The following is a 70570-nucleotide window of genomic DNA, read 5'->3' as shown; positions in this document are numbered from 1 at the left end:
CAGGCGTGGGGAGTGGTGGCTGCAGGGCAGTGCCTGGAAGATAGCAGTGACCAGCACCCTAGAAAGCCAGGGGGTTACATTTGATTGTTTTCCAAGGAGTTCATGGGATCTGGGGAGCCAGTATATGATCCCCCACAGCCTCAAGAGATCAGGGAATTGTATCTCTGGCATCTGGTTGTTAAGCAGCCCACAGCCTGGACAAAGTTCTGCCTAGGGCTCATAGTTGGGCATTGTCCTTCCCAAGTATGTGTCCCCCCATGCCCTGGCTAACATCAGATGTGGGTTCATTCCCCAGCTCAAAGCGCGGCAAGGGCCCATCCCATATGGCAGACCTTCACTTGCCCGGCTGCCCACAGCTCCTGATATGATTCTGATACCCCCCCACCCTAGAAAGGCCTGGGGGCACCAGACTCCCTCTCCCCTGCTCCCAGCATTCTAGGAAACTCCTTCCATTCCCTTCCACATTCCTGTGTTCCTTGGCCCCTCTCCCCTCCTCTGACGTGCATCCTGTTTGCTAAACACATAGCACTAGCCTGAGTCACCCGATGGCTTCTGCAGGTGACGGAAGGCTAACAATAGCCAACAAAAGGAGGATGTCTCCTCTCCCCACACGCCCAGACCAGCCTGGAAACCTCCATCTGAAGGGCCTTCGAGGAAGCTGCTAATGGGAGAGAGTGGCCGCCCGGGGCTGGCTCGATCCCCACCGGACACGCGCCTTCCGATGAGTTTTGTCCTGTTGACAGTTGTTTGTTTGGGGCTAGGAGGGAAGGAGTGATGGGAGACGTGGTGGTGGGATGGTGCAGGGCTGGGGCTCAGCTGGGAGCAGCGCTCCCTGGCACAGATCCCAAGGCCTGGGTGGTCATACTGCCTGCCCAGCCACCCCACAGAGCATGTCGGGCACCCCTACTCCCTTCCTGCCTTCCCTCTCCTGATGGCAGAAGGGCTGCAGGGCTCCCTGACCCTGCCCACTTACAGAGAGGTCTGCAGGGCCATGCAGTGAGAGCGAGTTTGCCTGGGGAGAAGCATAGCCACTTCCTATCATCAGCATGACAAGGCTGCGGGTCTCAGAGAGAACTGGGTGGGGGGAAACATCCCTTGGGGCTTTTCTCATGCTCCTAATGGGGAAGAGGTTTCCTGGGGTCCCAGAGAGGGTGACCAACTGGCTGGGGAGAGTTCCCTTTCCCCTTTCCCTGATGGGGGAAGAGGCTAGGGACCAGGTCTAGTGCAAGCAGGTGGGGCCCTGAGGGTTACCCCCAGGGTCCTTGTCCCTCAGTGCAGCCACTGGCTCCTTCCAATCCCTCCAGGTCCTGTGCTGGTCTCCTCTGCGCTGAGCTGCCCCTTCACACTCCTGTGCCTAACCTGTTATCCCCCGCACTGACAGTCTGGCCTAACTGTCCCTGAACTCAGCACAGACAGTGGAGCTGCCTGTGGGCTCTGCTCTGTCAAGTGCTGTGCGTGTCTGTGGTGCTAGAAGGATGAGCTGGTAGCTGAAGAACAGGGCCGAGAGTCACAAATTTAGAGATTCCAAGGCCAGAAGAGACCACTGTCATCATCCAGTCTCCTGGTTAACACAGGCCAGAGACCTGCCCCACAATAATCCCTAGGCAGATCTTTTAGATCTTGATTTAAAAAATGATCAGTGATGGAGAAATCCACCATGACCCCTGGTAAACTTTGCCAATGGTTAATGAGTCTCACTGTTACAAATTTGACCTTATTTCCTGTCTGATTTTATCTAGCTTCAACTTCCAGCCATTGGATCGTGTTAGACCAGGGGTCAGCAACCTTTCAGAAGTGGTGTGCCGAGTCTTCATTTATTCACTCTAATTTAAGGTTTTGCGTGCTAGTAATATATTTTAATGTTTTTAGAAGGTCTCTTTCTATAAGTCTATAATACATAACTAAACTATTGTTGTATATAAAGTAAATAAGGTTTTTAAAATGTTTAAGAATCTTCATTTAAAATTAAATTAAAATGCAGAGCCCCCCAGACAGGACCCAGGCAGTGTGAGTGCCACTGAAAATCAGCTCGCGTGCCGCCTTTGGCACACGTGCCATAGGTCGCCCACCCCTGTGTTAGACATTCCTCTGCTAGACAAAGAGCCCATTATTAAAGATTTGTTCCACATGTAGGTATTATAGACTGTGATCAAGTCACCCTTTCGCCTTCCTTGTGAAGCTAAATAGACTGAGGTCACTCAAGGGCAGGTTTGCTAATCCTTTAATCAGTCTCAAAAACAACGAGGAGTCCGATGGCACCTTAAAGACTAACAGATTTATTTGGGCATAAGCTTTCATGGGTAAAAAAACACTTCTTCCCATGCATCTCAAGAAGTGGGGTTTTTTACCCATGAAAGCTTATGTCCAAAAAAATCTATTAGTCTTTAAGATGCCACCGGACTCCTCATTGTTTTTGTGGGTACAGACTAACATGGCTACCCCTCTGATATTTTAATCATTATCATGGCTCTTCACTGAACCCTCTACAATTTATTAACATCCTTGAGTTGTGGGCACCAGAACTGGACACAGGATTCCAGCAGCCGTTGCACCAGTGCCAAATCCAGAGGTAAAATAACCCCTCTGCTCCTACTTGAGATTCCCCTGTTTATGCATCCCAGCATCCCATTAGCTCTTTTGGCCACAGCAGCACTCTGGTAGCTCATGTGCAGCTGATTATCCAACCCCCTCACCCCCAAAAAAGATCTTTTTCAGAATCATTGCTCCCAGGGTAGAGTCCCCCATCATATAAGTATGGTCCCCATTCTTTGTTGCTAGATGTTTACATTTACATTTAGGGTCAGGGTTCCTGAGTTCTGTTCCCAGCTCAGGGAGGGATGTGGAGTCTGGTCGTTAGAGCAGGGACAGGGAGACAGGACCACTAGGATCTTTTCCCAGCTCTGCTACAGATTCCCCATGTGATCTTGGGACATTATTGACTTGCTACCTTTGCTTTGCATTTCCTCAGCCCCCAGCCCTGGCCAACATCCTTAGCCTCCCTTCTCCTGCTGCTCAGTGGGCCCTGTGAGTGTCTGATCTCCGGGGAGGCTTTGTTTCCTCAGCCTTGTTTTCCCAGAGGGGCCCAGGGAGGCAAGTAAGCCCAGGAGAGAGTCCTGAGTGCAGTGGGAGCTGGCTCCCCTGTCTGGCACTCACAGGGTTAAGTGCAGGAATGTGGTGCTTGGGAGGGTTCAAATAATTGGCTCTAGGCTGTGGATGCAGGGTCTGTGCCCTCTGCCCCCGGGGCCATGACCCCTGCCCGGGCGGTAAGTGCGGATACAGCCCGCGGGCTATGCAGCCCACACATGGATTTCATTCCATGGGTGGAATAGCAAGCCCCGCCCACAGACCAGTGTCCCATGCACAGGGGTGGCTCAGCTGGCAGGGGATGGGGCTCTCCCTCAGCCTGTGCCCGCCTCCCAGGCCCAGGGAGTCCCCAGGGAGCGCCCCGCCAGCCTTGGTCCTGTCCAGCAGCCCAAGGCCCAGTTAGTAACTGTCAGGACAGAGAGGAGAGGGAGCGCCCCCAGTGTGCTCTCCACAGTCTCAGTGCTGAGCGGAAGCCCAGCCCCCATCACAGCAGCCAGGCAGGGGCCTGGGGGAGCGATGAAGGGGGGAGGGAGAGATTCGTTTGCACTTTTCACTAATTACTGCGGTGGAAATAAACCTCGGCCTCCTGTTGCCAAGGCAACTTCACTTCACATCATTGAGAAACTTTCGTTGCCATAACAATTAAAGGCAGCTTCTGGGACCAGAGCCGTCTGATCCCCACTGGGCCCAAAGAGGGGGCAGGAGAAGGTTGCATGCTGAATATTGGGCTTCCTCGTTGGGGCCCCAGCTGCATGGCTTTGCAGGAGGCCAGATTTGCTGGAGCTGGCCCCAGCAGGCCTGGGAGGTGGCTTTCCTGCCAGATTATGGGCCACACCCCAGGGGGCTTGGTTACTCCACTGGGAAGCTAGTAGACCGCAATAGTGGCCTTTCCGTAGCCTCTGATTGCCTGCTCCAAGGGCTGCCCATGGCGGGGGCACAGTCGACAGTGCTAGTGCTGGGCAGGTCGCACTCCAGCAACATGTGCAAATCGCACCCCTCTGTGCCTCCTGGAGCTGAGGGCTCAGGGCGAGATGGGTGCAGCCTATGGCACTGCACAGAGCCAGCCCCGTGTGCTTAGAGCCTGCATTACAGACATTTGCTCCGGGCTAAGCCTGACCCGGCTCCAAGCCCACCCAACCTGAGAGGGTCGAGTCACTTTTCAACCCGTCTGGCCCCTTTCCCTGACCTGAGACAGCCCTGCTGCCACCTCCTGCCCATGGGGTTGGCGTGGTGCTGGCTGAGCGCCCCACACTCCGGATGCTGCCCCCGTCTCACTGGGGGGGAGAGGCGCTGCCAAGCCTCACCACCTCTGCTCCGCAGCGCACAGTGCAGTGGCTGGTAGAGTGCGGTGTGCAGCCGCCAACGTCACACAGACACACACACACACACACGGGCAGGAGGAGGAGAGCCAACCTAGCCCTGAGAGGTCCTGCACCTGACCCTGACCCTGACAGCACCGTGTTACTCCAATTGTGATTCTGGTGCACCTGGAGCACCACCTAGTGGTATTAAGGAGGTAACACAGGAGGGGGTTAACTGAAGCAGAATGATATGTCAGGTCCTGCCCCACCAGGGGAAGGCTGAGCTTCAGGCCTCAGATGGTGAAGGACTTGCCTCAGCCCAGGGGAAAGGGCTCAGAGGGACCAGCACCCTGCAGGCTGCTAACCGTGTCTGCTCCGTGCCTAGGGGCACAGCCACATTCAAGCTGGGAGGTGTGATTCCCAGTTCATGCAGACATACCTGTGCTAGCCAGGAGAACATGTTAGCCACCCAAGTATGTATCCAAAGGGGCCGGGTAGGTATGTACTCAGGTGGCTAGTCTGAGCTGCCACCCAGCTACCCTGTTATTTTTAGCACACCAACCCAAATGTTCCAGTGGAGAATAGTCCCAGTTCTCCTGACTTCCAGGACGTCATTGTGCTGCCTCTCCAGCCTCGTCTGCATGCTAACTCCTCACCCGCCTGACTTGCTGCTACTGCGCGGGCTCAGCGCGCTGGCTCCCTGCAGAACTCACTGGGGTCTCTGGCTGCTCTGCAGATCAGGCTGCATGATCACAAGGATCCCTTCTGGCCTGGACCTCTCTAAATCTGCAGATCAGTTTGAAGCTTCATTGATACCCTAGTTTTGGAGTCAAGCATCAGAGGGGTAGCCGTGTTAGTCTGAATCTGTAAAAAGCAACAGAGGGTCCTGTGGCACCTTTAAGACTAACAGAAGTATTGGGAGCATAAGCTTTCGTGGGTAAGAACCTCACTTCTTCAGATGCAAGTAATGGAAATCTCCAGAGGCAGGTATAAATCAGTATGGAGATAACGAGGTTAGTTCAATAGGGAGAGTGAAGTGCTCCAAAGTTTCTCTTTGGAGTCTGGTCCTGAAGTTTTTTTGCTGTAAGATGGCTACCTTTACATCTGCTATTGTGTGACCAGGGAGATTGAAGTGTTCTCCTACAGGTTTTTGTATATTGCCATTCCTGATATCTGACTTGTGTCCATTTATCCTCTTGCGTAGTGACTGTCCAGTTTGGCCAATGTACATAGCCGAGGGGCATTGCTGGCATATGATGGCATATATAACATTGGTGGACGTGCAGATGAATGAGCCGGTGATGTAGCTACAAAGAGAAACTGCTGAGCTCCAGTTCATTTGCAAATTTAACACCATCAGATCAGGATTAAACAAAGACTGTGAATGGCTATCCAACTACAGAAGCAGTTTCTCCTCCCTTGGTGTTCACACCTCAACTGCTAGCAGAGCACCTCACTCTCCCTGATTGAACTAACCTTGTTATCTCCATACTGATTTATACCTGCCTCTGGAGATTTCCATTACTTGCATCTGAAGAAGTGAGATTCTTACCCACGAAAGCTTATACTCCCAATACTTCTGTTAGTCTTAAAGGTGCCACAGGACCCTCTGTTGCTAGTTTTGGAGGGTTCTTACGACCTACCCTGCCTCTGTGCAGAAGAGTTCCTGGCGCATCAGCCAGACACCAGAGCTTGGCCTGGTCAGTGCCAGCATCTTTGTGTTGCCTTCTTCAACCCTGCTCTTTTCAGCTGACCCTGTGTCACCTTGTGAGCCCGGCTGCCCCTCCCCCATAACCCTTTGGTCCAGCTGCCCCTTCTGCCCTCATCACTCCTCAGCCCAGCTGCCCTCCCCTTCCTCCCTCAGCCCGGCTGCCCCATCTCCCCACAGCCCGGCTGCCCCTTGTCCCCATTTCTCCCCTTAGCCCGGCTGCCCTCTCTCCTCCCTTCACCCCTCAGCCTGGCTAACCTCCCCTTCCTCCCTCAGCCCAGCTGCCCCTCACCTATCATCCCCCAGACCAGCTGCCCCTTCGCCCCTCAGCCTGGCTGCACCTTCTCCCCTCATCATCCTTGAGCCTGGCTGCCCACTTAGCAGCATTACATGGTTCAGCAGCCAGGCTGCACACCCATTCTGCACTGACCCCACCCTGCATTAGTGCTCTCTGCACGTTGGCGTACACAGGAAGAAGTGGGCACAAGCGGTTGGCAGGTCCCATGAGGCGGATGCCAGGGCAGGGTGTGCTCTGCAGGGGGTGCAGTGTAAAGTGCCATGTTTTTTTTCTCTAGCCCCCCTCCCCAATCCTCGAGTTTGGGTTTGGGACGGGACTTGCATCCTTTTCAGCCAGGCTGCAGCTACACCAAGCTTTTCCTGAATATCTGCGTCACTAGACCCTGGTGCTCTGAGATCAGCTGGCATGAGTATCATGTGGTGCTACATGGAAGAGGTAGACTGTTTGTTCTGGCCAACAATCATTCCCCCAGGACACAGTAGGTGCTGGGTTTGCTTCACATGCAAAATGACAGCAGAGCTGAGAGAGAGGCTAACATGGAGACTGCGCTGCACTGGCTCAGACGAAGACACCTGGCCTCAGGCATTGCATTTTTATCCTCCTCTGCACTGGCTCTTTAATCTGCGCTGTGCGGGCTGCGGGCACCTGTGTTTACAGGGAATGATTTGCTGCCAAGCCAGCCCTTTCCAATCTGAATACTGAGTGCCAACCGGGGCAGCTCCATGCTGGGAGTGAGATGAGCTAACAGCATTCTCCCTCTCCACCCTGGGTGCCCTTTGAGCTCCTGCCCACGGACTGCTGGCTGGTGAACTGCATGTGCTGGGAAAGTGCCTAGGCAGCTCTCTCTCTTGCTGCCTATGGCTGTCTATGGCTTACGGCGGGCACAGAGAGCCTGCCTTGGTGCTTCCCCGATACATGCTCATCAACTCACGCCCCAGGAGCAATCTGTGTGCTACCCACTCTTGGAGCAGCCCAGTGCCCTGCGCACCCCTCACCCTCGGGCTCTGCACTGACTCCCCATAGAGAACAGCATTCTGGTCAGGGTTGGCCTTACGTGTAAATCCCCTTCAGGAGCCTGCCCCTGCACTGCATGCTGGTACCTGGGATCCCAGCTCTCCCCACTACCCTACACCCTCCATCCTTTGGCTCTCAGCATGACCTCCTCTAACAGCCATGTTCCTACGGGACCAGCAAATTGTGCAGGAGACAGAACTTCCCCATGCCTGGGCCTGTGCTCTGGGACTCACTCCCACAGAAGAGAAGAGACCACAGGCCTCACAGTGCTCCACTGCACTCTGCTCTCCACACAGGCATGCCTTAGGTTAGAAAAGTGGCATCCGTTTAACTAAACTAAATTTAAACCAATCCAGTTTAAACTGGTGCAAGCCCATCATGTAGATGCACTTACACTGGTCTCACCCTCATTTCAACTGGTTTAGCTTAGTTCAATGTCATTGAAGGATGTTGATAAATTGGAGAGGGGTCAGAGAAGAGTCATGAGAATGAGTAAAGGATTTGAAAGCCTGCCTTATAGTGATAGATACAAGGAGCTCAATCTATTTTGCATAACAAAAAGAAGGTTAAGGGGTTATGTGATCAGAGTCTATAAGTATTTACATGGGGAACAAATATTTAATAATGGGCTCTTCAGTCTAACAGAGAAAGGTCTAACATGATCCAATGGCTGGAAGTTGAAGCTAGACAAATTCAGGTTGGAAATAAAAAGGAAAATTTTAACATTAGAGTAATTAACCATTGGAACATTTATCAAGGGTTGTGGTGAATTTCCATCAATGACCATTTTTAAGATTTAAAAGCTCTGCTCTAGGGATTATTTGGGGGCAGTTCTCTGACAGGAGGTCAGAGCAGATGACCACAGTGGTCCCTGCTGGCCTTAGAATCTATTGATCCATTTCCAGGTGTAACATCCCTGGAAGACATCCCAATCTTTCAGGAACATCTTTGTAATCTTTTAGCAGCTTTGCTTTGCTGCATGGATGCCACCGTACATTGTCTGCTCTGGGTGTGGCTTTTGTTTTGCTTGTGTGTCTGTTGTCTGAATCGTTTGTCCCAAGATTAATGTTCCTAAGGTCATGAATTGACTTATTTTAACTTGAAAGCAATGGCTTCTGTGCTGTCTGTATTACTTGAGGTTTCAGCCTCTGTACTTTTTCTTGGTATTCTGCTTGTAATTTACATTGTTCTAGTGGTTATTATGCTCATGCCATTACATAATTTTAAAAAACAGATTGACAGAGCCAGACGAATACCCAGAAGTCACCTCCTACAAGACAGAAGAAACAAAGAAAATAACAAAACACCACTAGCTGTCACCTTCAGCCCCCAACTAAAACCTCTCCAGCGCATCATCAAAGATCTACAACCTATCCTGAAAAACGATCCCTCACTCTCACAGATCTTGGGAGACAGCCCTGTCCTCGCTTACAGACAACCCCCCAACCTAAAGCAAATACTCACCAGCAACCACACATCACTGAACAAAAACACTGACCCAGGAACCTATCCTTGTAACAAAGCCCGATGCCAACTCTGTCCACATATCTATTCAAGTGACATCATCAAAGACCTAATCACATCAGCCATACCATCAGGGGCTCGTTCACCTGCACATCTACCAATGTGATATGTGCCATCATGTGCCAGCAATGCCCCTCTGCCATGTACATTGGCCAAACCGGACAGTCTCTGTGCAAAAGAATTAATGGACACAAATCTGACATCAGGAATCATAATACTCAAAAACCAATGGGAGAACACTTTAACCTGTCTGGTCATTCAATGACAGACCTGCGGGTGGCTATTTTACAACAGAAAAACTTCAAAAACAGACTCCAAGGAGAGACTGCTGAGCTGGAATTGATATGCAAACTAGATACAATCAATTTAGGATTGAATAAGGATTGGGAATGGCTGAGCCATTACAAACATTGAATCTATCTCCCCTTGTAAATATTCTCACACTTCTTATCAAACTGTCTGTACTGGGCTATCTTGATTATCACTTAAAAAGTTTTTTTTTTCTTTCTCTTACTTAATTGGCCTCTCAGAGTTGGTAAGACAACTCCCACCTGTTCATGCTCTCTGTATGTGTGTATATATATCTCCTCAATATATGTTCTATTCTATATACATCCGAAGTGGGCTGTAGCCCATGAAAGCTTATGCTCTAATAAATTTGTTAGTCTCTAAGGTGCCACAAGTACTCCTGTTCTTTTTGCGGATACAGACTAACACGGCTGCTACTCTGAAACCTACATCATTTTAATTACCTTTGCTTGGTTGCAATTTTGCTTTCTTCTCTTGCACATTGCTAAGAAAGTCTTTGAGCACAGCACATTCACTGATGCCTCTCTGTCTATCTGGCATTCAGTTTCCAGTTCGTTTGTGTTCTGCTCCCTTGTGTTTGCAACTGCTGCAAGTCTGAGCTTTACAAACCATTTATATTTGCTGTTTTACATTGCATTAATGTCATATACATGCAAAATCTCATGCTCTGAGTCACTGCTTGCTTCCTTGATATGGTGCATTTTTTTCTTTGCTTTATTGTTTGCAAGCTTTGAGATAATGATTTTTTTGGCCACAATTATTTCCTATAACCTCACGGGTGTGCGCAAGGAGGGGGGCAAGCAGAAGCACAGGGCCCCCCAAGCAGTGGGGGCACAGAACTCCTCCAGGGCGGAGAGAGCCAGTTCGTCCAGCCATGGTGGGGCACAGAAAATGCTCCCCCAAAAGCGGCCAAATTTTTATTCCTGTGCATGCCCCTGTGACCTCACATGTAGAGCATTTTGCATTATCATGTTTTTCTCCACCGTATCACAGGTTTTCTGTTGCAATTCATTTCTCTTCTCTGCTTTGTATTTGTGCATTTGCTTTTGCACAATTTTGGATGTATTTTTCGCTGAATTATCTCGGTGTTAGTGCCACATGTGAGCTTGTTCACCAGCTTTGTGTCTGTAGCTGTTGGTAGAGTTGGTGTAACGATGCGGCCTCTGGCGGGACACTACTAAGAGTATCAATTCAGGACAAATTGCTTAGAGCAGGGCAGTCACACCCCAACGCTGGGGTTCTCCACTACTAAGGCACACCAAACCAGCCAAACAGAGAGGACTTCGGTTTTACCCCACTGGCTAACCCAGGGGTGGACAAACGTTTTGGCCAGAGGGCCACATCTGGGTGAGGAAATTGCATGCAGGGCCATGAATGTAGGGCTGGGGTAGGGGATTGGGGTGTGGGAGGGAGTGCGGGCTGTGGGAGGGGGTGCGGTGTGCAGGAAGGGGCTCAGGGCAGGGGATTGGGGTGCAGGAGAAGGTGTGGAGTGTGAGAGGGGGCTCAGGGCAGGGGGTTGAGGTGCAGGAGGTGTGGCAGGGGGCTCAGGGTAGGGGCTTAGGGGGGCTCATGGCAGGGGGTTGGGGTGCAGGCTGCAGGAGGGGTGCAGGGTGCGGGCTCCAGCCCAGCACCGCTTATCTGGAGTGGCTCCGGGGTGGCAGTGGGGCTAAGACAGGCTCCCTGGGCTCGGATCCCCCCGTCCCCGTCCCCCCCGCAGCGCGGCGCGGCTCGGGTCCCCCCATCCCCGTCCCCCCCGCGGCGCGGCTCGGGTCCCCCCGTCCCCGTCCCCCCCCACGGCGCGGCACGGCTCGGGTCCCCCCGTCCCCCCCCGCGGCACGGCTCGGGTCCCCCCCCGTCCCCGTCCCCCCCCGCGGCGCGGCTCGGGTCCCCCCCCGTCCCCGTCCCCCCCGCGGCGTGGTTCGGGTCCCGTCCCGTCCCGTCCCCCCCGTCCAAAATGGAGGGGTTTCCAGGGCCTTTTATATCCTCTGCCATGTGGAAGGACCCCTTTGTTCTTACTGTGGAAAATCACAGCAGCAAGGTGGAGTTTGGAGTCACATGGGCAAGTCACATGTACATGCATGACTCAGTTCTTTACAGGTAGAGCAGCCATTGCTCCCATACTACCTTGAATGTTCCCTGGAAGACTCCTCATATGTGGATTGGAGTCTCCCAAGGTCCATTGTCAGTTAAGTGTTTGGCATCTCCCAAGGTCCATTGTCAGTTAAGTGTTTCTTGACTGGGCACTTAATCTGAAGAGTCTCTTCTCAATAATCTGGCCAAATGCTTCACTGGTGCTGCTTAGAATCAAACACATTGAGATACAAGTACATAGCCAATATTCATAACTTCAAATACAAAAATGATACATGGATACAGATAGCATAATCATAACCAGCAAATCATAACCTTTTCATGGACACCTTACGTGACCTCTTTTGTACAAGTTTTGGTGCCACTATAGGACCTTGGTTGCAACAATGATCTATATGGTCACAGATCATATTAATAACGTCATACCTGTGCACGCCGTTGTGACCTCACATGTAGAGCATTTTGCATTATCATGTTTTTCTCCACTGTATCCACAGGTTTTCTGTTGCAATTCATTTCTCTTCTCCGCTTTGTATTTGTACATTTGCTTTTGCACAATTTTGGATGTATTTTCTCTGAATTTTCATGCTTCCCCTATGCTATTGGCAGGGCCAGCTCTAGGCACCAGTAAACCAAGCACATGCTTGGGGCGGCACAATTTCAGGGGCGGCATTCTGGACACCTTTTTTTTTTTTTCTGCTTCCGTAGTTGCACTCCCGGAGGTTTTTTTTTTTCTTTCTGCTTGGGGCAGCAAAAAACCTAGAGCCAGCCCTGGCTATTGGTGAATTATCTCAGTGTTAGTGCCACATGTGAGCTTGTTCACCAGTTTTGTTTGTGTCTGTAGCTGTTGGTACAGTTGGTGTGGGCTCTCTGAACATTCTTATTTGAGCTCCTGTATCTTTTGTCCCTATTACTAATCTGTCAGCTCTTAAGATTTGATAATTGCATGAGTCAGCCCTTTTGCGCAGTTTGGCAATAGACTGACCTATTGTCTCCCCAGGTTCTGGATTACACTGGTTGAAAAGATCCCTTTCATATCTGATACATTTTGTAGGTTAAAATGCTTTTGAAGCACTTATAGGATTTTACATGGGTCCTCCCCAGTCTGCTGCTGGTGTATCCAGATGCTGCTGGAGCAGTTGGCAGGCTTCACCCATTACAACTAGTAGATGGCTGCTCTTATTTTTTTTTCCCTTTCTATCCAGCCCTGTTTCAATGTTATAGTTTTCCCATTGCTAAACACATCCCCTTTTCCTGTCCATCTGTTCAGGGACAGGAACCTGGTATGCTGCCAGGATTAGTGGTTGCTTTTTGTTTTTGTTTGGTTTTTCTCTTTTCCCCCTCAGTATTTCCAACATGAAGTTTCTGGTTTTATGTACCTGCAGGAGCCAACTCACTTCTAACACCACATTCTGTAAAAAGAAGAACAGGAGTACTTGTGGCACCTTAGAGACTAACAAATTTATTAGAGCATATTTGTTAGTCTCTAAGGTGCCACAAGTACTCCTGTTCTTCTTTTTGCGGCTACAGACTAACACGGCTGCTACTCTGAAACCACATTCTGTGTGAGAGCATAAAAAGAGAACACCAGCACAGTGTAACCTTCAGTCTCTGCCTTCCTCCACATGTACTGCCTTCTCTCAAGCACTTCCCCGAAAGCAGGGCTATCTAATGACTTGTCCACACAGCAGCAGCATGTAGGGTACATGTAGCTACGCACCACAATGAAAAGCAGGCTGCATCCACCCTGCAGAGCATACATCAGTGAAAGGCTCTGGCAGGGGGAGGCAGCAGGGAAAGGCTCTGACAGCAAGGAGCTGCCAGAGCCTTTCCCTGCCCCCTTCCTCCCCCCGGTCAAAGCCTTTTGCTACTGCCTGACCCTTTCACTGCTGCTTCCCCATAAAAATAGCAGTGTAGATGGAGGAGGCACTGCTTGGGTGTGTAGAGAACATGTAAGGTACATCCCCTTCCAGGGCCGGCTTTAGGCCAATTCCACCAATTCCCCCGAATCAGGCCCCGTGCCAAAGAGGGCCCCGCACTGAGTGGCAGGGCCGCCCAGAGTGGGGGGCAAGTGGCAGAGAATCCCTTCCCTGGCTAGAGGCGCCTTTTTAATTTTTACTCCCCTGACGGCGCTCTTTGTCTTTGGCGGCAGGTCCTTCAGTGCCACCGAAAACCCGTAGCGAGTGAAGGACCCGCTGCCAAAGACTAGGAGCGCGGCCCAGTGAGTACAAGCCCCATGTGTTTTTTTTATGTTTTTTTTGTTTTTGTTTTTTTTAAGTCAACCCTGCCGGGGCCCCGTCAAAACTATTTGAATCGGGCCCCGCACTTCCTAAAGCCGGCCCTGTCCCCTTCCCCCCCGCCCCCCAGATTCTGGTGTATCTAGTATATGGTCTTTACCATAGGTGGAGTTTGACTTCTATATTTGGACAGGGGACAGCTCCAGTCAGGCCAATGGGGCCACATTGGAGGGGGGGGCAAATTCTGTGCCTGCCCAAGACTTGCAGTTTGACAGGGCAATGTTCCCCATGCCCTCCCAATGCCCATGGTCTTTACTCATCTAAGCTGTGCCTCACTGACTACACTGGTATTTATACCCATGCTGGTGTGTGTGTGTGCAATTTGTGTACCCTCCTATATGCCACCAAAAGCGCAAACACAGCCTATGCGCCTAGACCTAATCATACTACAGCACCCCCTATGGGGAAGCTATTTATTGTAACACTCTGCAGTTGTGGGGCAGGCTCTGCCCTGCAGATTGTTCTTTAATGTCTGGAGAACATTTATGAAGGAAACCAAGGCGAGTATTAAAGAACTTGCTGAGTCGCCGTGGAGTTGTGAGCTTGCACTTTTGGCAGCTGTTTCCCCTCCTGTCACTGCTCTGAACATCAAACTACCAGCAAAAGACCAATTTCTGCTGCTCATTTCTGATGTGATGAAAAATATTTGAAGGCAAACTCTGGTACAACAGCCACTTAAAGAGGATGTCATGCTGCGCTGGCTGCAGCTGGAATCAGCTATCAGCAGTAGCCAAGCACAGTGTTGGAAGGCATGATTTCAGAGCACAGACAGCAGGAGGAATGGTGTTTTATCCAGCCCCTTCGGAGCTGCTTTTCCTACTTAGCAGCACATTCAATAGCGTTTTTCACTGGGACTGTTTGCCCTTTTAGCAGCCTGCCTGACAGTAATTTTCCACTCCTGAGGTAGCCGGGTGTCCATAGAACATTGCTTCCTTTGGCAGCGCCTACCTCTGGGAGCAGACATCCCCCAACTATGGCAAGGAAGCAATTGATTCCCAAAGCATATTTCAGCATCAGCGGCAGGTGCTAAACCAGGCATTGCAAAGAGTGGGCAAATGGACCTCACTGAACAGGCAAAGAAATCAGAAGTTTATCCTAGAAGATGTGATTCTGAAAAGAGGATGTACATATCCTGACTACCCCATCCACCAATGAACATAGAGGGGCTTCCCAGGCAACACTGAGCCATAGGGCATGTCTACACTGCAATTAAACACCTGTGGCTGGCCTGTGACAGCTGACTCATGCTTGCGGGGCCTGTAAAATTGCTGTGTAGACATTGTGGCTTGACCTGGAGCCCAGGCTCTGGGACCCAGTGCAGAGGTGTGATGGGGTTCTGGGCAGGACATGAGGCAGCATGACATGAAGTCTCCGCCCTCTGGTTACTCTGGTCCAGCAGAGTAGCCCATAGGTGCCGTTCAAAGTTGTTATAAGTAAGAGCAGCTCTTGGAACTGTTCTAGCTTACACACAAGGTGCAATGCTGGCTAAAAGACATTCCCTCCCCTCCCCTCCCCAGCCCACTGCCGCCGCCACCACCACCATAAAAGCACAGCTCAGAATCAGAGCCTCTGTAACACAGGAGCATGCTCAGACTAGCCCTGAGCAGGAGCCCTCTGCTCCAATATCCTCTCTCCAGCAGCAACCAATAGCTGAGGCTGCAGAAGAAGCCAACCAATAACTGAATAACCAACCCATAACTCCCCCCACCCGCTGGTCTCAGGCAGAGGCTGGGGGGTGCACTGGGATAGGAGCATTTCTAATGCCTGCACATTTTTCTCCCCCCCAATGTGGCTGTGGCTGTGGACGTGGCTGGGGCTGCATTTGCATTTTCCATGGACAGCTCCACCCCTTCCCTGGCTCCTGTGTAAGCCACTGGTTTATAGTATTGTGGTAATGTTTGCCTGTTGGGCCTCCGCTCTCGTGGTTTGGCCAGGTTGGACATACCATGGGGAGAGCGAGTCCTGCAAATAAATGAGCGCTGTGTTTGTTCGGAGACTCAGGAGCTCTGACATGCAGTGCCTGCAGCATCACCATGTGGTGGGCTTCTCACATAACAGAGGATGGCAGAATCTCATAGAAAGGACCAGTGCTGCAGTATAGCCCTACACTATACAGCTCACCTCCCAGCAGGGACATGCAGTGTTTGTTAGTGATCGTGACATGGGTGGTCATGCCTAGTGGTTAGAGCAGGAGCCAGCAGTCAGGAATCAGAGCTGAGGTGAGGACCGGGTTACCTGGTGTGAGGCAAGACGGGGGTAAGGCTTGGGCAGGAGCAGGGCTGGAACAAGGTGGGAGTAGGGCTTATCAAAGCCATGGGCAAATGCTTTGAGCAGCTGCTGAACTGCTTCTGCTGGTGGGCTTAAGAGCTGGTCTGCTGATTCCTCCAGCCAATCAAGCAGCGTAGCCAATCAGACAGCCTACTACTGGCTGGCTGTGTTTGTTAGCTTGCCTGGTGACTGGCTCTGCTACAGACCTGATTCCTGACAGCACTCCCCGCACGGGCACCTCCTTGGGACCTCAGGGTCTGATTTCTCAAGGCACTTTCAATGGAACTCTCACAGTAAGCCTGGAGCATGGATGTTCTCTAGCGGTTCCTAAGATCACTCGTCCGGATTGTTGCCTTCCAAGTCCACCAGGTACTGGAGCCTGCCTTGACCCGCTGAGAATCAAGGATTCGGTGGACAAAGTGCTCCACCTGTCCACGGACTATTATGGGTGTCAGTGGTAGGTTGGAGAGGTTTGGGGGTTCTCAGTGTAGGGCTTTAAGAATGAGATGTGAAATGCAAGGTGGATCTTCAAGGATTCGGGCAGCAGTAAACACGGGGTTTACCTGTTCTGTAATCCAGGTATTGGTCGTCTAGTTTAGTGGATGAGCCGCTTAATTTAAGATTCTGAGCAGAGAGCTGCACCTTGTCAGACTGGGAGCAGCCTGACGGTCTTGGTCTGCATGGTGTTTATAGGCATCTTTTGCAGACTGCAGGTGTTTCTTGCGCTTAGTGCACCCAGAGTAGGTGGGAGACTAAATCTGCAGTGGCTGGTACTGGGAATCTTACAGGCAAGTCTGGGAGGAAGTGCCTATGAAAGCCATACTTTGTAAAGAATGGGCTGTGCAGGATCGAGGCATAGATTTCATTGTTACATGCAAACTCATGAGAACATAACTGATGAATGGCCACACTGGGTCAGACCAATGGTCCATCTAGGCCAGTGTCCTGTCTTCTGCCAGATGCTTCAGAGGGAATGGACAAAACAAGGCAATTATTTAGTGATCCATCTCCTGTTGTCCAGTTCCAGCTTCTAGTAGTCAGAGGTTTATGGGCACCCAGAGCACAGGGATGCGTCCCAGGCAATAATAATTTATGGACCTATCCTCCAGGAACTTATCTAATTCTCTTTTGAACCCAGTTATACTTTTGGCCTTCACAACATCCCCTGGCAAAGAGTTCCTCAGGGTGACTGTGCGTTGTGTGAAGAAATACTTCCTTTTGTTTGTTTTAAACTTGCTGACTGTTAATCTCATTGGATGATCCCTGGTTCTTGTGTTATGTGAAGGTGTAAATAACACTTCCTTATTCACTTTCTCCACACCGTTCATGATTTTATAGACCTCTGTCATTTCCCCCTTACTCATCTCTTTTCTAAGATGAACAGTCCCAGTCTTTTTAATCTCTCCTCCTATGGCAGCTGTTCCATACCCCTAATCATTTTTGTTGCCCTTCTCTGTATTTTTTCCAATTCTAACATATCTTTTTTGAGATGGGGCGACCAGAACTGCACGCAGTATTCAAGGTGTGGGCGTCACATGGATTTATATTTTATATGGCATTGATATTTTCTTATTATCTATCCCTTTCCTAATGGTTCCTAACATTCTATTAGCTTTTTTAATGCCGCTGCATATTGAGCGGATATTTGTAGAGAACTATCCACAATGACTCCAAGATCTCTTTCCTGAGTGGTAACAGCTAATTTAGACCCCATCATTTTGTATGTATAATTGGGATTATGTTTTCCAATGTGCATTACTTTTCATTTATCAACACTGAATTTCATCTGTCATTTTGTTGCCTAATCACCCAATTTTGTGAGATCCTTTTGTAACTCTTCGCAGTCTGCTTTGGATTTAACTATCTTGAGTAATTTTTAGGGCTGTCGATTAATCGCAGTTAACTCATGTGATTAACTCAAAAAAATTAATTGTGATTAATTGCACTGTTAAACAATAGAATACCAACTGAAATTTACTAAATATTTTGGATGTTTTTCTACATTTTCAAATATATCTATTTCAATTACAACACAGAATACAAAGTGTACAGTGCTTACTTTATATTATTTTTAATTACAAATATTTGCACTGTAAAAATGACAAACGAAATAGTATTTTTCAATTCACTTCATACAAGTACTGTAGTGTAATCTCTTTATCATGAAAGTGCAACTTACAAATGTTTTTTGTTACATAACTGCACTCAAAAACAAAACAATGTAAAACTTCAGAGCCTTCAAGTCCACTCAGTCCTACTTCTTGTTCAGCCAATCGCTAAGAGAAATAAGTTTGTTTACATTTATGGGAAATAATGCTGCCCACTTCTTAATTACAATGTCACCTGAAAGTAAGAACAAACATTCACATGGTACTGTTGTAGCTGGCGTCGCAAGATATTTATGTGCCAGATGAGCTAAAGATTCATATGCCTCTTCATGCTTTGGCCATCATTCCAGAGGACATGCATCCATGCTGATGATGCTTGTTCAAAAGATAATGCGTTAATTAGATTTGGGACTGAACTTCTTGGGGGAGAATTGTATGTCTCCTGCTCTGTTTTACCCGCATTCTGCCATATATTTCTTGTTATAGCAGTTTCGGATGCAAATTTGACAAAATGCAAAGAAGATACCAATGTGAAATTTCTAAAGATAGCTACAGCACTTAACCCAAGGTTTAAGAATCTGAAAAATGCCTTCCAAAATCTGAGAGGGATGAGGTGTGGAGCATGCTTTCAGAAGTCTTAAAAGAGCAATACTCTGATGCAGAAACTACAGAACCTAAACCACCAAAAAAGAAAATCAACCTTCTGCTGGTGGCATCTGACTCATGATGATGAAAATGAACATGCATTGGTTTATACTGCTTTGGATGGTTATCAAGTGGAACCCGTCATCAGCATGGACGCATGTCCTCTGGAATGGTGGTTGAAACGTGAAGGGACATATGAATCTTTAGTGCATCTGGCATCTTGCGACACTAGCTACAACAGTGCCATGCAAATGCCTGTTGTCACTTTCAGGTGGCATTGTAAACAAGAAGCAGGCAGCATTATTTTCTGCAAATGTAAACAAATCTGTTTGTCTGAGCGATTGGCTGAACAAGTAGGACTGATTGGACTTGTAGGCTCTGAAGTTTTACATTGTTTTATTTTTGAATGCAGGGCTTTTTTGTACAGAATTCTACATTTATAAGTTCAACTTTCATGACAAAGAGATTGCACTACAGTGCTTGTATTAGGTGAATTGAAAAATACTATTTCTTTTGTTTTTTATAGGCAAATATTTGTAATAAAAAATAAAGTGAGCACTGTACACTTTGTATTCTGTGTTGTAATTGAAATCAATATATTTGAAAATGTAGAAAACGTCCAAAAATATTTAAATAAATGGTATTCTATTATTGTTTAACAGCACGATTAATTGCGATTAATTTTTTTAATTGCTTGACCGCCCTAGTAATTTTGTATCACCAGCAAACTTTGCCACCTCACTGTTTACTCCTTTTTCCAGATCATTTATGAATATGTTGAACAGCCCAGGTCCCAGTACAGATCCTTGGGGAACATCACTATTTACTTCTGTCCATTCTGAAAACTGACCATTTATTCCTACCCTTTGTTTCCTATCTTTTAACCAGTTACTGATCCATGAGAAGCTCTTGTCCCATGACAGCTTACTTTGGTTTTAAACCTTTGGTGAAGGTCTTTGTCAAAGGGTTTCTAAAATTCCAAATACACCATATCCACTGGATCTTCCTTGTCCACATGTTTATTGATACCCTCAAAGAATTCTAATAGATTGCTGAGGCATGATTTCCCTTTACAAAAGTCATGTAGACTCTTCCTCAACATAGCGGGTTAAAATGTGTGTCTGATAATTCTGTTCTTTATTAGTTCAACCAATTTCCCTGTGTGACGAAGTGGGACTGTTCTTAATGTTTCCTCTGAATACTGTGTGGGTGCCTCAGTTTCCCCTACCCAGTCTCTAGAAGGTGGGATAAAGGCCAGCGTGCATAAATCACTGACACTCTATCTCCTAGCAACAAATGGTCAGGGCCCTTCCCCCCTGCAAGGAAATACCTAAAGGTGAACAAAGAGATCAGGTGACCTCCTGTCCCCGGAAAGAGACAAAGGCCAGAAAGGAGGGGCTGGAGGAGGTTTTCAGTTTGGAGCTGGCTGGGGACAAGGACGGAGTGAGGGCAGACGGGGGTGTCTCACTCGCGGGACCCCAGAATGGACCCGGCGGAAGGGTCCTGTTCGCTGGACTGACAAGCTCTGTTTTAGACCGTGATCCTGTCATCTAATAAACCTCTGTTTTACTGGCTGGCTGAGAGTCACATCTGACTGCGAAGTGTGGGTGCGTGCAGGACCTCTGGCTTCCCCAGGACCCTGCCTGGGCGGACTTGCTGTGGGAAGCGCACGGAGGGGCATATGCTGAATGTTACCAGGAGCGACCCAGGAGGTGAAGCCGTGTGAGCTTCTTGCCCTGAAGACAGTCTGCTCCATGGGAGAGAAGGCTCCCCAAAGTCCTGACTGGCTTTGTGGGGAGCAGCTCCAGAGCATCGCCCGGGAACTCCGTGACAGCCTGGGTACTGAAGTTAGGCCTGTAATTGCCAGGAGCCTTTTTTAAAAATTGGCATTACCTTAGCCATCTTCCAGTCATCTGGTACCGAGGCTGATGAAGTGGTTACATGCCATAGTTACTAGTTCTGCAGTTCATATTTGAGTTCCTTTAACTCTTGGGTGAGTATTGGTCCAGGTGACGAATTACTGCTTAATTTATCAATTTATCCAAAACCTCCTCTATTGAAAGCTGTCAATGATCAGGAAGTGGGTGGTCGTGCCTCGTGGCTGGAGCAGAAGATAGGCCCAGTGGTTAGAGCAGGAGTTTGTAGCCAGGAATCAGAGCTGAGAGTCAGCGCCAAAGGAGTCGGAGCTGAGGATCAGGATTGGGTAAGTGAGCTAAGGCAGGCGTAGGCTGGGGTCAAGGCAGGAGCAGAGGGGGGGCAAGGAGCAGGAGCTATCGCAGCCATGGGTGAATGCTTTGAGCAGCCACTGACCTGCTACTGTTGCTGGGCTTAAGAGCTGGTCTGCTGACTGCTCCAGCCAGGCCAGCAGCGTAGCCAATCAGGCAGCCTGCTGCTGGGGTTGCCAACTTTCTACTTGCACAAAACCAAACACCTCCTCTAAGGCCCAGCCCCCTGCTCACTCCATCCCCCCTCCCTCTGTTGCTTGCTCTCCCCATGCTCACTCACTCACTCATTTTCACTGGGCTGGTTGGCTCAGGGGGTTGGGCATGGGACGGGGTGAGGGCTCTGGCTGGGGGTGCAGGCTCCAGGGTGGGTCCAGAAATGAGGAGTTCAGGGTGCGGGAGGCAGCTCCGGGCTGGGGCAGGGGGTTGGGGTATGGGAGGAGGTATGGGCTTCGGGCTGGGGGTATGGGTTCCAGGGTGGGGCCAGAAATGAAGGGTTTGGGGTGCAGGAGGGGGCTATGGGCTGGGGCAGGGTGTTGAGGCACAGTGGGGATGAGGGTTCTGGTTGGGAGTGCAGGCTCTGGGATGGGGCTGGGGATGAGGGGTTTGGGGTGCAGGAGGGTGCTCCAGGCTGGTACCGAGGGGTTTGGAGGGCAGGAAATGTATCAGGGCTGGGGCAGAGTGTTGGGGTGCAGGGATAGGGTGAGGGCTCTGGCTGGGGGTGCAGGCTGTGAGGTGGGGCTGGGGATGAGGGGTTTGGTGTACAGGAGGGTGCCCTGGGCTGGGATCGAAGGGTTCAGAGGGTGGGAGGGGGATCAGGGCTGGGGCAGGGGGTTGGGGCACAGGAGGGGGTTCAGGCTACAGGCAGCTACCCCCTCTGGCTCCTACGCAGTGGCACAGCCAGTTGGCTCTGTGCGTTGCCCCGCGCATCTCCCATTGGCTGTGGTTCCCGGCCAATGGGAGCTGCACAGCGGCGTTTGGGGCAGGGGCAGCATGCAGAACTCTCTGGCTGTCCCTAGGTGTAGGAGCCAGAGTGGGGACATGCTGCTGCTTCTGGAGCCGCGCAGAGCCACGGCAGGCAGGGAGACTGCCTTAGCCCTGCTGCACCGCTGACCGGACTTTTAACGGCTCAGTCAGCAGTGCTGACCGGAGCCACCAGGGTCCCTTTTCGACTGGGTGTTCTGGTGGAAAACCGGGCACCTGGCCACCCTACCTGCTGCATGCCAGCTGCGTTTGTTAGGTGGCCTGGAGACTGGCTCTGCTGAAGGCCCTGCTTCCTGGCAATAACTGAGCCTTCACAACAGGGATTATTTATAAGGGGAGAGGGTCTGTATCCTTCCGTGTATCTGTGTGTGTGTGTGTAGCTCTGTGTATGTGCATGTACACGCAGGTGTGTGTGCATGCAGCTTTGTATGCATGCTGTGTGTGTACAGTTCTGGGGGGTGTACATCAGTTTGTGTTTTTGTGTGTGTAGTTATGTGTGTGCGTGCGTGTGTGTGCATAAGTACGTGTGTGTGTGTTTGTTCAACTTTGTGTGCATGCTGAGTGTGTGTCTATGTGCACAGCTGTATGTGTCTCCTGGTAACAAAATCTGAGCCAGAGGGTGCTAACTGCCATTGAGCATGGATTTCCCATGGGGAAGGGCCAAAACGGGGTGTGACTTGCATGTCTTCATGAGGCGTGGAGGCTCTCATTGCTGTGAGGGGAAGTGGGTTAGATTGACCAAGCTGTGACCCTGTTAGCGTTGCACTTTGGGCATGTGCTGTTGATCTCTCACCAAGCTTCTCAAGTGTGCATCCCAGACAAGGTAGGCCCAGCGCAGCTGTGTAGCGAGGGCAGTATGTAAGGCGTCTGCAGACTTGGTGAGGTGCCTGGGGTGAGGGTGGGCTCCTGGCCACTGCCAGAGCTCTGGGACAGTCACCCATGACCAGTGGCGTAGCCAGCTTTTAAGAGGAGGGGGAGCAAAGATAAAAAAGGCGCCCCCCCTTGGCTCCTCCTCTGGCCACGCTCCCTTGGCTCCTCCTCCGGCCGCACCGACTATCCCCCTCCATGGCTCCTCTGGCCCTGCTGTGCCACCCCCGTGGGCCCCCCCCCTCGCTCCTCCGGCCGTGCCCTGCGGGCCGCCAGCCTGGGCGCCCCCTCGCTCCTCCGGCCCAGCTGCTGCTGCCGGGCCGTGCTGCGGGCCACCAGCCTGGGCCTCCCGCCCCCCTCGCTCCTCTGGCCCGGCCGCAGCTGCCGGGCCGCCAGCCTGCACCCCCACTTGCTCCTCCGGCTGCTTTTGGAAAGGCGGGGGAAGCGGCTGCTTCCCCTGCACCCCGCTAGCTACACTAGTGCCCATGACCCAGGAATGGAAGGGAGACGAGAGGATGGGATTAGCCAGTGTGCTCAGGGCTTTGGCACACACAAGGATGTACCCATGCACTGAGCTGCATAAGGAGAGACTGATTTCAGTGGACGCGGTACACCACTATCACGCCCTAGAGGCTCTTCAGTGGTTCAGTGGACCCCTCCTGCTGGGCTCAGGTGACTGATGCTAGTGCTTGTTCCGGGTACTACCCCAGGCTAACTGACCAGCACGCACGTGGCTTCCCAAAGTGGGGCTGGAGCATGACAGGAGCATCCCTGGCTGTGCTGCCAGCTTGTTTGCTGTCTCGCTGGTCGCCACAGGAGGCAGGGCTGTGCCAGCAGGTTCGGCTCCAGCACGAGGGTGCTGCGGTCACCTCCTGGATACTGAGGTTGGTGACGTGCAGGGATTTCAGGAGGTGAAGAGGTGCGGGGGGCACAGCGTACTCCAGGGCACCTGCAACGCCTCGCCACGGCTCCCTGGGCTAATGAGAGCATAGACCCCAGCTGGCAGAGACAGGTGCCATGCCAACAACCCCTCAGCAGCAACAAGATAGGAGCTGAGAGGCCTGCTGGAGCTCAGTGGGAAGATGGCTGTGTGGGTATGTGAAGACCACCCTCCTGGCCTTACACCGGTGACTGAACCACAGACCTTCGAAGCTCACAGCATGAGTCTCAAAGCTTGAGCTGCAGAGCCAGGTTGGGAAGCTGGGGCTGGAACAGACACAGGCAGAGGGGCCCGGTAACCCCCTGTGACCAGCAGGCTAGCCCCCCACAACTCCCCAGAATTCATGCGTGCTGGGTTTGCAGGCACTTTCTGCTGCACCCCGGCCTGTCCCCCAGGCACGATCCCCTCAGGGCACAACTGCGGCTGGGAGTAGGGAGCTGATATGGTTCACAATGCTCCTGCTCTACAAGGGGAGAATGGGAGCAGCCGACTCTCCCCCATGTCCTGGAGCTGGCTCGCTGCATAAGCTGCTCTAATGTCATTTTATGAGCCATTATTATGTTTCCATAACTGCTGGGGGCTCTCGGAGTGCTGCGACAGCTGCACGGCTCTGTGTGCTGCATGCCCCAGCAGTGCTCTGCACAGGCAGCTGGCCAGTGGCTGGCTAGGGGAGGAAACTGGGCATGTTTCCCAAGAGCTTTAGTTCTGTGCTGGGCACATGGGTTATGAGACTCAGGCTCTTGGGCCTGCCATAGACCAGGGCTGGGAGAGGGGAACATGCTGGGTGAGGGCTAGGAGGGCGGTGCTCTGGCAGCAGGAGGAAGGGCGGGGAGGGCTGTCAGGAGGCGTGTGAGATGTTCCAGCTGCTGGAAGCCGATGGCATGTGGCTGTGCTCAGCTGTGTCTTTGCCAGGCCCTCCATCGTGGACTTGCTGAGCATGGCTGGCTGGCCCTGCCCACTGAGTGCTCTCTCTGCTCCATGCATTCCCTATGCCTCCCCTGCCATTCTCCTGTTGCATTCTCTCCTCCTCCAGATGCCTCGCTGCCTCTCCCTCCCCTGCCCCAGGGGAGCTGGAGCTCTGCCTCTCTCCTTCCCAATGCAGCTGAAGGAAGGCCTGGGCCTTGGCGGTTGCTTTCTTCCTCCTAGGCAGTGCAGGAGCTGAGCCCAGAGGAGTGAATGACGGGGAGTGGCCCACAGTTCATGTTTGTCCTCAGCGGTTCTGACAACTGTGTCAACGCCAGCCACGGTAAGCCCTGACTAATGGGCTAGGAGGAAGGTGGCAAAGAGCTTGATAAGAAATTAGATTCAGCAGATCCATGCTTGTCCCTGTTAGGCTGTTGCAGCACACCCCAGGGCTGCCCAGAGGGGCAAGTGGGGCAATTTGCCCCGGGCCCCGCAGGGGCCGCCACGAGAATATAGTATTCTATAGTATTGCAACTTTTTTTTATGGAAGGGGCCCCTGAAATTGCTTTGCCCCAGGCCCCCTGAATCCTCTGGGTGGCCCTGGCACACCCTGATTCTTTATCAGGCTCATGGTCAGACAGATTAAAAACCCCAGTGCCAACATCTAACGTGCTCTTCGAGCTAGGCACCGCAGGCGGCGTTGTGCTCCAGGAAGCTGCGCCAGAAGAGAGACAGCGACAAGACTGGCAATCAGTCACATCCAGGCAGGTCAGGCAGAAGGATAAATTCCACTCAGCAAGTGGCTGATAACCTGCCCAGGTCACAGCTACACCCTCCGCACCAAGTTCATCACTAGCCCTGAGAGTTGACCCTATGGGAGGCTCTCACACAATATCTGAGTAAAGCCAGCGAGGACTCTGGTATGCTGGGGTGTTACTGACTATGCTCCTGCACCAGGAGCAGCAAACGCAGGTTCCAGGAGACAGCTCCCCACACAGCCTACCTGGCTCCTGCAGCAGGAACTATCCGGAGAACAAGAAGTGGCCGAGAGCCAGGGGGCCTTGGATCTGGTCACTCCTCCCACTGAGGACATCCCTCAGCCCTAGCTGTGCATGTTAATGACTGGCTGCAGTAGTAGGGGTGAGAGTGGGTCAGGCTCATAGTGTGTTTAACTTGCAATTGTCAAAAAGTACCAAAATTGAAGGGAAAGTGTAAGAGTAGGCACTGGGGTGAGTGGGGCCCAAGCCCTGCCCTCCTCTGCCCCAAACAGGCCAGGAGACTGGGGGAAGGAAAAGAAGGTCCATCTGTCTCCTGCACTTCTGTTCTGGCACGGTCCCACCTGAGCCCCACAGCCTCCCTCTGGCCTGGACTAAGGTCAGCTGCAAAGGAAAATAATTGGCTCTGTGCCCTTGTGTGTGGCTTTTATGATGCAAAAAGAGGGCCTGCAAAGGGGTTTGTTTGTCTGCTGCTTGTTCTTTAAGGTATACATTTGGGTCTTGTCTCCCTTATTTCTTTCTTCTAAAAGGCTCTGTGGCCAGTTGGGGAACTCAGGATGATAATCTCTCAAGGAACTGCAAGCTGAGCACTTGAGAAGGGAGGGGTTTCACTTAGGTTGTTTAAAGCCCTTAAATGTTGCCGGCTTTCGTAAACCTGGTGACCTTAAACGTCTGAATGTGAAGGATTGCGCCCCACTCCTGCCAGCTGAGAGCAAAGGGTGCCTCTACGCCAGATCTTTGGGTCTGTGAGACTTCCAGGGAGACCCCGTATCCCTGACCTTTCTAGCGTAAACACTCGGTCAGACATATCTCCTTTCAGGCCCTCAAAAGAGCCGGCAAGAGCAAAGCAAGGCACATACCCATATGCTGCTTCTTTTCCAGTCCTTTTCAAGCCCCAGCCTTACCCACGAGTGTGCCAGGGCAGCAGGCCTAGGCTGGATTCTCTGATACTGTCTGTCACTGCTGCTGCCTTTGGGCAGATCTTTGGACTTTGGGACCCTGTCCCTTGCTGTGTTATCTGTTTGCTTTTATCTGGTGGCAAGAATCTGAACTGGAGGGCAGAGGAAGTGAAAAGATTCTGAAAGCCAGCCTCCTGCCTGTTGCTGACTAAGGAATTGCTATCTAGCGGGTACAGGAGGGGGATTGGGAGTCAGACAGAGACTCAGACCTGGGCTCTTTGATCCCACCTGGCAGAAGAAGGCTCCGGACTGCCAAGGAAACATGCCCTCTTCTCGCTGGACCACATGGGCCTGGATGCTTCTCCTTTCTGGTATGTTGGTTAGAATCTTCATTCAGATGGCACCAGCCTGGAGAGACGGGCTGAGCCTGGGACAAACCATTGTTCCCCCTGAGCCTGCCTATCTATCTAATCTATCCTCCTCACCCCATCGAATGTCTAGCCTTTCCCTTCACTGCCATGGGTCGAATGTCTAGCCTTTCCCTTCACTGCCTTGGGCTGGGATTGAGTAGGAAGTTTACCTGTCTCAGGATTGAGTCGGAAGTTTAGGGTTAAATTAAGGCAAGTCTCTTTGCTCGGCATCCCAGAGAAAACAAGTGAGGTTTTCTTCTTAGAAAGGGCAATAGTACTGCTGCTCCTTGCCCCCATCCCCCAGACCTGTAACGGAGTACTCCAGCTCCTGCTGGCCCCGGGGGCCTGTCCCTCTGGCAGGGCCGGCCGTGGTCGCGGGGTTTGGGTCTGGGCCGGAGCTGCTGGGGCTGGGTTCGGGGGTGCGCTGCCGGAGCCGGGCCGGAGTCGCTCGGCCAGGTCTGGGGCCGGGCCGGTGCGCTCAGCTGGGGCCGGGGACGGTGCCCCGGGACTGGGGCCGGAGGTGCTTGGGCTGGGGCTGGAGCCGCAGGGCCGGGCCGGCGCGCTCAGGCGGAACCGGGGCCAGTGCCCCGGGGCCCGAGCCAGGCTGGAGCCAGAGCCGCTGGGGACGGGGCTGGGGGTGCTCGGCTGGGGCCGGACTGGGCCGCGCCGCGCCCCCCCGCCCCAGCTTACCTGCTGCTTCCCGCCTGCCCCTGCTTCTTTTCAGACTTCCCGCGAACATCTGATTCGTGGGAAGCAGGGGAGGGGGAGGAGCAGGGGGGCGGAGCGTTCAGGGGAGGGGAGGATGGGGAAGTGAGTTGGGGGCAGGGGTGGGGTAGGGTAGACAGCTGCGGGGCCCTCTTAGGTGCGGGGCCCGATTCAGCGGAATCAGCTGAATCGGCCTAAAGCTGGCCCTGCTCCTGTGGGCACTGACCTGTGGGCCCCGCATGACAGACTGACTAAAGGTCAAGCTGTGGGCATGTGCAATGGACTTTCCAACCCCAAAGTGCTGGTCAGTGCAGCCTGGACTTGTGCAGGGAAGATCAGTGGCCCAACTGGGCAGCTCCACAAGCAGATGGCAAGTGATCTGGAGCGTGCCCCGGTGGCCTGCTGTGACTGACATTATGAGAGCAAGAGAGATTAAAATCCCAGCAGCGGCAAACTAAGCTCAGAGCAATTCTAATTCTGGAAGCAGAGGCTCAGTCGATAACTCAGCCAAGAGAGCATCTTGGCTTGTGGAGTTGGCAGGATCCGATCCTGTGCTGTGCTGAGCAGCCTCTGTCAGGACCAGCCCCTGAGTAAGCAGCAGAGTGTGGGGAACGGCAGCCTCCAGGAGTCAGCTGTGTATCTGAGCAGGAATCTGCAGAATACAGCTGTTGGTCCTGTGCATGGGCCATTCTAACTTTGTGTGAAGATCTTGGTCTGTGGCGAATGGCTAAACCTGGCTCCATTTCTGATCACCTTGGGGTACCACTACAAGGTGGGTTGCCCTCTTTTGCTGTGGATTTGCATGCTTTGATATGTTTGCATCGCTGTAAAGTTACCTTGGCTCTGAATAGCCTGGCTGCTTACCGGTTGGTTTTTGATAATCACACCATTCTTGTGAGGATTTGTACCCTAATTTGACCAATCTGTGGGCACGCTCTGAACCTTAACCTCATACTAACAATGTTTTTTGTCCAGTCATTTCCTTAGTTTTTTAATGGCTCAAGCATCCACCAGAAGGGAGCCCTGTTCCAGAGTCTCTAAGAGGACCATGGCATGGGGTGTAAGCTCCAGGCAGGGTCTGCTGGTCAGCAAGTCCCCACTAATCACAGTTCCTGCCCACCCTCCCATGATGCTGCAGATCTACCTAGCTCATAGGCTCATAGATTCCAAGGCCAGACGGGTCCATTGTGATCATCTAGTCCAGGGGTGGGCAAACATTTTGGCCCGAGGGCCACATCTGGATATGGAAATTGTATGGAGGGCCATGAATGCTCATGAAATTGGGGGTTGGGGTGCGTGAGTGGGTGAGGGCTCTGGCTGGGGGTGCGGGCTTTTTTGAGGTGGGGCCAGAAATTAGGAGTTCAGGGTGCGGGAGAGGGCTCTGGGCTGGGGCAGGGGGTTGGGGTGTGAGCTCCAGCTGGGGGTGCAGGCTCTGGGGTGTAGGTGGGTGCTCCAGGCTGGGACTGAAGGGTTTGGAGGGCGGGATAGGGATCAGGGTTGGGGAAGGGGGTTGGGGCGCAGGAGGGGGTCAAGGATGCAGGCTCCAGGTGGTGCTTACCTCAAGCAGCTCCTGGAAGCAGCGGCATGTCCCGCCTCCAGCTCCTACACAGAGGCGCAACCAGGCGTCTCTATGGGCTGCCCTGTCCTCAGTCGCCGCCCCTGAAGCTCCCATTGGCCATGGCCACCTAGGAGCTGGAGGAGGGACATGCTGCTGCTTCCGGGAGCTGCATGGAGCAAGCCCCTGACTCCGCTCCTCGGCTGGAGCTCAAGGGCCGGATTAAAACATCTGAAGGGCCGTAGTTTGCCCACCCTTGATCTAGTCTGACCCCTCTGCCCCTGTATAAGAGAGGCCAGAGAACTGCCCCAAAATAATTCTCAGAGCAGATATTTTAGAAACAAATCCAATCCTGATTTAAAAATTGTCAGTGATGGAGAATCCACCACAACCTTTGGTAAATTGTTCCAGTGGTTAATTACTCTCACAGATAAAAAATTGTGCCTTATTTCCCATCTGAATTTGTCTAGCTTCAACTTCCAGCCACTGGATCGTGGTATAACTTTCTCTGCTAGATTGTTTTCTTCCCCATGGAGGTACTTATAGACTGGGATCAAGTTACCTCTTAACCTTCGATTTGTTAAACTAAATAGATAGAGCCCCTTCACCATAAGGCAGGTTTTCTAATCCTTTAATCGTTTTTGTGGCTCTTGGCTGACTCCTCTCCAGTTTATCAACATCATTCTTGAGTTGTGGACACCAGAATTGGACACAGGATTCCAGCAGCGGTCGCACCAGTGCCCAACACAGAGGTAAAATAACCTCTCTGCTCCGACTCGAGATTCCCTGTTTATGCATTCCAGGAATGCATTCGCTCTTTTGGCCACAATGTAGCACTGGGAGCTCATGTTCAACTGATTATCCACCCCCTGAAATCTTTGTAACAGTCACTGCTTCCCAGGATAGAGTCCCCCACACTGTACATGTGGTCTGCATTCTTTGGACACATTTATGTTTAGCCATAGTAAATAGTACACAGCGACTGCCTGGCCTCCTCTCTATCCGCCCACAGATAGACAGCGAGTGCCCAGCCTCCTCTCTGCTCTCCCTCCCCCGATACACAGTGAATAGGGGAGAGCCTGTCTTTTGGGGGGAAAGAGATGAAGCTGGCTGAGGTGGGCGTGAGCTGCTGTAAAAGGTGATTTTATACAGAATAGCCCTTTTTTGACAGTGTCAAAAGGTGGTAAAACTGTCATCCCAGATGCTGGTAATTCAGATGGAGCTGAGAGAGGTGGCGATGTCAGCTAGGCTCCTCCCTCTGGCTCGGTCTGGTCAGGACATCTCTCAGGAGTAGGATGACCAAGGCTCAGGGTCCCAGGAAACGGGGGCAGGGGATGGCACCTATGATGGTGAAGCTTGCTCCAGTAGCCTCCATCTGTTCTTCCTCTTCTGTCTTCATTCCATCTTTCCTTTCTTTAAGGACCCACAGAGGGAATGGTGGGCAGAATGGTCCAGCCCCTCATTATTTTCTCCACCAATTAGGCCTAATATCCAACATCCTAATTTTGGCTCCACATCATCATCTGATTTTACTTAGCATCATTTCAGCATTCCTTGGATTACATCAAAGTGGCCTGTTTCGTTCCGACTAACCCAGTGTCTCTGTGGTTCTCTTGCACCTGTTCATAACGTTCTTCATTGAAACTAACATGACCTAGTTTCCATGATAAATTCCAAAGCAGGGAAAAGTTACAGCCCAATTGTCACAACCGTCCGCTCTGCTCCCCCAGTACATGGAGGACGACCTGACTCTACTCTGTTCCCCTTCCCATCTGCACCGCCCACAACCTCTCCAGATTTCTGCACCTTGCTCTGACTCCTCTGATTCTGGTCTCCGGTGCAGGCACCTCTCTTGGGACTGAGGTGCTTGTGGTTCCTTTGGATGCAGGAAAATGTATTTATTGGAAACCTTGAACGAGTCCAGAATCCCTGATTGCAGTCAGTCTCCCTCTCACGGCTGTAAACACCTTCATGCTCTCTGGCTGATTCCAGGAACTCTCTCTTGCAATCCTGGTGCTCTCTGGCTCATGTTTAGAGTGTGAGACACTGCACAGTTTTTATTTGATGTGCAGTTTTATGTTGTTGAAGCTGAGTCTTGCTCTCTAGGGATCAAATCTACGCGTCCCAGAAATGCTGGGAAATCCATACGGCTCACGGAGCTTGCCTCACAATTGCCAGCTGTACAGTTACATGGAAACAACAACACAGCTGGGGAGATGTGCTCCTTGGAAGAGCATCTTCAAGCTATTCCTCAAGATCAGCAAGGGGAGTGGAAGGATACCCCATGTGGGGGACATTTCCAATCCCCCAGCCCCCAAAAGCAGTATCATTATCTAAACCTTGGCCCTTCTGTATCCCATGGGATACGTTTCTCTCTGCCCTGTCTTCTTACCTGTAGACAGGTGCTGTCCCAGGTGCTCCTCAGACCCTGCAGGCTCCCTGCCTTATTTTACATCTCAGTTCCAAGAATAATCCCTTAAACCCAGAATCTGTAAGAACACTATTCTCCTTTCTTAGGGTGTCTACACTACCCACGTTACAGCATGGCTGCAGCCGCATTCTGACATGGGCAGTGTAGTCACGCTTTATCGCCGGGGGAGAGCTCTCCCAGCGATAAAATAACCACCCCGAACAAGCGGTGCTAGCTTTATTGCCAGGAGCACGGCTCCTGGTGAAAAAGTGCTGTCTATATTGGCGCTTTTCAGCGCTAAAGCTTTTGTCACTCAGGGGTGTGTTTTTTCACACCCCTGAATGACAAAAGTTTTAGTGCTGAAAGTGGCAGTGTAGACACAGCCTTAGACTCATAGGTTCCAAGGCCAGAAGGGACCAGTGTGATCTAGTCTGATCTCCTGTATAGCACAGGCCAGAGACCTGCCCCACAATAATCCTTAGGGCAGAGCTTTTAGAAACACAGACAGTCTGGGTTTAAAAATGTTCAGTGATGGAGTCTCCACCGTGACCCTTGGTGAATTGTTCCGTGACCCTTGGTGAATTACTCTCAGTGTTAAAATTTACACCTTATTTCCAGCTGGGGGAGAGGTGCCTCTCCTCCCCCCACCCCGTAGCCCAGGTGCTGCTGCGGGGAGAGAGAGCTGTGGGGAGTCCTCTCTCCCTGCCATAGCCCCCGGGTAGCCTGCACTCCAAACCCCTCATCCCTGGCCCACACTCCCAACCGGAGCCCTCACACACCCCTGCACCTCAATACTCTGCCCCAGCCCTGAACCCCACTCCCACACTCCGAACCCCTTGGCACCACCCACACCACATGAATTTTGTTATGTGCACCAATATGGAGGTGATGTGTTACACATCTCACCTCCATATTGGTGCACATAACAAAATTCATTCCGCACATCGTGGGAAAAATTAGAGGGAACACTGATGATGACCAGGGCTGGTGCAACCACTAGGTGAACTAGGCAGCTGCCTAGCGCGCCGAGTGGTTGGGGGCGCCAAAAAGCCCGCTCAGGGGAGGCAGTGGACTAGAGGTGAGCTGGGGCAGGGGGGTGCGGGAAGGGCTGCCCGCAGCAAGTAACGGGGGTGTGTGCAGGGAAACCGCTCCCTGCTCCAGCTCACCTCCGCTCTAATTCTCCTCCCCTCCCAGGCTTGCCATGCCAAACAGCTGATTGGCGCCGCAAGCCTGGGAGGTGGGAGAAGTGGAGCGGCGCCGGCGTGCTCATGGGAGAAGGCGAAGCAGAGGTGAGCTGGGGCGGGGAGTTGCCACGGGGGGGCTGCCCGGGCGGAGGGAGGGGCGGGGAGCTGCGGCAGGGAGGGCTCCCCGGGCGGAGAGCTGCCGCGTGGGGGCGCCGCAGGGCTGAGAGCTGCTGCGGGGGGGGCTCCCCGGGCGGAGGGGGGGCGGGGAGTTGCTGCAGGGGGGCTCCCCGCACCTGCCCCATGGCCTCTGCCCCAGCCCCGCCTCTTCCTGCCCCTGCTCTGCCCCAACCCCGCCCCCACTCCCCTGAAGACTGCAGCCAGGCCCGACCCTGCACTCACCGCATGGTAAGTGGAGCGACCCAGCCCTAGCTGGGGGGGTTGTTCCCCCCCTTCCACCTCCCCCCAAGCCTGGGAGCCAGGGGAGCAGAGCAGGCTGGGGCCCTAGGCCTCCGTGGAGGGGAGCGGGGGGGGGGGGCCTGGCCCCAGACCTTTGTGGGGGACGGGGGGCTGGCTACTTCCTGCGGGAAGTGGAGTGACCCGGCCCCAGCCTGCTCCGCTCCCCTGGCTCCCAGGCTTGGGGGGAGGGGGGAACCACCCCCCGCACTCGCTGGCGGCGCGGCTGGGAGCCAGGGGAGCGGAGCAGGCTGGGGCCGGGTCACTCCACTTCCCAAAGGAAGTGGCCAGCCCCCCTCCCCCACGGAGGCCTGGGACCAGCCCCCCCTCCCGTGGAGGCCTGGGGCGGGGCTTCACACAGCCCCCCCTCGCCCCCGTGGAAGCCTGGGGCCCCACACAGTCCCCCCCGCGGAGGGGGGGGGCTGCATAGGGCACCAAAATAGCTAGGGACGGCCCTGGCTCCCCGGGCCGGAGAGGGGGCGCAAGGTGGACATTTCGCCTAGAGCGCGAAATATCCTTGCACCAGCCCTGATGATGACCCAGCACATGCTGTTCGTTTTAAGAACACTTTCACTGCAGATTTCACAAAACACAAAGAAGGTACTGTGACGTTGTGCAGTCTATATGTTTTTATAAAAATATGATAAGTGAATATAATGTAACTGGGATATGCTTCATGCAAAAGGTCTCTTGTTAGGTATCATTACAAAGTTTATAATCTACTGAGTGTGATCATGCTATTTGTATAAATGTACCACTCTCGTATCTAAAACTAGAAATATGAAATATAACTCTGAGGGCCTATTGTCATTATGTAAAGGGTGGGCCATTAATGATGGTTTGGAAGCTTGATGACTCCCATTAACCAGGACCATTGTCTGCAGATGGCTGTATTTGCCTGTGAGTCTTCCTGTATATGTGAGTGCTGGCAAGTGAATAATGAAGTCTTGCAGTGACATGTGATCATGTCACCTGAACTGGAATCCATCTTTAACCTGGTGCTTTTCCAGTGAGGGGGGGTGGAAACCCAGAGGGACAAAGGGTTCCCGCCTTATGCAAAAGATATATAAAGGGGTGGGAGAGAACACAAAGGGGAGAGGAGCCATCATGAAGAATCCCCTAGCTATCACCTGAGCTGCAACAAGAGCTGTACCAGGGGAAAGAATTGTGCCCAGGCCTGGAAGGTGTCCAGTCTGAGAAAAAACTTACTGAAGCATCTCTAAGGGTGAGATTATCTGTATTCAGTTTGATTAGGCATAGATTTGCGCATTTTATTTTATTTTGCTTGGTGACTTACTTTGTTCTGTCTGTTACTACTTGGAACCACTTAAATCCTACTGTCTGTATTTAATAAAATCACTTTTTATTTAGTAATTTACTCAGAGTATGTATTAATACCTGGGGGAGCAAACAACTGTGCATATCTCTCTATCAGTGTTATAGAGGGCAAACAATTTAAGAGTTTGCCCTGCATAAGCTTTATGCAGGGTAAAACGGATTTATCTGGGTTTAGACCCCATTGGGAGTTGGGCATCTGAGTGCTAAAGTCAAGCACGCTACTGTGAGCTGTTTTCAGGTAAACTTGCAGCTTTGGGACAAGTGGTTCAGACCCTGGATCTGTGTCTGGAGCCAGACGGGAGTGTCGGGCTCAGCAAGACAGGGTGCTGGAGTCCTGAGCTGGCAGGGAAAACAGAAGCAGGGGTAGTCTTTGCACATCGGGTGGCAGCTCCCAAGGGGGTTTCTGTGATTCAACCCGTCACAGGTACCAATGTGAGATTTCTAAAGATAGCTACAGCACCCGACCCAAGATTTTAGAATCTGAAGTGCCTTCCAAAATCTGATCGGGACAGGGTGTGGAGCATGCTTTCCGAAGTCTTAAAAGAGCAACACTCCAATGCGGAAACTACAGAACTCAAACCACCAAAAAAGAAAATCACCTTCTGCTGGTGGCATCTGACTTAGATAATGAAACATGTGTCGATCCACATTGCTTTGGATCGTTATCGAGCAGAATGCGTCATCATCAGCATATACGTATGTTCCCGGAAATGTTGGTTGAAGCATCAAGGTATATATGAATCTTTAGTGTAACTGCATATAAATACCTTGCAGCGCCAGCTGCAACAGTGTCACGAGAACACTTGAGAACACCTGTTCTCACTTTCAGGTGACATTGTAGAACAAGCGACAAAGAGTCCTGTGGCACCTTATAGACTAACAGACATATTGGAGCCTAAGCTTTCGTGGATGAATACTCACTTTGTCAGATGCATGTAGTGGAAATTTCCAGAGGCAGGTATAAATTATTTATACTCCAATACATCTGATAGTCTATAAGGTGCCACAGGACTCTTTGTCGCTTTTTACAGATCCAGACTAACACGGTTATCCCTCTGATACTTAACATTGTAGAACAAGAAGCAGGCAGTATTATCTCCTGCAAATGTAAACCAACTTGTAGACAAACCTGTTTGTCTGAGCGATTAGCTGAACAAGAAGTAGGACTGAGTAGACTTGTAGGCTCTAGTTTTATATTGTTTTATTTTTGAATGCAGGGTTTTTTTTTTGACATAATTCTGCATTTGAAATTTGCACTTTCCTGACAAAGAGATTGCATTACAGTGCTTGTATGAGGTGAATTGAAAAATACTATTTCTTTTGTTTATAATTTTTAGAGTCCAAATATTTGTAATAAAAAAATATAACGTGAGCACTGTACACTTTGTATTTTATGTTGTAATTGAAATCAATATATTTGAAAATGTAGAAAAACATCCAAAAATATTTAAATAAATGGTATTCTATTATTTTTTTAAAATGTGCGATTAATCGCGATTAATGTTTTTAATTGCTTGACAGCCCTAGTATACACACATGCACCACACAGACACACACACCCTACACACGCTGTGTGAACCTACCCCACGTACCTACTTCACTTACAGTCAGCAATGTCTGAACATTTCACCCTGATGCTAAAATATTTAAGCAACTTGAGTTGGAGTCTAACTTGGTCATGTCCAACAGAAAGCAATCTACTGCCGAGGTGAGGCTGGGTGCCACACTAGCACCCGAAGCCCAGCCCAAGGATGTGCTCTGTCCCAGGTACTGCCCCCTGCTCAGGCCACAGCTCTGTTCCGCTTGGGCTGAGCAAATCATTGATTTGGGAGTTTCGTGGCTGAACAGGAAAAAAAACCTTGGGACAGTGAGAACTGGTTTCTTGACTAAATGAAAACTGGGTCGAACGAAGCATTTTAAACATTGTTTTGAATTGATATTGTTGAAACTGACTGAGTCAACATTTTCAAAATATTTCTTTTTGGGGCTGAAACGACTGTCTGAATTCAATGCAAATTCTTGAACAGGTTCAGGGCCCTGAAACACGCATTTTTCAGTGAATTTGCTATTTGCTGAACGCAGGACACCCAGCTCGTGTTCTGCTTTAGGGCAGGGGAGTGAACAAAGCCTCTGCTTCTGCTCTTCTGCAGGGGGCAGTGGTAGAGACTGATCAGATGCGAGGCCAGGTCCTGGGTTTGAGTGTCACCAAACCAAGCACTCAAAAACAAGGAATTAGGAAATCATGAGATTGTCTGAAAACAATAATAAATGTAAACCTCCTGGTTTCTGAATCTTCCAGCTGCACTCGGACGATGATATCTGGCTTCTCTCCACAACCACATGGGCTGGGAACATACGATATTTTACAAAGCACAAGCTAAGATTCTCCAAACTCACAGGACTCCGGGAGCTGGAGCTTTAGGAAAGGCATCAGCTATCACCAGCGTTTGCAGCACGGGCTTTGTACTGTCTCCAGGCTGAGGGAAGTCTTTCTCAAAATCAGGCTCTTTGCTGCGTACTAGTGTGACATGGAGATAGGCCCTGATTCTTGGCTCTGGGCCCCACAAGCCCACTGCTAGAGCACTGGCATCTTCCTTGTCTCTGCATGGCCTGCTGAGCTGCCATGCTCTGCAGAGGAAGGGAGGTCTGGGCTCACGGTGCTGGGGCTTGAGGGGCACCAGGAACACATGGCAGGGAATGAGGAGGAAGGATTTCAGTGATTTGGGGAGGGGCGCGCATCCTAGCAGCTGCTGACGTGGTTCTGTCCCTTGCTCCTAGGCTGTGCCATGGGATGGCCGAAGCAAAGCAGCTCTGCCACAAGTGACATCAGAAACTGCACCACATCCCCTCCAGTAAGATCTTCCCCCGTAAGGGCAGGCCTGACTGCACCCCCCACTAGCCAGATTCTCTCTGGCCCAGACCTTCTCCCTCCTCTCTGCCCTTCTCAGCCTCCAGCCTTCTCCCTGCTTCTCAGTGCCAGTCGAGGGATCCACATGCCCTGGCAGCATAGCCAAAGGGCAGCCAGCTGGCGCCTGAGAAGAAGGGGCTGGTGGGAGGAGCCTCAGCCGAGCCCCCCACAACACAGGGGCGCCTCCCTGCCTTTCTGAAGACTGTCTCTGTCCTGTTCTGTGCTCAGCTCTGAGCCCCAGAGTCCCGAGTGCAGGCAATCCACATCAGAGGGTCCACATGCTGCCAGGGCACTCTGTTATGGGCCCCAGGGAGCAGCCAGCCAGCCCTTGGGTGGTTTCACTGACATGCTGCGCTGCCTGGCAGCACACGGGAGCAGAGTGCTCAGTATAGCTGCACGTCCACGCTACTCCGGCTCTCCATGCTGGCAGCGCAGGGCCCCCGCGGAAGGCCAGAAGGGCGGAGGGCTGCCCTAGGGATCGGCCCCTCATTAGTTTGTTTCTCTGTGACCTCAGTTCCTGCCCCCCACGGTGACAGACACAAGCGCACAGCTGAATGCCCTGCGCCAGCGCATGCAGTTCTACAACATCAGTGCCTACATCGTCCCAGCCACCGATGCACACATGGTAAGGCTCAGGCTGCCAGTCTCTGGGTCTCTGTCCCGCCCTAGGATCTACCCCACCCTCCATGCCCCGGGGCAGGGGCCCCAGCACTTGCTGTACCCTGATCAGGAATGGGCACCTTTGCACAGTGCCTGCCTGCCTGCGGCTCAGGCCCTCATTGCCTGTCCCTGGGAGTGCAGCTGTTTGGCCCAGCGCTTCTGGCCCAAACTCCTGCCCCTTTCCCCTGCCTGGATCCTGTTCCCCTTGGTGCACTGCCTCTGCCCCCCAGAGCCTTGAGCCTTGCTGGGGAGAGGGGCTGTAGGACAGAGTCCCACTGGTCAGCTGGTGTCTGCCAGTGTACGGGCTGTTCAGTGCACTGGTCCCTGGGCAGCAGCGCTGTGCTGGGGTGTTGGAGGAGTGGGGGGGTGGGGTGGCATGTGCTGTGCTGGGGTGGCTGTGGGGGGGGAGGCGTGTGTTGTGTGGGGTGTCTCGGGGGGGCAGGTGTGTGCTGTGATGGCGTGTCTGTGGTGGGGGGCAGATGTGCACTGTCCTGAGGTGTCTCTGCAAGGGGGTGTCATGGAGTCACCGGGGTGATGCTCTGGAACTACTCCATAGGAAGCCAGCCAGGACTCTGGGGGAGCCTTCTTGTCGCCAGGGCAAGAAGCTTACACAGCTTTGACCTTCCTGGGTCTGACCTCGAAGCTTCCAGCATCCCCTTCCACACCGTGTGCTTCCCGCAGCGAGTCCACCCGAGCAGGGCTCCTGGGGAAGCCAGAGGGCCCTGCACCCCCAACTCCGCAGTCAGCAGTAACTCTCAGCCAGCGTAAAACAGAAGGTTTATTAGTCGACAGGAACACAGCGTAGGACAGAATTTGTTAGCACAGAAATCAATGACTGACTTGCTTCCAGCTGCCTGGCCCCTGCCCTGCCCGTTGCTCCGCCTATGGCCTTTGTTTTGCTTCCCGGGCCAAGAGTCCCCGCCCTCCCCCCCCTGCGTGTGGGTCTCAGCTTACGAAGGGCAGCCATTGCATCTGTGCAGGCAACCGGAGCAGCCCCCGCAAAAGTCACACACACCCTTATTCCCACCACCTAGACCAGGGGTGGGCAAACTTTTTGACCTGAGGGCCACATCGGGGTTGTGAAACAGTATGGAGGACCGGGTAGGGAAGGCTGTGCCTCCCCAAACAGCCTGGCCCCCACCCCCTATCCGCCCCCTCCCACTTTCTGCCCCCTGACTGCCCCCCTCAGAACCCTCAACCCATCCAACCCCCCTGCTCCTTGTCCCATGACTGCCCCCTCCCAGGACCCCCTGCCCCTAACCGCCTCCCCATCCAACCTCGCTGTTCCCAGTTCCCTGACTGCCCCCCTGACCCCTATCCACATCCCCGCCCCCGACAGGCCCCCCGGGACTCCCACCCCCTATCTAACCCCCCCACCCTGTCCCCTGACCGCCATCTCCTGGGACCCCCTACCCCTAACTGCCCCCCTTCCCTGTCCCCTGACCGCCCCCTCCTGGGACCTCCTGCCCCTAACCGCCCCCCTGGGACCCCACCCCCTGTCCAAACTCACACCCCCAGCCCCTTTCAGAATGTGGCCCTGCAAACATGGGCGGAGGACTCAGGAGGAGCAAGGGCAGCCGCACTGCTTCTCTCCGGCCAGCTGCATGGCCGCCCGTGCTCCTCCTGAGTCCTCCACCCGCGTTCGCTGCGCTCCTGCCGCCCGCACCTCCCGCCTGCTCCCCTGAGGCTGTGGGTGAGCCTCCCTCCTTGCTCCCCCCTGCCCCCACCCCCATGGTGCTGAGCTGCCCGGCGGCACAGTGAGCTGAGGCTGCAGGGGAGGGGGGAACAGCAGGGGAGGGGCCGGGGAGCGAGCCTCCCCGGCCAGGAGCTCAGGAGCCAGGCAGGATGGTCCCGCGGGCCGGATGTGGCCCGCGGGCCGTACTTTGCCCACCTCTGACCTAGACATTGGTGCAATACATAGGGAAACTGAGGCACACACAGCATTCATGCACAACAGTAAGACTCACTTAGGTTCACATACAACATTAACAAGGGAAAATCCCCACTACATCACGGGGGGGCAGGCGTGCGCCCTGATGGTGTGTCTCTGAGTGCGGCAGCAGGCGTGCACTGGGATGGCGTGTCTCTGCGTGGGGGGTAGGCGTGCGCTATAATGGTGTGTCTCTGCATGGGGTGGGTAGGCGTGCGCTGTGATGGCATGTCTCTGCAGGGGGGAGGGGGCAGGCATGCGCTGTCATGGCATGTCTCTCTGTGTCCCAGAGCGAGTACATTGCTGAGCGGGATGCACGGCTGGCGTGGATTAGCGGCTTCACGGGATCTGCAGGTGAGCGCGTCCCCACAGCCTGTCTGAGTTCCCGTTCACCTTCCCCGCCCCCCATTTGTGGATCCCCCTACCCCAAGGGCCCTCTAGCCAGGCTGCACCCTCATTATGTCCCTGGTGGGCCCATCCCCTCACAGCACCCCCTCCGAACAAGGCGCCTCTACCTGTGTGCTCTCTTCCTGACCTGCAGGGGACCATTTCCATGCCCAGGCCACAAAGTAACCAGGCCCCAAGCTCTCCAGCTGACTGCGTCCCAGCCAGGGTAGGGGTGGGTGAGACCTAGCTCTGGACAGACCTGCCCCCTCCGTAGCATACAGACCCTGGGTCGGCCATCCCTTGCACTCCTTGTTAGCCAGAAAGGGGCTCCGAGCTGCCGAGGGGAAGCCAGCCCATGCACTGTTGAGGTTATGGGGGCCTCCTGGAACCAGCTGTCTTGCTGCCACCTGTCTGGGCGGTGTCTGGAGGAGGAAGGGGGCTGAGGATGGGTACTGATGGGCAGCAGGCAGAACCGCAGGAACAGGCTCCCCTGTCAGGCTCACTGCACTGAGGTTACAGCATCACTCACTGTGAGGGGGGCATGTGCTGGCGCGGGGCAAGGAGCCCTGGGGGGCCGGTGGGAACATGGGTGCTTCCCATGTCCCTGTTGCCCTGGAGGCAGGTGGGAGTCCCAGCAAGGGGAAGCCCACGCAGCAGGGTGGGGTAGATGACCCCTTGAGGTCCCTTCCAGGGCTATGGGTCTGCGATCTGCGCCTGCCAGCTCTTGGCATATGGCACCATCCTGCTGCCCACTGCCATCGCCGCAGAGGCAGGCTGGGAAGATGGGTCATTTGTTCTGTGCGAAGCTGCAGAACAGACCAGCGTGCAGTGCCACGCAAGCCCCTCTCTGCATTAGCAAGAGGGCAAGTGATGCACTAGGCACTGGGGCTAACGGGTCCCTGCTTGAGTCGCCCGCCCCCAGCAACTGTCCTGACAAGAACCCCTCTGGGAGGGAAGGGGCAGTGAGTCGTGCCTGCCAGTGGCACCAATTCACAGACTCCTTGGGGGGGCAAATTCCGGGCCCCACTCCCACAACAGGGCGCCCACTAGGTCCTCCCTCAACCCCCTTGGGAGGGGCATTCCCTCCCCACAGCACCCCTGACTGGCACCACTGGTGTCTGCAAAGGCCGGGCTAATGAGCCTTCTCCTCTCCCGTCTCAGGGACAGGGGTAGTGACAACAAAGAAGGCGGCTCTGTGGACAGACAGTCGGTACTGGACCCAGGCTGAGCGCCAGATGGACTGCAACTGGGAGCTACAGAAGATTGGTCAGTAGCTACGATGGGCAGGGAGATGGTGCCAAGCCCGACCTCTGCTGCCCACTCCAGTCCCAGAACTGCCCTCAGTCTCAGGGCCTCAGCAGCCTTTCTGTGCCCAGCCGCTGCCATGAGTGCCTAGCGCTGGGGAGTCCCAGCCTCTCACTGGGGAGCCCTGGTCTCCACAGCTGCGGGCAAACCTGGCCTGGCACACAGCAGCCTCTGGTACCATGAGGCTGCCAGTCTGGCAGTGACTCAGAGCCCTGGGCTCCTGGCAGAGCCAGGTTGGCAGCCCAGCAGCTATGGACCTGTGAGCCTTTCTCCAGGTATGCCACCTGCCCCCATGCCTGGCCCTGCTCTCTCTTCCCTGCCTGCCCATCTCCCCTCGCCCCCAGAACCCGCGTGCCACTATGCTGTGCCCTGTCTTGCAGTCTGGACTGATTCCATTGGCGAGTGGCTGCTCCAGGAGATTCCCGCTGGCGAGAACATTGGACTGGATCCCTTCCTCTTCTCCATTGGTACCACCCCTGCTCCCTGCATCTCCTACCTGCCCTGAGGAGCCAAGCATCCATTCTCCCATTCCACAGTACCTGCCCCTAAGGCCTAGGACAGGGGGTGGAGGGCCTGATACTGCAGCCCAGCTCCCATTGCCCTGGCTCTCACCCCTGAAGCCTTGGCCGGAGCAGTGCCTGGGGAGGGCGCAGCAGACTGACCATATCTCAGAGCCTAACTGACAGAAGCATCCCTTTTCAGATCTCTGGAACAGTTACGCCCGCGTTCTGCAGGGTTCCAGCAGGACCCTGGTTTCCATCGAGGACAACCTTGTGGACCTGGTGTGGGGCACGCAGCGGCCTCCTTCGCCCACCAGCAAGATCTACCTCCTGCCAGAGACCTTCACAGGTCGGTACTCGCTCCCTGCGGGTGGGCGTGGCACATGAGCCCATTCTCTGGCGCCCCCTGCTGGTGACACTGGAGAGTGATCACCTGTGTGCTGCCGGGCATGCCGGGATGTCAGCAGGGTGTACCTGTTCATGCTGATGGAGGGTAGAAGTCTGAGTGCCACGCACACAGCTGGCCCCAGGGAGGTGCCTGTGCTCCCCGGAGCTCTCCAGATGTTTTGGGCTCCCCTGGAGGAGTCTGGCTGGGCTGGGTCAGGCAGGGATGTCCTTGGCTTGTTCGCTGAGGGCACAGCATTTATGGGAGGCTACAGAGAGAGCTTTGGAGGAACGAATGCCCTCCAGCCCGGCAGGGATGGGTCAGGGGCTCACAAGGGGGCCCTGCATGTACCTGACTCGCATGCCTGACCCCCCACTGTCCTTTCAGGCAGCACCTGGCAGGAGAAAGTGTCCGGGATCCGGAGCCAGATGGAGAAGCACTCCAGGAGTCCCACAGCCGTGGTGCTGTCAGCTCTGGAGGAGACGGCCTGTAAGCGCTGCAGCCCAGGACCATCCTGCCACTGCACCCCTCTACCATGGCCTCAGCCCAAACCCCTGGCTTCTCGCTGGCAGCCCTGGTGTCCCAGGCCCCCAGCAGCCCCGCCAGTGCCCTCAGTGCCCCTCAGGCCCTCCCAGCACCCCAAGAGCACCCCCAATTCCCTTAGCACCCCATAACCCCTCCTAGCCCCCCAACAACCCCCCAGTGCCCTTAACACCCTTCAGCCCCTCCCAGCATCCCAATAGCACCCCCCAGTGCCCTCAGCACCACTCAGATCCTCCTAGTCCCCAACAGCCCCCCAGTGCCTCAACACCCCTCAGACCCTCCCAATCCCCAACAGCCCCTCCAGTGCCCTCAGCACCCCTCAGCCCCCCAAAGCCCCCCACTGCCCTCAGCACTCCTCATACCCTCCCAGCCCCCCAACAGTCCCCCACTGCTCTCAGCGCCACTCAGACCCGCTCAGCCCCAGAACAGCCCCCCAGTGCCCTCCACGCCCCTCAGCCACTCCCAGCCCCCCAACAGCCCCCCGGTGCCTTCAGCAACCCTCAGCCACTCCCAGCACCCAACAGTCCCCCCAGGGCTCTTAGCACCACTCAGACCCTCCCAGCCCCCCAACAGACCCCCCCCCAGTGCCCTCAGCACCACTCAGACCCTCTCAGCCCCCCAACAGCCCCCCAGTGCCCTCAACACCCCTCAGATCCTCCCAGCCCCCCAACAGCCCCCCACTACCCCCAGCACCCCTCAGACCCTCCCAGCCCCTCAACACTGCTCCAATGCCCTCAGCACCACTCAGAGCAGCTTCCCTGCTGGGCATCCCACAGCAAGCCGAGACTGCCTGCCTGGCCTGGCTGTTCAATGTTACAGGGGTGAGATCCGGGCCCCTTGTGCTGGTCCTGACCGATGGCACCACTCTAGTGTCACTTCGTGCCCATACCCTCTGCCAGCACTGTCCCAGGAACCCAGCGGGGAGCGACGCTAGGCCAGGGCAGGGTAGGCAACCTGGTGTGCAAGGAAGGGTCTATAACACCTTTGTTCCTACAGGGCTCTTCAATCTCCGAGGAGATGACATCTCGTACAACCCTGTCTTCTTCTCCTACGCACTGCTGACCACATCAGACATCAGGTACAGAGCAGTTCCCCATCCCCAGCACATCCCGTGCCCCTCTGAGCCCCAGCACATCCCTCGTTACTGGCCCCCCAGCCCCTCTGAGACCCAGAGTGTCCCCCAGGGATCAGGCTGGCTCCCCCAGCTCCTCTGAGCCCCAGCACATCCCCCAGGGACCGTACTAGCTGCCCCATCCCCTCTGAGCCCATGAATCCTCCAAGGACTGACCCACATCCCCAATCTGGAAAGTGGTGGGGGCCGCAGCTGAGCCTAGCTGAGCTGAGCTCCTTCCCCCCAGTCTGTTTGTGGACAGGAACCGCTTGAGCACGGAGGCGCTGCAGTCCTTGAGCGCACAGTGCCCGGGGCCCCTGTGCGTGCAGGTGGAGGAGTATGACCAGGTGCAAGCCAGCGTGCAGGCCTATGCCCAGGGAGACGTCCGGATCTGGATCGGGACGGAATACACGACCTATGGGCTCTACAGAGTGATCCCCCAGGTGAGCGCTGGCCCCAGCTCTCCCGGTACCAAGGGGCTAGGCCTTTGCCACCTCCTCTCTTCTGCATCTGCAGGACAGGCCGAGCCAGCCCAGGGCTAGGTGTGGCTTTGGCAAATCTGCCTGTGTGAGGGGCACCAGGGGTAGCATTACCCATGTAAGGAGCTGGCATGCAAGGAGGGGACAGCAGTGATGTGCCTGCGTGTGCAAGGGGAGGGGGGTTAGGTTTCAGGTATGCGAGGGAAGTGGGGGTGAGAGGCCCCGTGTGTGAGGGGAGGGGGTGAGAGGCCCCAGGTGTGCGAAGGGAAGGGGGTGAGAGGCCCCGTGTGTGCAAGGGGAAGGGGGTTGAGAGACCCTAGGTGTGTGAGGGGAGGGGGTTGAGAAGCCTTGGGTATGTAAGAGGAAGGGGGTTGAGAGGCCCTGGGTGTGTGTGTGTGTGGGGAGGGGCGGGGGATGAGAGGCCCCAGGTGTGGGAGGGGAGGGGGTTGAGAGGCCCTGGGTGTGTGTGTGTGGGGCGGGTGAGAGGCCCCAGGTATGTGAGGGGAGGGGGTTGAGAGGCCCCAGGTGTGTGAGGGGAGGGGTTGAGAGGACCCAGGTGTGTGACTCGCAATCCACTGCCCCCCCAGAAACCAGCCAGTTCTTCTGCCAGGTGGTATGTACAGGGCCTGGAGCCGCCACAGGCTCTAGCTGGGCTGCTGTGTGCCAGCAGCTCGGGGGAATAGCCGTCCCCCTGCTCCCAGCATGCACAGGGCACTCAGGGGCAGCATGGCTGGCAAGCCTCGTTCCTCTGGCCAGCTGACGCCTTGGCCCATCCTGCCCATTGCAGGACAAGCTGGTGGAAAGCAGCTACTCCCCCGTGATGACGACCAAGGCAGTGAAGAATGCCAAGGAGCAGACGCTGCTGAGAGCAGCCCATGTAAGTGCTGGCAGGAGCTGGCTCTCACTCTGCAGAGGGGCTGGCCTGGGGGTGGGGACTGGCTGGCATGGGAAAGGGCCTGGTGCTTCTCTCACCTGGAAGAATCAGGCTCCCGGTGGGTCGCCCCCAGGTGCGGGACGCCGTGGCCGTGATCCAGTACCTGCTCTGGCTGGAGAAGAACGTTCCCAAGGGGTTGGTGGATGAATTCTCCGGCGCTCGCTATGTGGACAAGCTACGAAGGTCAGTACAATCGTGACCCTTGCCTGGGCTCCAGCTTGGCAATTCCCACTCCCGCCCCTATGGGACATTGACTGGGCCACAGACCTCGTGAGAGATGGGCCCATGCGGCAGGATCTGGCTCTGGGGCCCACACTCCGCACGAGCCCTTAGTGACCAGGGAGGGAGTTGCTCTGTGTTGGTGCCCCCCACGGTGAGCAGGGCATGGCCACGACCGCACAGGGACTCCTGCAGACCCCTGTGCCCTGTTGGGGCAGCGCCGCATGGAGGGCAGGCATTAGGGTGCCCATGGCCAGCATTCCACTGGCCAGGTTTATATAGGCCAACAGCGCCCCCTAGTCGTGAGGGGATGTTGAAGTCTGATGGTGTCGTAGAGCTGAGTGCTGGAAGAAATAGGCTGATCACCCTTCCATTTCCTGGCAGCTGTACACCACCTGAGGGGAGAGCAGTCCCCAGGAGAGATGTGTTGGGGGGAGATGGCCAGGGCGAGCCCCAGCCTGCCTTGCCCTCACTTCCCCAGACCACCCCCAGGCCGGGAACCAAGAAGAAGAAGGAATGCATGGCTTGGGGGCGGGCGGAGGCGGGAGGGAGAGGGAGCCCAGAGAACCAAGTGCCAGGGCCCAGCTAGATTACCCTTCCTCACACTCCAGCTGCACCCTCCCCAGGGCTTGATCTGGCCCCTCCTGGGTCTGTAGGGCCCAGCCATGCCCCCTGCCCTCCCAGTCCCTGGAGGCAGCCACACAGCCTCCTTCTCGCCCCCAGAGGCCTGGTTGCACTGTCTCATCCCTCCTGCATTCCTGGGATCCTTTCTCCTTTCCAGAGAGAAGGAGCACTGCAGGGGCGCCAGCTTCGAGACCATCTCTGCCAGCGGGCTCAACGCAGCGCTGGCCCACTACAGGTATCAATGGAGCAGCCTCTCCATGGACGGGATCAGTGCCACTGGGATGGGCCCTGGTGCCCTCCACAACCGGGACCTTCCCCCCACCCACTGCCCACGGGACCAGGAATCTTTCAGCCAGCAGGGCAGGAGACAGAACTGCCCCAGGAGCTGGGCCCAGGTAGTGGGGCTCCCTGCCCTAGAGAGGGAAGCCAGCTGCAGCCCTCTCAGAGCTGAATGCCATGCTCCCCTCAGCTCCCTGCTGCACACATGGCGTGTGGGGGGCCCTGCTGCCACACAGTGGGGTGCTCTGATGCTGTGGTGAGGAGGGCTGGGTGCACACCTGGACAGATGGGCATTCTTAGGGGAAGGAGACCTGCAGCCTGCAGAGCTTTCCCATTTCTATCTGTCTCTCCACGCCCTCGGACTGGCCCGCTGTAGCATGTGAGCACGTATGTGAGTGTACATGAGCATGCACACGAGGCAGCTGTTGGGGTGTCTCCTGGAGTTGTTAGTGGAATCTCTTGATTACTGTGGGGGTTTTCCGTTTCAGTCCATCCAACGTCAGCAGCCGGAAGTTGTCTATGGATGAAATGTACCTGTTGGACTCCGGAGGACAATATCTGTGAGTATGGCCTGGCCTCATGTTCGTGCTGCCTCAGCTCAGTCCCCACAAGAACAGCATTAACCATGTCCAGAACAGGCAAACCATGGTGGTTACACTGAGCCGCCTTCCCCCACGGCGGGCCCAGCCCTGTGCCCTTCTGGTCCCACAGCAGGCAGGAGGAAGGGCAGGAGCTGCTCTGCATTCTGGCAGAGGGACCGGCTCAGCGCTCTGCAGGCAGGGAGTCCCAGGCTCACAAGGTCATGGCCCGGCTTCTGGGGATGCTTATGACTTTTCCTTCTGCTGCAGGGACGGAACCACGGACATAACCCGGACTGTCCACTGGGGAGAGCCCACCCCTTTCCAGAAGGTACTGAGCATGCCCCTTGCCCTTGGCCTGCGGTTGGGTCCCAGGCACTCTGTGCCACAGTCCTGGACTGATGTGCATCTCTGGTGGGGGAGATGGCAAAGGCTCCCCACTCCCTGGCTGTGTCAGTAATGAGGGCCCTCTCCTCTTTCCATCTCTCGGCTCCCAGACACCAGCTCCTGGAGGGCCCAGAGGCAGCAGGACAGGACAGTACCCTGTTCAAATCCACAGCCAGCTTGAGCTTCACAGTCGCGGTAACACCACACTCCATGGGCCTTGAGACTTCATGGCGCCAGCTGGGACATGCCCACCTTCCCCTGCTGCAGAAACACAGGCCCCACCACCTAGCTAGAGGAGAGTTTCCATTAGCTGCTAGCAGTCATAGGGCCCAGGACCCCCAGCAGAGCAATTCTGATGCCATGCAGAAGAGGGGGTTGTGGGTCTGCATGGACACCCTGCCCCCCTGCATTGCTATCACCACAGCCACGACAAGTGCTGCAGGTGGCCCCTGACTCGTTCTGTCCCACGCAGGAAGCATACACGCGAGTGCTGATGGGAAACATCGACCTGGCCAGGCTTGTCTTCCCCTCCGAAACATCAGGTAGGTGCCAAGCTGGGCACAGCCCTGCCCTGGGATTGCTGGCTGCGCCCCATGCTGAGAACAAGGCTGGGGAGAACCTGAGATTCAATGCTCTGGGGCAGAGTTGGCTTTTCAAATGGATCAACCTGCCCAAGAGCCCTGGCATCTCAGTGGTGCTTGATCCAGGTCTTTTCCATGGATGATGTTTCCCAGGGGGGTTTGGTCTGTTACCTGTGTAAATGAATCCAGTCCACACAGAGATCTGAGAAAGTTCTCACATGCCCATGTTCTTGCCAGGCCCTCCTTTTAAATCTGTGCCTGCCATTTTTCTGCTTCTGTGAGTGAGAGAGCAAAATGCAACTGGCTTCTGCTCAGAACCATGTTGTGGCAATAGTACACCACCTAGGCTGTAGCTTGTTTGCATTTGCACCGACCATTGAGAGTTTGTTCACATCTTAGTACTTGAGAACTGGAGCTGTTGAGATCATTTCTTTTACCTTTTTAAAGGCAATTTCTTGGTTTGGCCCCCACAGTCAAGATGTGTTGGACTTTAACAGTTCAACTGGGGGGGTTGTTTCTGCAGAAGGGTCTTGTAGGTATTGACCAGGGCAATGTACCATCCCCAGTACTCGTCTTAGTTCTGGTACATTTGTTGGTGCATTCTATTCTCGAATTGGTTCCACTTTCTCAGGGCTAGGACTGATTCCATCTTTGTTTATTGTCTGTCCCAAAATCTTGATTTGGGGTAGGTGAAAATGCACTTTTCCTTGTTTAGCTTCAGTCCACACTGGCTGATTAGGCTTAGACCTTGGTTGCAGGATTTGTTGTGTTCTCCTATCGAAGACCCATAATATCATCCATGAAACCTACACCTCCATTTGTGTTGTGTTTGTTAGCAGTTCTGCCATCTTTCTTTGGAAACTTTCAGGTGCACTGGGAATCCCACAAGGTAACATTCAAAAGCAGAGTCCCCCAAAGGGTGTGATCAGTGGAGTCAGTTTAGCACTTCCTTTGGCTAAAGGAACTGGCCAGAATCTGCTCGAGGCATTCAGGTTGGAGAATACTGTAGCTCCTTTCACTTTGAGGGGGAAGTTACCCAGTGCTAGAAGTTAGGTTACCAGGCGTCCGGGTTTCCCTGGATACAGCCTCTTTTTTGATTCTCCTTTCTCTGTCCCTGGGGGATTTAAAAAATAACAGGCAATGTCTGGGGGGTTTGCATAGCAGGCAAGCAGCAGCTCAGAAAGAGCCTTGATTGGTCTGCTGTCCGATTGGTCCCTCCTATGCATCTGCAGCTGATTGGTCCATTCCCCTACAAGCCACAGCTGCTGGATCCTGCCCACCCAGGCGGGCTCCTAGCCCTGGGGAGAGGCTGACTGATGTCTGTTGCTGCATCCTGGGCTTGTGCCAGCTACCTTGCCACTGTGACAGGGAGTAACACTGCCCCTCACCTCCAGTGAGTACTCCCGCCACAGGTACCCCCTTTAGCACCCCCAACTGTACCCCACCTCCAGCTCCCCCTTCCCCTCCAATACCTCCCCTCTGGCAGTGTCCTCTTTTTTGAAACCTGAAATATGGTAACCCTAGTTGGGAGAATATATGTTTCTCTTACAACTAACTGCTTCATTGAGTCTCTTAAGAGTCACACCAATTTTTTCCCCCCATTTTTCTTTGTAACCAGCACCACTGGAGCACACCATGCCGTTGGTTCAGAGATTTTCTTGCTTATGCCAGTCCACTCTATTCTCTTTAACTCGATTTCCACTCTATGAAGTAACGGGATGAGAATCCTGTGATCTGTATGTACACTATATGGTTCAGCATGGTCTCTTAAGGTTATTTGTGCCGGATCCCCTTTCAGAAGTCCAATATCACCAAATAGTCAGTCGAGTTCTTTCACCTTCTTCACTAGGCCCATCCTGGCAGCCATGCTGCGGCTGAGAAGGCTGCTGGTCTGTGGTCCTTTGCTCATATGTGCACTCTGAATGCAAAGCTTTTGTCTTGGAAAGTTGTTTCTGTGGGGGACTGGCCCTAGGGTGACCAGATGTCCCGATTTTATAGGGACAGTCCCGATTTTTGGGTCTTTTTCTTATATAGGCTCTATTACCTCCTATCCCCTGTCCCAATTTTTCACATTTGCTGTCTGGTCACCCTAACTGGCCCATGCAGTTCCGAATCCCTCCAGGGCTAGTCAGGTTTTGTAAGTCCTTCTGAGATGACTGACTTCAGCTCCTGAGTCAATTTTAAAGTCAATAGTCTTGCCATGAATATTCAATTTCACTGCTTTGGTGCTGTCCATATTTTGTGCATGTATTGAATCTTTTGCCTCTGACTGGACATGCATCATCTCTTGGGATAGGACTTTTTCCACACCTCATGCATGCAGGCTGGAATTTATCCCTCTGAAGTTCTCTCTTCTTGCCTCAGGGGTTTTATGATAATGGCTTTTAGTGCTCTCAGGTGTCTGTTACCAGTGTCTAAACTAGTTTCAGGTTTCTGAAGATGCTCCAGCCTTTTGTTCTGCTGTTTGACTAGTTCAGGGTGCTTTGTTATCCGTAGCTACAGCTAGTCAGCTTCAGTTGTAGCTGCTATGAAAGATTTTTATCTGTTACCCCCGTAACCAGTTTGTCTCTGATATTTTCATGTTTTGCAGTTCCAAAATCACAGTTTTCAGCCTATGCATGCAGAGCTTTTATAAAACATCCACCATTTTCCCCTGGTCCTTGAATTCTCTGGTGAAAATGTGCTTTTTCATGAGCCACATTTTGCTGAGGTATAAAGTATGCATCAAATATAGCCAGAGCCCTTTCTTCGTCATCTTTGTGACTGGCTTCAGTAAAGTCAAAGGATTTAAAGATATGCTCTGTCTGCTTCCCCACAGTGTAAATTAAAGATTAATTAATAAATAAATTTGTAGCAATTGGAAATCTTCCAAAATACTGCTTCCAGTCTGTCCATTTGTCAAAGCTGAAGTTCTCAGGGGCATTGAAGAATGGCATGTGGATGAGATCCTGCAACCTTTCCTCCTTTTTTCCTTCTGTTTGCAATCTTTGCTGCTTTGTTCCTTCTGTTTGTTCTTCTCTGGCATTAGTTTACTTCTGACACCATGTCATGTACTTCCTGTACACAGCAGCAGGGCTGCTACTAGCAGGTCAAGCTTCTGTACCAGCTATTGACTGGCCACAGAGCTTCCTTCCCAGAGAGAGACACACCAGCCCTGGTCACTGTAAGATCCTTTAGTGCTCTGCCAGGTATGGCTAAGGTTAGCTTAAACAAGGTAGTACACACACAGCGACACCCAGTGGCTGAACAGTATAATATAGTTTAGCATTCTGCTACGCAGGCAGGCACACTGGGGATGGGCATGGCTTCTCCTCTCAGGACTTCTTGGCTTTTTGTGTTTCAGGGAGAGTGGTTGAGGCCTTCGCACGCCGAGCCTTGTGGGAGGTTGGACTCAACTACGGCCACGGGACTGGCCATGGCATTGGCAATTTTCTGTCTGTCCATGAGTGTAGGTGCTCTGCTGGTTGCCTGTCCCCAAGGGAAACAGCACAAGGGCCTGTGCTCTCTTGGCTCTCACCCCTATCCCTGTGCGTTTTGACTGGACAGGCACAGGGGAGCTGCGCCAACAGCTCTGCCTCTCCCCTGTCTCCCTGCTCCCATTGCTCGGCCAGTGTCTGGGATAGAGGCGCCCTACACCAGTGGTGGCTGCCCACCAAGAATTCTCAATCCCCTGCTGGCAACTGGATGCCCCACACCTTACCAGTGACTTCGTCATGGCCCCAGGGAGCACAGCACCTGTCATTACAGGGCCTGGAGGATACCGATGGCTGGGCAGTGTGGCAGCTCAGCTTGCTGGATGCCTGGCTGGCCTGAGAGGCCCAGTGGAGGGAATCGTCTGGGGGTCCCAGGGAGCGAGGGTTGCTAAGCATGCTGGGCTCTGGGTAGATGCACGATAAGCACAGGTCCCCAGACCCTATGCATGTGGAAGGTGCAGCCATCTCTCCAATAGATCCTGCTTGTGGAGGAGGGAGTGGATGTCTCCAGTCTCAGGGCTCATCCTGCTCCAGCATCCAGAAGGAGAAATAAACTTGGCATCTTCTCCCTGCAGGGCCAGTGGGATTCCAGTCCAACAACGTGCCCTTGGTCAAAGGGATGTTCACGTCCATAGGTATGTGTGTCCCTCACAACCCCCGCCCCTCCACACCCCTGTAAGGAACTTCCAATACCCTTGTGCCCCAAGACGTGGGCTCTTGTGCCTTCTAATCTCAGGCAGCATCGCCCTTCATGAAATCTCCCAGACCCCATGCATTCCCATGGCAGTCCTAGGCTCTTGCCAGGGCTAGGGGGTGGGGGGTAGTGCTGTGGGACAGGGCCCTGGTGTCTAGCATGTGGCCTGGAGGTATTTGGCAAAGTGGGGATCATGCAGCTGGTGCTCTGTGATCCCAAGGGTGTGTGGAAGACCCCAGTTACAGGGTTGTCAGGGTTCTGGATTCACTGGCCTCCCTGTGTCTGCTCCCCAGAGCCCGGTTATTACCAGGAGGGTGAGTTTGGAATCCGCATTGAAGACGTGGCACTGGTGGTGGAAGCTCAGACCAAGGTGACTCATCTTCCTTGCCCCGATGGGACAGGCCTTGCTGACGCATCATCAGTCGGCAGCCACCTTCCCTTCCCCTCCTTCCCCCAACTTTCTCCCTCAGTTCTAGAGGGCTGGGCCAGACCTGGAGACCGGGTGAGGGCAAAGGGATTTGAGGGCTTAGCTGGGAGACAGCTGATGACAGTTCCCTACCAGCCGCTTAGCAATGACTTGGGGAAGGGTGTGTGAGGCCAGGGATGTTTAAGAGATCTGCTCTAGGAATTATTCTGGGGCAGGTCTCTGGCCTGTGCGATACAGGGGATCAGACTGGATGGTCACAATGGTCCCTTCTGGCCTGTGAATCTCTGAACACACAGGAGATTGAGTGTGGACTTATTCATGTTCTTGGGCAGATCATCAAAGAGCTCAGCTTGCTGGCTGCAGGATCAGCATGGCCCGGCTGTGTGTGCCAGGGTCTGTATGGGGCAGAGGGGCCCAGCTGTGTGTGCTGAGGTCTGTGAGGTGGGATGGGGCCCCATGGCATGTGTGCAAGATGAAAACCCTTGTGCCCCGCTGCACCCATCACCTGGTGGGAGGGGGGGCGCTAGGCAGGGCACCAGGGAGACCAGATAGTTGTCCAGCTGGATTTGGTCTCCTGGTGCTAGCCAACAGGGTGATTTTAAAACCATGTGTTAAACCAATGCCACTGAGTCAGCATGGGTCTTGTAAGCCTCACAAGGGATCCACACATGGAGCTGCACCAGTATCAGTGAACTCGGTGCCACTTTGGCAGCATCCCTGGGAGAGGCTGCAGCACGGACATGGAGGGTGCAGCGCGGGCTGGGATGGAGCCGATCACAGCTCAGAGCACATTGTGTGCAGAGCAGGAGCCGAGAGGAGTAGCCCTCACCCCTGGGTGGTGTTATGGAGGCTTGGCAGCCCCAGGTGTGAGAGCAGGACAGGCCACACAGGGCTGTAGGAAGTGTGGCAAATGGAACCACGTCGGAAGGGAGAGGCAGTGAGCTGTGACAGGGCAGGCACCTCTTGCTCAATGCAATCACATCTGTCTCAGCCGTCCAGCCACAGGAAGTGGAGAAACAGCCCTGTAAGCTTGACCCAGACAGGCAGCGAGGTGTGGAAAGGCATGGGTGAGTCGGCTTGGGAGTGAGCGGAGGGGCAACGCCAGGGAGCAAGGAGCAGGAGCTGGAGAAAGGAACATGGTGGGATCCCGAAAGGGAGCCACTATGTAGGTGGGACCGGATCCATGGCAGTGATGCTGCACTGCTGGGAAGGCAGTTCCTCAGCACAGCTCACTGGGCTGGGGGCTGGACTGGGGCCAAGGGGAGCGAGGCACTGGAAGGAGTCAGAGCTAGGAAAGGAAGAGGACAGGGAGCAGAGCTGTTTCCAGGCCAGGTCACAGCAGAGCCCAGACTGGGATCAGCGAAGGAGCCTGCAGTGGGAAAGGTGTGATGGCTCCTTTCACAAGTACACCCTGGGAAGGGAAGGGGAGTGAAGGGATCATAGCTCAGGCAAGGGCCAAAAGTCATGGCTGACAAAATAGCCACAGCACCCCAGAGCTGCTCCCAGCTGTCACTGCAGTGACTCACAGGCTGCGGAGAGGGAGCTGATGTCTAGTCCCATTCACGCAGCACTGATAGCGGAGTCCAGTTGTACGATGGTTCCCTGGAGCTGTATGTAGGGGGATGCCCCTGCTGGGTCAGATACCGGTGATGATGCATGGGCTGGAGAGAGCCCAGCAGGACTCGTGAGTCCCAGGGAGTCTGCAGAACCAGCCACCAGGGGAACCCCCTTTTCCTTGTCCCCTGAGCCCATTTGCTCTGGAGTCCCTGAGTGCTGAGCAGCTCCAGTACAGAGTTGCTTGGAGAGAGCTGCAGGGCTGGCTGTACACATGTGCTCCAGGGAGTCTGGCTGTCCATGAGTGGTCAGCAAGGCTTGGCCAGTTGGCCCCTTCCCTGAGGCCAGGCTGGAAGAGAGGAAGGAGCAGTTTCCCCTACTTTGCCTGCAGGGAAGGGCTGTTCTGCTAGGCCCTGCATGCCCTGCTTCCAGCCATGCTGCCTGCTGGCCCCAGATAAGCAACACTGAGCATCCCCATTAGGCACTGGCCTCTGCCATGCCCCATTCGCCCCGATTGGGCTGGGTGTGTATGTGGGGGGTGCGGTTACCAACAGTAGGGAAATGCTCTGTCTTCTTGCCCCTGCTAGAGGGAAGGAAGGGAGGTCCACACTGGCTCACATGTGGGAGAGGCCTGGGTGCTAATTGCAGGGGGAGAGGCTGTGACCCACCCAAATCAGAGCTTGTAACAGTGGCAGCTAAGGGACATGGCCAAAGTCACACAGGGAGTGTGTGGCAAAGCAGGGAATTGACTCCCAGGTCTCCCATGTTGGCTAATGCCAAACCCTTGGGCCAGCCTTCCTCTCCAGTGACCAGAGACAGCAAAGCCAGGTGCACCCAGTTCGGGGCAGCTGTAAGCCTGTGCCTCTAGTGCCTGAGTGACACCACAGGGCCCACCAGCAGCCTCACAAACCGCGGTGAGCTCTAGCCACGGGTGGGACAATGTGTCACACAGGGAGCTGCTCCAGCCCAGCCATTTACAAGGCAGCTGGCCCAGGGGCTGGGACTGGGGGTCTACAGTGAACTTGTCCCATCTGCAAAATGGGGAGATGCTTTGGTGGGGGGAGAGAGGAGGATGCAGGTAGTGAAGGGCACGGAGACCAGTCAGTGGAGGAGGCGCAGGGATTAGAAACCCCCACGTGTGGGTTTTTAGCTTTGTGCACCTTTCCCTTGGCCACAGGGGAGTGGGGAGTGTCTCTCATGCCAGTGTACTGACCATGTGGCACAGAGCTAGACACTGCATGACACGCGGCAGCAAGTGAGGGATGTGGTGGCAGATAGGAGAGGCTGTGGCTCTGGGGCCATGACACACCATGAGGAGGAGGAGGTCAGAGCTCAGGAGGGCTGGCAGAGTGTAAACAGCAGCCTGGTGAGGGTGGTGGGTTCAGTACCCTCACTCTCTCTCTCCTGCTGCAGCATGGGGCAGGGGAGAAGGCCTACCTGACCTTCGAGGTGGTGTCTCTGGTGCCCTATGACCGGAACCTCATCGACATCAGCTTCCTGTCTGAGGACCAGGTGAGTGGGTGCTCTCGGGGCAGGCTGGAGCTGCCCATCACACCTACCGCTCATGGCCTTCTCCTGTCTGGTTGCAGATCCAGTATCTCAACACGTACTATGAGACCATCCGCCAGCGCGTGGGACCAGAGCTGCAGAGACGCCAGCTGGAGGAGGAGTACGAGTGGCTGAGGAGGAACACACAGCCCTTCTCACGGGGCACTCTGGTGGCCGCTTCCCTGGGCACCCTGGCAATCACCTCTCTGGTGTCTACGCTCCTGCCTGACAGACAGGCCTGAGGGATACTACACCCCCAACCGCCCAGCCCATGTCTAACCCCCCAGCCGTAAGCCAGTCTCCCAGCCCCTCTTCTAGGCAATCTGTGGTTTGTATGTTTTTCTCACCCTCAGTCTTGTTACCTCACTTCCTTTTTAGCTTGTGATTAAAAACAACTAACCTCGTGGCAGGGGGTTGAGAGCTTCCCCTTGTGCAGTGGCTGCTGCGCCTTTGGGATGTGAGGCTTGTGCACAGGAGTGGGGTTGTGTGCATGGCTGTGGCATGCACAAATGAGCAGGGTTGGTATGTGTGTTTGCATTAGTGGGGCTGATGCATGCAGGGAGGGGCGCTGGTGTGTGGACTGAGCTGAGGTACCTGTGCAGGGCTTCTGCGTGCAAGCACTTGTGGCACTGGTGGGTGCGTGTATATGTGTAGTGCTGGTGTGTGCAGGGCTGGGGGGGAGCATGTGTGCAGGACTGCTGCATGCACCTCGGCATCCATGTCCAGGCGTGGGGCACAACAGCATGCCAAAGGGCAAGTGTCAATGGAAGCACTGAATTCTGTGGAGGGGGAAGCTGGTGTGGCCAGCCTGGATGCATGTGGAACCCAGGCTGGCTGACAGGACAGACTCCAAATTCACCCTACATAGCAGCATAGTGTCATCACTTCCTAGGCCTGCCTTTAGTTTAGAGCCCACTAGTGTCTCCCTGCTGGACTGCCAGCCCCACCCCAGTTCCCACTTTTCCAGGCATGGCCTGCCCTCTCCCACCTCCCTGCTAATTTCCCAAGGCTCATCCCTTCCTTAGCCTTCTCCCATGCCTGCCACGGTTGGGGTAGCTCAGTCTCTGGTATAGGCCCAGATTTGTACCCCTCAGGCGACGTGGAGACCTGGGGCCTGATTCTCCATCACTCTGTCCTTGTATTTGAGACAGGGTGTTATGGTAGCTTTAAGCCACCTTTGTACTTCAGGGCCTCATACTCCATGGCCTCGCATCTTGTGCACAGTGGGCGTGAATGCTGCCATCCTGACGATAGTGATTGACACCTACTTTGCACTACTGCAAATGACCAGGGTAATGGAAAATCAGGTCCCATGTATTCTGGGGAAGTGCAGAGTCCTTCCTGGCCCTGATGTAAATTAGAGCAGCCTCAGGGCTGCTCTCACACACAGCTCTCCCTGGCCATGCCCTGATCCACCTCCTGAAACGGGCTTGGGATCAGGCCAGCGGAGATCCCATAGTTCAGTGCCATGCCAGTGGGCACTCCCCCAGTGCATGGGGAATCCCAGAAGCCTCTTTCTGTTTCCACCCAGTTTAACATCCCTTATTTTGCTAAAGTGGCAGCTGGGGATGTGGGGGCAGAATGCCCCTGAAAACCAGGCCCCTGACATGGACTCTGGCTATAGCACTGTTGTAGCCATTTTAAAGCAGCCCAGGGATCCCAGCTCCCTGTAAATAATGCTGGGAGCCTAAAGGCATGCAAGGAAGCAGGGAGACCCACCTGCCCCACAGCTGGTTGCCCTGACCAAATGGGCTCTCCTGCCTGGGTGGCTGTTTCCTTGACTCCCCACTAATTATTTCACACACACTAGAGATGGTCAGGGGGAGTTCATCAAAAGATGGAGCAACCCTCCCCCCCAGTGTAATCTTTTTTTAAAATCTCATGATTTGGAGGGCCAATCTCATGATTTTTGATCTCTTGAGAGTGGCAAAGCTGATGGGCTGCAGTGGGAGGGGCAGGGGAGAGCATGGCACGTGTGAGGGGGAGCAGCGTAGAGGGGATGGGCTTGCGAATGCCAGCAGAAAGGGAGGGACAGCAGAGATGGGAAGAAGGGGGCTAATAGAGCAAGGGGGAAGTTACCCCCCTGAAGACATTGGGACAGTTTCTATGCTGTCCCTCTCAGAGCCAGGCAGGGATGGCTCTAAGCCATCTTTGTGCCTTCCAGATGCCATGCTGCTCGAGGGGCTGGCGTGGTACCTGGCATAGGTCAAATCAGCCCCGGAGAAGCAGGTGGCAGGGTCACGTGGATAGGACACTGGACTGAGAGTCAGGAGACCTGGGTTTCTTCCTGGCTTTGCCGCTGAGCCTCGGGCAAGTCACTTCTCCTCCTTGGTTTCCCTTGCGGAACTTGCAGTATAAAGAAACCTGAGGGCGCAGGGAGCCGTGTGAGAGAATGCAATGCGAACGCCCCTTGGCAAGGCCCCATGGAAAGATGTGTTTTCCTGTATTTATCCATTCCTTCTCTTCTAGTTCCTTTACAGTCTACCTCATTGTTAACATACAATGCCACACCACCTTTACGGCTGTCTTTACTGAACAACACACACCCTTCAATACCTGTGCTCCAGTCATCACTACTAGTCCACCATGTTTCCATTATCCCTCTATATGACATACCAGGGCACAATCTAGGCTGGGGAGCAGGGGCTGTGTCCCCCCTGCCCTGCAACCTTGGGTACCTTCCAATGCCTTGCTGAAGTAGCTCCCCCCAGGACCGCTCCAGCCAGCTACACTCTGGCTCTCACCAGTCTTGGTTACACTGCAGGGTGAGCCCTGCACACCCCCAGCCCTCCGTCTGCCCCCAGAGATGTATGTCCTGTGTTGCCCAGCCCTCAGCTGGAGAGTGCAAAATATATTAAGACCATTATTCCTTTAAAAGGAATAATATGCCAGCTTATTATCTTAAATAGAGTTACCCAGACACTTCAGCTTGAGCCCATTGGATTAGATAAAGCAATAAAAACAGGTTTATCAACTACAAAGAGCTAGACTTTGAGTGAGTACAAGCAATGAGGCATAAAAGTCAGAAATGGTTACAAGAAAAATAAAGATAAATTGCTTACTGGGGCCTAAATTAAGCTATATTAGAGTCAAGCAAAATTTCTCACCACATGCTTCCAGCATGGTTACTGACCAAACTCTTCAGGTCAGGACCCCACCCCCACCACTCAGAGTCCAACAGCTGTTTTCCTATGCCAGACAAACAGGGACACACACAGGGGTGGGGCGGGGGTTGCCTTGGGCTGTTTACCCCTTCTTTTTATAGTTTCAGTTCCCGCTCTTGAAAACCCATTTCCAGCTGGGCACTAGGAGACAAAGTTTGTGTGGAAGGATGTTCCCTGCTGTTTCTTTTTCACCTGTTTGAGCTGCCTTTGTTTCCCCTTCCTGCTTGCCGACTCTGTTTACTGCTTACATGCAAATTAAGGTAAACACACTCTTTTGTTCAAAACAAATCTCTTCTGCTTGGGCAGGGTTGTGGGGTTTGGAACATGTGTTAACACCATACAGGGGAATTTTGTAACTTTACATACAGTGTTGCCACACATTTTAACAGGACAATACTGACCAGCAAATTATGAGTTTTCAAATGATCCCTTACAAGGCATACCTTGTACAGAGATTACAATAGTGTGTAGGGTGTGAATACAGGAGTGTATTCTGTCACACTAGAATATCTAGTTTCACTTCAATGTGATATGGCCATAAAAAAGGCTAATGCAACCCTAGGATGCATCAGGCGAGGTATTTCCAGTAGAGACAGGGAAGCGTTAATACTATTATACACCTCTACCCCAATATAATGCAACCCAATATAACACGAATTTGGATATAACGCAGTAAAGCAGCGCTCCGGAGGGAGGAGCTGCGCACTCCGGTGGATCAAAGCAAGTTCGATATAACGCGGTTTCACCTATAACACGGTCAGATTTTTTGGCTCCGGAGATCAGCGTTATATCGGGGTAGAGGTGTACAAGGCACAGGTATGGCCTCATCTGGAATAGTGTGTGCAGTTCTGATCTCATGTTGAAGAAAGATTAATTCAAACTGGAACAAGTGCAGAGAAGGGCTACTAGAATGATCCGAGGAATGAAAAATCTACCTTATGAGAGGAGACTCAAAGAGCTTGACTTGTTTAGCCTTACAAAATGGCATGATTATCCCTCTGATGTATTTATAGAGCACAAACACTAGGGAGGGAAAAGAGGTATTTAAGTTAAGGGCCAATGCTGGATATAACCTGGCCGTCAACAAGTTTAGGCTTGAAATTAGAGGGAAGTTTCTAACCTTCAGAGGAGTGAAGTTCTTCAACAGCCTTCCAAGGGGAGCAGCAGGGGCATAGGCACCAACTCCGTGGGTGCTCTCGCGCTGGAACACCCACAGAAAAAAAATAGTGGGTGCTCAGCACCCACCAGCAGCCAACCACCGATCAGCTGTTCAGCAGGCTCAACCAATCAGCTCTTCCCCCTTCCAGCACCTCTGTGACCGGGGTCCCAGTGGGGGCCAGCTGTGGTCACTCAATTAGGGTGAACTGCAAAGAATGGGGTAGACAATCCCCAAAAAGCTGGTGGATATTCCAATACCTAGATTTACCAAGACAGCATAAAACAGCTTCTTTATTACCTTACTGGTTACTCAGAAGTCCAAACAACACAGTTCCCTTAAAGTGATCCAGCCTGAGGCCTCCATACAGATACCCATGTCAAATATGATGAAAATTTCTGTAAATCTTATTTCATCGTATAAAATAAAAGGTTCTACCAATCCCAAAGGATTGGACACATTACCTCCCAGGTTAATGAATGTTTCAGATCTTACCCAAATACACACTACAGCCAATTCTTATTAACTAAAATTTATTAAAAAACAAAGTAGAGTATGGTTAAAATATCAATATACATACAGACATGAGTTCAATTCATTCAGGTGCAGATTCATAGCAGAGGTGGTGAGCTTCACAGTTGCAAAGAGTTCCTTTAGAATTCAGTTCATAGGTTATAGTCCAATGTCCAAAACTCATATTCAGGGTGTACCAGCATAACTGGAACCTCAGTCTTACGACTCAAACTTCCCCTGATGAAGTCAAAGCAGATCTGAGATGACAGAATCAGGTCCCAAGGATCTTTTATGCAATTTCATGTCTTTTGACAAGTCGGAATTCCTCAGGGAACAAAAAGTAATTAGGATGATTTTGAAGGAGGTCCATCACTGGTACTTAGCTATACCAATTAACATAAGGCCATTTGCTCCTTTCTCCACCATTCACAGGACATTTCAAACAGAGATGATTACTGAGATATACCGTGTTTACAATTCATTTACACTATAGGATGTTCTTTTGACCTCTGAATTATCAGAATACAGCATAGACAGGGACTGTTGATTACATTGTCTACATATGTAAATACACAAAAACGCAAACATTATCTCCCCATATGTCTTTTGAAGGTTATTTATTTTGCAGGATGTTTAACCCTTTCTAGCCATGCGTCACACCCCTAACGTGAGACTGGTGTGGAAGGGTGAAAGTGGAGCTCCTGGAGCTACTTAAGTACCTTCCAACATAGATATGAGCTGTGTTTATATTGAATTCTTTGTAAGGCCAAATCATTGATGCATGCTTTTGCCCCTGCCAAAAACTTAATCCATACTTCGTGAAATACTTTAGTGATTCCAGGGTTTGGTCTATGTGTTAACATAGCCATTAACGTTCTTCAGAGGGCACTTACTCTAGCATTCAGCCATAAAGGCTGTGAGGTGTTGTACCTGAGTTTCCCTTTGTGCACAGCAGTTCAAGCTTGTAGTGGCTTTTCTGCTGTGGAAAGTTTTAGAAATACGTCTATACATTAGCTGTGAAACTTGAACATCATTAGGCTTTTTAACACAAAGTGTGTTCTTGTTAAACCAAACAGCAAAATTATAAGGGTTTCTTTTATATACCACTCTTAACCTGTTCAAGGACTTTTCCAAAAGACCATGCACATTGTACATTTTTACAATTCTTGGTATCAGCAACAAGCTAGTTACAATAATTAGCAATAACATTAACGTCAATTCTATCATGTGTACATTTAAAATTATTTTTGCCATGCCAAGCCTTTGGTTTAGACAAATCATTCTTTAGGTCAGCTTGTTCAGTACCCCTTATGAATCTTTGTAGCTTTCTCTTGACCTCAGGGTCTTCCTTAACATAGGCTTTCAGTTTAATTTCTTCCTTGGTGTTTTGGTATTTTAGGGTTAATCTGTGGCTTTTATTTGCAAGGTTTAATCCTTCCCTTCCTCCCTGTCCAGTAGGGTCAAAATCTGAACTCTTTTGTGTAACAGAATCCATTGGCTGGCTGGGTGTGTCCTCTTTGCTAACAGCTACAGGCAAGTCTTTCTCCCCCCAATCAGTCAGGTAATTTTGCATTAACACAAACACTAGCTTGTGTACTAGTTTTCAGATCCTCAAGCTTTATCAATTCCAAGGCTGGACTCTGTCTTAAAGAGATACCATCCATTTTCACTACGATGTTAGACTCAAGGTTCTTTTATCCTTCCATTACAACCTCTGCTTCCACATGGAATCAATGTCAAGTCCACTAAGAGACTACAAGTCATATCCAAAATATCTAGAGATGAAAGTTTGCCTGCACTGCCCTGCATCCTTGTAACCCAGTAACCAGTAACCTGATCTTTCCTCAGTACCTGAGTCACAGAGTGTTTACTTAAAGAATCACCATGGAGACATTCATGTTCCAACAACATTGTCTTGTCTCCCCAACAAGCTGGTTAAGCTTATAGGGCCGTTTAAATTCCCTAACAATTATTTCATTTTAAACCTTCTCAAAGCCTTCCACACTGGGTCTTTCTAAAGCAAAGTCAGTGGATCTATACAGCTCAGAAAGACTCTGGCAGTTAGGAACTGGAAGAAGTCTTCCAAACAAACTGCTGCTTTCTCTGTACAGTGATTCACCCTGAGTTAACTCAATCAAATCACTTCCACACCCATCAGTTGCAGCAAACTGTTTGGAAAAACTACCCTGATGATTTTTTTCTTCAGGAATCTTTCTAAGCAACAACCCATTTTTTCACAGAAATTCTGCCCTTACCCTTTTCACCTAGGGCTTGCTCTAAAGGAATATTTTCCTGAGCAACAACAGACTCTTTCTGGGTTTCACTTAAATCCAGAATCACCTCTGTCCCATCAGGAGGATTTTCACAAAACCCCCTTTCAGGTAAACTGCTAGACTTCATAGTCACAAGATTAGAAGTATTCTCTTTCTTGTTACAAGTTTCCACACTGTCAGTGGGTAACACAGTCAAATCACCTTCATGCTTTCCTTGTGCCCTGGCTATGATATCACCCTGATCAGATAAGGTTGTCATATCTTTACCCAGCAACATACTAGCAACAGGCAAAATAGAAGCACCAGGAGCTATTTATGACATTAACTGGATGCAACCTAGTTACAATGTCATCATCCCTAGCAGACACAAATTTAGAACCACTTCCTTCCTGGGCTTTAGTTGTATCCAGAATCAACTTTGGGTCAACTGATAAATTTTCAACCATCATAGGCTCTATAAACAGAAAAGAGGTGGAGAAATATTCCCCTTTAACAGACACGCAGCTTGGGATATCCTTTCCTTTGTTCCAGCGCACATGCCTATTCACAGACAACTGCTTGCAGATTGGGGTAGCTCTCTTCATGGGCAAGTCATTACCCCTAACAGACACAGGAACATTTCCTTCACTGTCACAGTTCTCCACACTGGTAACAGATAAGGTGTAGGGATACTCATGTTCCACTAACCTTGCCAACAATCCATCCCTTACCAAGACTGTACCCTTTCCTTCCTCAGTTAGGGCTTTAGCCTGATCACCAACTTCAATCTGCTTCAGAGAAACATTTCCCTGAGCCCTATCTAATGCCAGATTCACTTCTGAGATACCAGACAGACACTCAGAAATTTCTTCCACATATGCACTGCTTCTTTGCACAGATAAACAGCTATCTTCCTCATAACAAACATTTGGAGAAACCCTCCATAGGCAAATCCTTGCCCCTAGTAGACATAGGTTCAGGAGTATTTCTTTCCTGTGACTGGTTTATGTCATCAGCTTGACTGAACAAAGTTTTAATATCATCCCCAATCAAAAGATCCTTAGGCAATAACTTCCTTACACCAGCTATAACTTTATGTTTAACACCATTCCATTCAAGATGGATTCTGGTACACTTACAGTAAAGTAAACTCATAGAGGATTGTGACGTTCCCCTTTGGTGTTATCTGGACCAGTGATCTGCTAGGTCACTCCAATCCTTGACTCTGGGAGCTAGCCTTACCCTGCTCTGCTGTGAGAACCCTCATTCCTGGGCTGTTCACACACAGCCTTTGGCATGTAAGCTGCTCCCAGCTACTTGCAACTGAATGACACTAGCCAATATCTCCAGTCCCAGACAAAACCCTAGGAACCTCCGTCTTGCAGTGTCCAGTTACACCCGCTGGACGCTGCAAGCTTATATAAATTCCTCAATTCAACAAAGAAATTGATATGTACCGGGCTTGTTATCCTAAGGGGAGCCTTTGACATGCTTCATACCAAATGCACTGCTTTAGGTAGAATAAATAAACAGATTTATTAACTACAGATTTTAAGTGATTATAAGTCAAAGCATAACAAGTTGGATTTGGTCAAATGAAATAAAAGCAAAATGCATTCTAAGCTGATCTTAACACTTTCAATGCCCTTATAAACTTAGATGCTTCTCACCACAGGCTGGCTGGTTGCCCTTCAGCCAAGCTCTCCCCTTTGATCAGTGCTTCAGTCGCTTGGTGTGGTGTCTGTAGATGGAGGTGGAACAGAGAGCGCGACCATGGCAAACATCTCTCCCTTTTATCATGTTCTTTCTTCCCTCTTGGCTTTGCTCCACCCCTTCAGAGTCAGGTGAGCATTACCTCATCGCAGTCCCAAACTGAACAAAGGAAGGGGGGTGACTCACTCAAGAGTCCAACAGATCCTTTTGTTGCTACCTAGGCCAGCTTCCTTTGTTCCTGTGAGGCTGGGCTGTATTTGTCCCATACATGCCCTGTTGAGGTGTGAACTGCCTCTCTGCTCTTGGAGAGTTTTTGCCTGAATTTATTTTAAGCCATGAAGACACATTTTCAGACTCATAACTATATACATGAAATTATAACCTATAACATTCTATAACATTACTGTAACAACAATTACTATAACAACAATGCTCAGTGCATCACAAGCCTTCCAAAGACACCCGACATAACAAACTTTGCATTGGATACCACACAATCATTTTACAAGGATGAACATGAGGGTGATGGGTGTTCCCCTGAGGTACAGAGCGTCACAAGGATTAAAATAGTCACACTCTGATTTGGTAAGTAATCTTCCTCTTTGACAAAATCTTCTTTAACAAGAGGGATGTTAGAAGCTGTAATTTGCCCTAAATAGCTTTGACCATTGACTTTTACATTCTCTGCACAAGTTATGGGGTTACCGTCACCTGAGCTCACAGTAAAAACATTTACATAAAAGGTGACAGTGTTGGGGTAAATTTGGTTACACACAGACAACTGCTTAGAGTCAACATACTAACATTGTTACAAACTGGATAGATTCTATCCCCATCTTTGCTGTTGAGAGGAGCTGAGGCTGGATCACTTTAAGGGAACTGTGTTGTTTGGACTTCTGAGTAACCAGTAAGGTAATAAAGAAGCTGTTTTATGCTGTCTTGGTAAATTTAGGTATTGGAATATCCACCAGCTTGTTACTGTTCCTGTTGTTCCTTTATTCTCTTGAGTTGGAGCTTGTCTGTCTACTTTTGCCTTAGCTTCTAGTTCCTGCAATTGAATAAATGCCATTTTTTGTTCATGTTCAAAACACATGTGTTCTCTTTCAGCAGCTTCTCCTTCCATATCAGCTATTTTTTGTTTTTGTTCAAGTTCTAGCTGCTGATTTCTCACTGCAAGCATTTTTGCTGGGTCTGCTTCCTTATCATTGGCAATTAACAGATTTTTCAGTTCCTGCTCTGGGGCCTTTTTCTTAAAAGACAACCCCTTCTGTGAGCACAATTCTTCCAGGCTTTTTCTGTCAGGATCATGATTATGGGTCACTCAGTGTAACTGATTTTTAACCCTTAAACTCTCCAATATCAAAATTAAATTTTGACAAGCGTGTGGTTCTGATACAAAAACCCAATTAACCTGTGGTAATGTGTATCCAAGCATGACTATGCTACTGTGACTGAGGTCCTAGTGAGGAGCCAGTTGTGGTCACTCAATTAGGGTGAACTGCAAAGAATGGGGAAGACAATCCCCAAAAAGTTGGTGGATATTCCAAATACCTAGATTTACCAAGACAGCATAAAACAGCTTCTTTATTACCTTACTGGTTACTCAGAAGTCCAAACAACACTGTTCCCTTAAAGTGATCCAGCCTCAGCCCTCCATCCAGGTACCCACGTCAAATATGATGAAAATTTCTGTAAATCTTATTTCATCATATAAGAGAAAAGGTTCTACCAATCCCAAAGGATTGGACACATCACCTCCCAGGATAATGAATGTTTCAGATCTTACCCAAATACACGCTTATAGCCAATTCTTATTAACTAAACTAAAATTTATTAAAAAACAAAAGAACAAGAGTATGGTTAAAATATCAATATACATACAGACATGAGTTCAATTCATTCAGGTGCAGATTCATAGCAGAGGTGGTGAGCTTCGTTGTTGCAAAGAGTTCCTTTAGAATTCAGTTCATAGGTCATAGTCCAATGTCCAAAACTCATATTCAGGGCATACCAGCATAACTGGGACCTCAGTCTTGCGACTCAAACTTCCCCTGATGAAGTCAAAGCAGATCTGAGATGACAGAATCAGGACCCAAGGATCTTTTATGCAATTTCATGTCTTTTGACAAGTCGGAATTCCTCAGGGAACAAAAGGTAATTAGGATGATTTTGAAGGAGGTCCATCACTGGTACTTAGCTATACCAATTAACATAAGGCCATTTGCTCCTTTCTCCACCATTCACAGGACATTTCAAAGAGAGATGAATACTGAGTTATCCTGTGTTTACAATTCATTTACACTATAGGATGTTCTTTTGACCTCTGAATTATCAGAATACAGCATAGACAGGGACTGTTGATTACATTGTCTACCATACTCATATATATGTAAATACACAAAACCACAAACATTATCTCCCCACATGTCTTTTGAAGGTTATTTATTTTGCAAGATGTTTACCCCTTTGTAGCCATGTGTCACAGCCTCTTACCCAGCCCCGATCAGCTGTTCGGCAGTGTGGGGGAAGGTGCTGGGGAGTGGGTGGAAAGAGGTGGGGCAGGGGTGGAGCCTTGGGGAAGGAGTGGACAGGGCCTCCAGGCCAAGTGAGGGTGGAGCACCCCTGGGGAAAGCTGAAAGTCAGCGCCTGTGAACGGGGCAAAAAAACACAAAAACAATCCTTACTTTGTTTCAAGACTGAGCTTGATAAGTTAATGGAGGTGATGGTATGATGAGGTTGCCTACAGTGGCATGTGGCCCATCCACGATTGCTATTATAAATGTCTCCAACAGCTGGAGATTGGACATTAGAGGGGGTGGGCTCTGAGTTACTACAGAGAATTCTTACCCAGGTGTCTTTCTGGGGGGTCTTGCCCACATGCTCAGAGTCTAACTGATCACCATATTTAGGGTCCAGAAGGAATTTTCCCCTAAGTCAGATTGGCAGAGACCCTGGGGGGAGGGGGAGGTTGCCTTCCTCTGCGGCATGTGGCACAGGGCACTTGCAGGTATGAACTAGTGTAAATGGTGGATTCTCTGTAACTTTACAGTTTGAGGACTACAGGTACTCAGCCAGAGGTTAAGGGCTATTACAAGAGTGGGTGGGTCTGGGTGAGATTCTCTGGCCTGAGATGTGCCCGAGGTAATCATGATGGTCCCTTCTGACCTTAAAGTGTTGTGAAATTTGTTAACAGGACTGGGAAGTAATTTGACTGGACTGACAATATTCTCAGCTAGCAGAAGGAGTTCCTAGGCAAAGGGAGATGCAAACTAGAAAACAGCTCCACCCCACCCCCACCAGAAAACCTTGCCCCTGTGCCTGCCTAACAATGGTGACATGTATAGGTACATGTATATGTACAGCTTTCTTTCATTCAGTCCCACAAGCCCCTCCCCTGTCCACTGCATAGGTGTCTGTGACACCTATAACACAGGCAGGCAGGCATATTAGCCTTGTGTCCGACCATCTTCACAGTATTTTACCACAGGGGTCGTGTGAGATTTCTGCCAAAAGCTACGAAGTAGCTGATTGTCATGATTATTGTGAGATGTTTGTATGTGAAACAATTTAAGAGCTATGTAACATGCAGGATATTATGTTCCTCATCTACTGGGAGGGAAACCTGAGGAGGGAGAGTTGCGAGCTGACCCAATCAACATAAGAACAATGTATATCCTCAGAGGCACCCTAAGTTTACTGTTTGGACTAGATGCAGACTGGAGATTTACAAAGACAAAAACCTCAGCAGAGTTCTCAGAAGAGTGGGCCCCCTGGGCTAAGAGACAGTTGCTTGTGACTGCATAAGAGGACAAGAAATAGCCCAAATGGTTATCCATTACGGAGGAGTGACTGCCAGTGGGGGTGTCTCAGGAACAGTGGATCCCAGCTCTCTGTACTGGATAAGAGCTGCAAGAACTAACCAGGGAGTGAGAAATGCCTTATTCAACTTGTTAATAAGTACAGGCTATAGAGTGCATTTTATGTTTTTCTTTTACCTCTAACCTTAGGTCTCCAAATCCTTTTACTTGACTCTTTATCTCAAGCTCTCGCTGTGTCTACACTGCCACTTTCAATGCTAAAACTTCAGTCGTTCAGGGGTGTGAAAAAACACCCCCTGAGCGACAAAAGTTTTAGCACTGAAAAGTGCTAATATAGACAGCGTTTTATCGCCGGGAGCCGCTCCCGGCGATAAAGCCACCACCGCTCATTCGGGGTGGTTACTTTTTATCGCTGGGAGAGCTCTCCCCCATGATAAAGCATGACTAACACTGCCCACGTCACAGTGCAGCTGCGGCCGCACTGTAATGTGGGCAATTCAGTTTTACTATAAACCTGCCTAAGGGCATGTCTACGCTGGCAGAGTTACAGTGCTGGGAGTTACAGAGCCGCTTAGAGACCGCAGAAGGAAAACTGCTGTTGTGTGTTCACACTAACAGCTGCCTGCGCAATAGTGTGTTCACACTTGTGGCATGTGCAGTATTTGGAGCGTTGCACTCTGGGGAGCTATCCCATAGAGCATTTCTTCCTCTTCTGTCACTAAGAGTTGTGGGAAGACAGAGGGAGTCACGGGGCATCCTGGGTCCTGTCCCAATGCCCCGTGATGCATTGCTTCACATCCCAGAAATCCCTGTGCTTCTGTCCACATTTGGTGCCATCTTTCAATGGTTTGTATACTGCGCGCCCTGCTTCTTCGGGTGGCAGGAATGGATCCCGAACTGTTGACCAATATGCTGCTCGCTCTGACTTAACACATCACAAGTGGCAGTGGAGATATTCCTTAAACTACAAAGACAAGAGGAGTGCAACATTGATCTTGCTTCGCGTACTAGCTATGACACGAGATTGCTTGTGGCTTTCATGGAGGTGCTGACCACAGTGGAACGCTGCTTTGGGGCTCAGGAAACAAGCACTGAGTGGTGGGATCACATCGTGATGCACATCTGGGATGAGCAGTGGCTGCAGAACTTTCGGATGAGAAAAGCCACATTCATGGGACTGTGTCAGTGGTCCCCAAAGTGGTGCCTGAGGGTGCCACGGTGCCTGCCGGTGCGTCTATGTGTGCCCGCGTACTGGCCGGCGGATGAGCATCCGCTGAAATGCCGCCAAGAAGCAGTGTCATCCAGAGGCGTCGCCACCAAAATGCCACTGATTTTCGGCAGCATTTCGGCAGCGACGCCTCTGGATGACACTGCTTGTCGGCGGCATTTCGGTGGCGACGCCTATTGACGTTGCCACTTCTCGGTGGCATTTTGGCAGAGGCTCATCCGCCGGCCACGGTCCTCGGTGGCTCGTCGTCTGGCGCCTGCCAGACAAAAAAGGTTGGGGACCCCTGGACTGTGTGATGAGCTCGCCCCAGTCCTGCGGCGCAAGGACACGAGAATGAGAGCTGCCCTGCCGTTGGAGAAGCACATGGCGATTGCACTGTGGAAGCTGGTTACTCCAGACTGCTGCCGATCGGTCAGTAACCAGTTCGGAGTGGGAAAGTCGACAATTGGACTCGTGTTGACGGAAGTCTGCAGGGCCATTAATCGCATCCTGCTGTGAAAGACCATGACTCTGGGCATTGTGTGTGACATTGTGGATGGCTTTGCATAAATGGGCTTCCTAACTGCAGAGGGGTGATAGATGGCACAAACAGACCACCTAGCCACCAAGTACATTAATCGCAAGGGGTATTTCTCAATGGTTCTCCAGGTGCTTGTGGATCACTGTGGGTGTTTCACAGACATTAATGCAGGCTGGTCTGGAAACGTG

The 70570-nt window shown here is 52.3% G+C and overlaps 1 protein-coding gene across 1 annotated transcript; it reads left to right on the top strand.

Annotated features, from left to right (window-relative positions):
- Positions 1-26600: 26600 nt before the first annotated feature.
- On the top strand, positions 26601-56424 carry XPNPEP2 (X-prolyl aminopeptidase 2). Its single transcript, XM_054040862.1, has 21 exons — positions 26601-26828; positions 37291-37364; positions 37935-38045; positions 40301-40364; positions 41559-41663; positions 42083-42169; positions 42405-42551; positions 42975-43076; positions 44127-44208; positions 44489-44684; positions 45508-45597; positions 45728-45837; positions 46655-46732; positions 47265-47336; positions 47625-47685; positions 48214-48283; positions 51666-51770; positions 52371-52430; positions 52783-52859; positions 55884-55982; positions 56060-56424. The coding sequence occupies exons 1-21, from the start codon at positions 26780-26782 to the stop codon at positions 56258-56260; spliced, it is 2040 nt and encodes a 679-aa protein (XP_053896837.1). The 5' UTR covers positions 26601-26779; the 3' UTR covers positions 56261-56424.
- The last annotated feature ends 14146 nt before the right edge of the window (positions 56425-70570 follow it).

The sequence above is a fragment of the Malaclemys terrapin genome, chromosome 9, assembly GCF_027887155.1.
Source record: "Malaclemys terrapin pileata isolate rMalTer1 chromosome 9, rMalTer1.hap1, whole genome shotgun sequence".
Taxonomy (NCBI): Eukaryota; Metazoa; Chordata; order Testudines; family Emydidae; genus Malaclemys; species Malaclemys terrapin.
The sequence above is the reverse complement of the archived record's forward strand: the minus strand, read 5'-3'. Positions and strand labels throughout refer to the sequence as shown.

Excerpts from the sequence above, each read along its gene's own strand:
- XPNPEP2 (XM_054040862.1), top strand. The coding sequence starts at position 26,780 with ATGCCCTCTTCTCGCTGGACCACATGGGCCTGGATGCTTCTCCTTTCT. Across the intron at positions 38,046-40,300 it reads CAGCCACCGATGCACACATG|AGCGAGTACATTGCTGAGCG; the intron begins GTAAGGCTCAGG and ends TCTGTGTCCCAG. Across the intron at positions 40,365-41,558 it reads CGGCTTCACGGGATCTGCAG|GGACAGGGGTAGTGACAACA; the intron begins GTGAGCGCGTCC and ends CTCCCGTCTCAG.